Below are 72089 nucleotides of genomic sequence, written 5' to 3' on the forward strand. Positions count from 1 at the left end.
TCTCCCCCTCCCCTCCCTCTTTCACTCTCATTCAACATAATATGATGTTCTAATTTGTTTCCTAGAAATTTTTCCTTTTTATTAATTATAACAAGGCAAAGGCAAAGGCAAAGGCAAAGGCAAAGGCAAAGGTGTAACCTTTAAAGGTTGGAAAGGGTAAGAGAAGGTGGGAGAGAGGAACCCTTAGCCATAGATATAGCCATTACAAACACATTCAATTAAACCTCTCTCTTTTTTTCTCTCCTCTCCTCTCTTCTCTCTTTCATTTCTTTATTCATCACAACAAAAGTGGCCTTGCTTTTAACATTACCAAAACAAAGATTGGTCCCCATCCCTATTATTTCTTTTTTATTTTTCCTTTAATCCGAGAGATATTATCTATATTGTCTATATTCATTATTCTTTATTGTTATAGAAAGTATTTAAGAATGATGTAAGACCTATCAGATAAAATAAGAGGTAATTGCAAATATAACAAATTATGCTTAAAATATTAACAGATATGGCACATATATAAAGAAAAATGTAGATATAGTAAAATTTAGACTTAGCTCTCTTTCAAGAGATTTTACTATAGCTATTAACCCTAAGAACGTTACGTCGATTGCAACTCTCATAAAAGAACGATGTGTCAAAAATGGAATGAAAAGATGGTATATCACTAATGTAATACTTGAAATTTTTGTGGTCTCTCTCTCCTCCATCACTAAATTCCCACACTTGCTTTTCTCTCTCTCTATTTTAATGGAAGGAGGCAATGAGCATCACAATTTCTTGTCAGGAAAATGAAAGTTAAGCCAATCCATTTCATCCACACACACACAAAGCACCAACAAAATACAACCAAAACAAATGGATTTTTTAAAAAATAATTAAAAAAAAAAAAATGTCTCCTCTCTTGACGCAGTCCCATCAAGCCCAATTTCCAACAAGACATAAAAACTCATTATGGTACAGCCATCCAACGGTAGGGATTCCTCCTCCACTTCCCCCTCTCCCATCAACGGTCCATATTCATCTCAATCTCTCCCACACGTGCCTCTCTTCATATCATACCAAAATTATTCAACGAAACTACCACAATTTCTTCCCATGACCTTTCAATAAAAAAAACATAGTTTTATTGACTCGATGAATAAGAAAGATCGAATATTTCAATCAATAAAATCTCATTTAGTAACTATTTGGTTATAATTAGTGTTTCTAACCATCATTACATGCAATTAACTACATGATTAATATTTTAAATTCATTTTATTACGGTGTAATTATTTCCTATTCAAACTAAAACATAGACTATTATAACCTAGATTAAAATAGTTAACACTAACCAACTTAGTGTGTCAAATGCCTTCTAAATACTTCACACAATCACAAGTGGAGGTTTGTATTTCTGACGTGCTAATTATTGTTAAGTTATGCTTATATATATATATATATTTTAAAAAGTATATTTTTTCCAAAAGATAAACAATGGTAAAATTTTGGGCAAATCGTAAAAACCACCCGTAAACTATAGTGGTAGTTGCAATTATATTCTTAAAACTCTTGATTTAAAAATTGTGTCCTCAAACTTATATAAGTATTAAAATTTGCCAAATTGGACCTCGAAAATTACATATTTGTAAAATTTAAAGGCTCAATTTTTATCATTTGTAGTTTCAACTTCAACAATTATTATAAGTTCGATGGTCCAATTTTAACACTTAAAATTTTACAGTTGAAAATTTGAATGCGTAATTACATCAACCACCATACTCTAGGGGCGATTTTTAGAATTTGTCCTAAAATTTTTAATGGTGGTTAGTCGGAGATTCATGACAAATGGTTTTTTTTTAAAAAAAAAAAAAAAAAAAAAAAAACACACCGTTAAATGCATGATCCAACCACATCTTTTAGAAAGCTTTCAACTTTTCTCTCTCTTGTAATTTGTTGATTTAATGGTTTGAAAAAACAACATGGGAAGGAAGATAGAAGGAAAGAGGCTTAGTATCTGTCTTCTTCTTCTTCTCTAAGAAGAAAAAAAAAAAAAAGAAAAAGAAAAAAACCCAACACATCAAAACACACAGTGTGATTGATAAGATGGCCAAAGCTCAAAGCTTTTCTCAAAATGAAGAAGCTTTCATCATCATCATCATCTTAAAAATCACAATTTTTTTTTCCTTTTTAAATTTTTTCCCTCTCCCCCACTGTACTTTTTTTCTCTCATCTCAAAAACTTTCCATTTTTGGGTGTTTTTCTCTATATTCTTCTTCTTCTTCTTCTTCTTCTGTTTCTGTTTTTCCAATGACCATTTTTTTTATAGCCACTACTGTTTTATCTGCTTCATCAGACGAACAAGCAAAAGTAAGTGATTAATGAAGACAGAGAAAACCCAACCCCCCAAAAGGAAAAAAAAAGTTTGCTTTTTTTTGTTTTTTTTTTCTCTTTACCCTAAACCCTAATTAATTAAAAACTTCCATAAGGGTATGTTAGAATTATGAGAATTTTTGCTTTTTTGGCATTTTTCCTTATCTGGGTTACCAGAAATTTCTGATTTGATTTGACCCATTTTGCCAAAATCCCTCCTTTATTTTTCCATAGTTAATTTTTTTTTGCTTGTTTTGTTGTTGAATAATAATAATGGGGAATGGTGTTTGTAAAATTAGAAGTTGACAGAAGAGAGTGAGCACACAGAGGCTTTTGGTATAATAATATGCCATTGCTCTTGTGTGCTCACTTCTCTTTCTGTCAGCTTCCATTGCTAATTCCTTTCCTTTTTTTTTTTTTTTTTTCTCTTTTCTCCCTAAATTCTCAATCTTTTTTTTTCTTTGGTCTATATTTTGTTCTTTGTTTTATAATGAAGTTTCTGCTTAATTTTGATGATTTTATTGTGTAATTTCACATTCTTATTGTTCATCTCTCCAGTTATACTTCAATTTTCACCTCTTCTCTCTTCCAGGTTCTCTCTCTCTCCCCTTCTCCCTCTCACTGTTTTTTTTTTTTTTTAATTTTTTAATTATTTTCTTAATTTTTTCTTCAAATATTATGGTTCATTGGAGAAAAAATTGAGATGGGTTTTCACTTCTTTCAATTTTTAAGCAATATATATATATATATATATTTTGCCTCAAAGTGGAAACCTAAATCCAGGTCTTTTTTGCTCATTGGAATTCTCTAGAAAAGGAAAAGAAAAAACAAATCCCCCTTTTTTCTTCTTATTTTATTAAAGGGGTATTTTTAAATTTTTTTTGTTATTGCCATTAATTGTCATTGTTAAATAAATTGAGTGATTCATTTGTAGATTTGACTCATAAATTTGTAGATTTGTTTGCCTTCTTTCTTCTTCCTTTGTTTTTGAGCTCCAAAACAGAAATCAATGGAGGAAGATCTACAAAAGAAAAGCACAAGATTATTCAGATTTTTTATCAACAAGGAAACAGGTAATTTTTTAAAAAAATATATATTTATTTAATTTTGTTTGAAGATATGGTGTCCTTCGTTTTAAGAACAGTCGTACGTCAAATGCAGTGACAAAAGTTAATATATTATTGGATCTTTTTTTTTCTATTTACTTAATAATTTTGAAGTTCAATTATTACTTCATTGACTTGTTTATATACATGTATATCTCCTGGTTTTGGTATTCTCATACTTTAAAATTTGATGTAATAATAATAATGTCCATCTTTCTTTGTTTAATTGTTTATAGTTGTTTCGTTGGATCACTTAACTTCATTTCCTTGTTTATCATTCTCGTTTTAATTAATTTCATATGTAAATCACGCTTGGAGATCGACTTTCATACACGTCGAACTCGAATAACCATCAATTATCTAATAAATCTAGACATATTTGGATATTTGCGTTTAAAAATCAATCCAAATAGACTCTATATTAGTCATTATAATCATGATAGTCACTTAGCTAGGAAACATAATTAGGTATGTAGCTACGAGAGATTGGCATTTGCGGTATAGACTATACTTAATTATCGTCTCTCCAAGCAGCTTGTGTGAGTCCGGGGTATGTGATAAGTCTACTCTCTCAATGGAAAATAATGAACTATCAACTTTATCAAATGTGCAATATCCATCTTATTCATATTGATGAATGTTTTTTTTAATATAAATTAGGTGGTTTTTCATTTTAACAATGTTTAAGATAAAATGTCAAGTAATTTGCAAGACATTAATTTGTTGCAGCTTTTACATTGAATTCATATATTAGTATCAATATATTTGATTGGTGATATCAATTTCAAGATGTTTTTAATTTTACTAAGCTTCCAGTACTTTTTTGTGATCTTATATATTTGGTTTAAATGATTCTCAAAACTTCACTCTTAGCTTTTTTGAGCAGTTAATCTTTGGATGGGAAAGTTCCTTAAGAGATACTTCTTTGAGTATTTAATAACATTTCTTGAGCTATTGAGATTTATCAAAATGTTTATTTCATAATTTTTATCACTAGAAAAATCAATTATAGAAAGATCTTTTGTGAATTTCTTCAATGGTTGGTGATTTTGTAACTATGTTGTTTATTAGAAGATGCTAATTTTTCTAATGTATATGTAAATTGACATATGATACTAAACTTCTGTTTATGTATTATATTGCACCTGTTTGAGTTCCTTTTCAACTAAATTTTGTTTCTTAATGTTTCAACTATATTTTACCGAATGATTGGCAGTTAATTCATATATTGTTGAAGCATGCTTCTCGAATTATGAATGCATATTAGATAATTAGTCGCTATATATGTCAATGAAAAAAGATAATTCTTTATTTATTATTTTATTATCCTCCTTTCCTTTTGCATGCATTCTTGTGTTGTATGTTTATGTGACAAGTGGAGAGATTGGGGATTTTTTTTTTAACCGTAAACAAGAGGGAGGGATCAATAGACGCACCTGAGTATCTTAATTAGGTTGACACACTCTTAGCATCCTCATCCCACCCTAGAACCAAAAGATTCCATTGATAAAAACAAAATACAAAAATGCTAGAGATAGCTCGTGAACAAAGTCCAAAAAACGAGAGAGAGAGATTGGAAAATTTTCAAAATGACGGATGATTATTCGTTGATCTTCAAAGGAAGTGATTGAAGAGCTAAAATCACCCTTGAGTGTGTTTTATCCCCATTTAAAGATAAATACTAGTTCGTTCAACTATAGATTGCATAACTTATCCAAATATAAATTTTAATTTTTTGTGGTTAAGCATCTTGTAATTCGTTAACCTGAGTCTTGTTCAATTGATTAAGATATATAAACTCTTGGCAAAGAGATCGGAGGTTCGATTCTCCCACCTGTACATGTTGTATGCAAATAAAAATATATATTAATACACTTGGATTATTTGGCTAGCTGCAGCTTGCAAAGAGGTTGAGAGCTGCCAAATTTACAAAATATTGATCTAACATCACATCTCTGATTACCTTTTCTTGATCCAGACTTATACTAGATGAGCAAAAGGATAAAAAGGTTTCCATCTCTGAGTAATGGATGGAGCTCGAAGCCCCTCCCTGTGTCGACGACGGTGGAATCATATGACGAAAACACATCCAACGAATAAATATTCCGAAGGGGCAATGATCTGATGTCTCTTCTAATGCAGGGCATTGGGTTGAGAGCATTCATGTACAAAAAGCTTGGCTTCAGGTAATAAAAAAAAGAAAGAAAGAAAGAAAGAGTTGGCTGATGCTGCCAATGGGTAATGCAATTTGTACATTGAGCGTCTTTCACGTACTTTATTTAGGCTTATTGGCATATACTTTGAAAGGAATAGAAGTTCTCTACTTTGAGATACAAGGAAGCAGAAATAGATCATAAAATGTAAGCCAACTTCCTTGGCCACTTGCCAACTTTTATGGATTCTGTAATGATCATAAAATGAAACATATTAGCATCTGACTTAGATAATGTCAAAGTGATTGTAACAACCCATGGTACATCAGTTATCAATCCAAAAACAACAATTTCCAGTCAACAGTGCTTCATTTTGAGAATTTAGGTTGGATATATATATTGGTACAAAGGATTTTCTTCATGTGTAGTAACACAATGTGTAACTGGCTGACTGTTGGTTGAATGAATGATATGCTGCGGCCTGCCAAGGAGGGAACCCAAGAACCGAGAAAACAATGGAAGAACATGTAATCTCATATAGATTCTTGCTAAACTATTCAGATATTAAAAGCATGAATGAAATGCTAATGCTGTATACACAATCAATGGGAGCAAAGTTTGAAGCTGAGAATAAGTTGTGTAAACATATGATATAATGAATGAAAATGGTCATAAATAGAATGGCATCCTAACACTAAAGGGAAAAAACTGTGCAAAAAAAGTAGAAAGCTGCATCAAATAATCTGATAAACAGTTAACATGAGTCATTTCTTAGTCTGCCTCTACCAAGTCAGAATCTACTGTTCTTGATGAGCTTCCATGTACATTTTCCTTTCTTTTCATGAATTGTAAATGAAGAATAAGACATGAAAAAATATAGTACAGTTTGAAACTGAAATGGCAGAAAGTAAACAAAGATGACTTTGATTCAGGTATAATAGTGTAATACCTTTATCAGCCTGTTCACACTGCCCTGAGTAACAGTGAAAGTTTGACACTTTCTTATCTGTACTTATTTTTCTTGTCCTTTTTCCCCCTTTCAAATAGCCAATTGAACAAACAGTTCCATATCCTTTTACACTATTCCTAATCTCAAACTTCTTTTTTGCTGCAAATTTTCTAATCTTTATTCTCATCTACAATTACAATCATTTGAGGTGAGGTAAGCCCTGCAAGTACCGAGTCATTTCACTTCAAAATTCCAAATGAACAGAATGATTCTTGCATGGATAAGATAATGTCAACACTTTCTTTTGCACAAGAAGTTTGGCTGGAAATAATACACTAATAAATAGCCTATAAATGGAAAACTACAAGAAAATTTTATCAAGACAATTGTATTAAACAAGGATTACAAAATATTACAGGAGTGTTAAGCAGTTGATGCACTTTTTGAGAGAGCCCCAGCTGCAAATAAGAGATTCCTCCGAGAGAACTGAATAAGAAAAAGAAATAAAATCATATAGAGTAATGTTATGTATAGAATAAGTTCAAAAATAAAAAAGTTCAGTCCATCTGTACCCGCAAACTGTAAACTGGAGTCGACTTGGTTGGTAGAGTCTTCAAAGATCTAAGTCTATTGGCAGTTCCACTTTTGCTGATAATGAGAACAGAAACATTTAATATGAAAACGTCAAATCTTGAACTGAAACATCTTAAACTATTTTAGGGAGAACTCACTTTTCATCTGTTCTCGGTGGTTTCGTGCTCGAAGTTACGTCCCATAACTTCACTGTGCAATCGGCAGAGCCAGAGGCAAGGAGAGAGCCCTCACAACTGAAATGGAGAACATCAATATTGGAGGATTATTTACGTCATCTAAACCCAAAAGAAGGAAGCGATGTGGGGGTGGGGTCGAAATTCTCTTTTATGCACCTGAAAGCAAGAGTCCAAACACATGATGTGTGCCCAATCAAAGGTGTAACACAACGACCCGTTGATAGGTCCCACATCATAATTGTACCGTCTTCATCACCAGATGCCATAAACCGACCATCAGGTGACATTGCCAACGACAGAATCATGCTCCTGTGACCAATGAAAATTCGAACACATTCCCCATTCTGGACATCCCACAATCTAACAGTTTTGTCACTCGAACCAGTTGCGATGTAGTTGCAGTTGGCATGCCATTGAACACACTGAAGATGTCGTGAAATTTATTATGAATTATATTGTACCAGAAACGCTAAGATCAAGCGACAAAATAAAAAAAATAATAATCAAGGCTTCAAGCAAACACTTATATATTAATTTGTTGAAGATAAGGTTTTAAACTACGGAAATCAGTGTAACTTCCATTGTTGAAGGGAAAGGGAACGATAATGCAGATAGCTCCAGTTGGGGAGGTGGGTGGGGGGGGGGGGCCATAAACAGTAGAAAGCCAAAATGAAAAACCATCAGCCATAGTAACCTGAATAGAAACAGTAAAATGTCCCTGGATAACAACAGTAACAATAAAGTCAAAAGCACGCCATAAAACAAGAATACCACCAAAGGTACCAATCGCATAAAGCGTCGTCCAGCCAATAAAAGAGGAGCTCCAAATAGATTAAACCATGAAAGAGTCAAAGCAATAAAAGATCAGAGAAGGAATAAACAATAAACTGCTCACATCCACATCAGATAGATGTCCTGCCATGATCCTTAACGGTTGAATTCTGTCCATAGACCAGATCCTTGCAGTTCGATCGTGTGAGCAACTAGCAAAATAATGTCCAACTGGACTAAACTGCACCAGGAAATCAAGTGTAACGATGAAATCTTTTCACATTGCACAATACATCTAAAAGTAGAAAAGTCCAACTGCCACATAAAGATTAAATCAAGTATGAACAGAGAAGTCTATTGAAGCTTGAGAAAAAGAGAAACTAAGCAACCTCTCTACCTATAAGAAATTAAGAAACAAGAATTGGAAAACAAATAACAAAAACGAGAAGTGATGACATTAGAAGTACAGGTACAACACCATGAACAAACAGGAACAACGTGTGAAGGAATAGGTAACAAGATATAACTCTTTTTAGGTACGGTTTTCACCCCAGTAATAAACTATGTACTAACCCAACCAAAGTAAATGACATTCAAGATCACAATATCGAACCAAGATAATCAATCTCTTAGTCTCCCTTCATCTCATGTATATTTAATGAAAATATCCTTGCTTTGTCCATGTCTTAATCATCTAGAAAAATTATGTGCCATAGTGTCTTGCCTGCATCTGTGTTTCTTTGCTCGTGACCTTTCACCTAGTCTTTTGGGGTTTTTTTCCCCTTTAAATACTTGAAAAAGAAGTCGAAATGCAAGTATCATCGAAAGTTGTAGGTCTTAAACCACCGATTCACCCAAACACTTAAGCTTATGCGTGAAGGCAAAATAAATTTCATATCATCTAACACCCCCTCACTTGTGGACTTAAAATATGAAGAAGACCCGACAAGTGGATATCAATATTAATCAGGGAGAAAATAACACTACAGGGGTTTGAACATAGGACCTTCTAAACCAACCTGCTTTGATACCATCTTAGATCACGAATGACCCAAAAGCCTAAGCTTATGGATGAAGGCAAATAAATTTCACATTATTTAACAGTAAGTATGTGTAGAAGCATTGTTTTAGGACATGAGCTCAAACTCAAGAACGCTAAACATATTATTGCTAGACATACCTTCTACTATTCTTTCCCAAGGAAATAGGTGTAGTGAGGGTGAGAACCCCTTGCACTGTATTATCATCTGCATGAGCCTTTAATTAGTCAGATTTTATCCAATCCTCGTGATTTTCCCTCTATTACGAATTGCTTAATTTTTTTCCCCTCTAAGGGCAAAGAAACTTTGTTCCAGATCATCAACTAACCACTTGAAATGTTCTACATCAAAGGATGGTGAGGATTAAATAATTACAATTTTGTGTAGGATAATGAACAGCATCTCACACTGCGTCTCCGGTATATGACGCTATGTAAGAGACCTCGTTAGAGATATATGGGTTGTTAGTAGAATATTAGTAGGGTGATTAGAAGGGGCATATGAGTAATTAGATATAAAGTTGGTTAGGTATTTTTACCATAAATAGGAGAGGGGTTGACGAAAGGTATGAAGAATTTTATGTGAGGATTTCCTAATTGCGAATTTGGGAGAGGATTTCTCAACTCTCTAGAATGTGCTGAGGTATATTATAATTTCTTCATGATATTGCAATATAATTCTATTTTTGAGTTTTCTTGTTTCTTCGTTGTATTCTTGAGTTTGATCTTGTTAGGAGGGATCTTAACAAATTAGTATCATAGTTGTTCTTTCTTAAATATTGTTTTATTTTGTTTGGCAATGGGAGAAGAATAACCATGGACATGAGAGCGGTTGCGTAAATGGACTGAACATCGCAAACATGAGGCAGCAGAGAGAGGAGGAACTCCATGGACATGGGAGCAAATGCAGAAATGGATGGGAGAATACAAATGTGAAAGATTTGAAAGAGAAATTCAGGAAAAGTTGCAAGAAAACCAAGGAGAAGAAAAGAAAATGGTTCAAAAAACAATGCAAGAAAGGTTGGATGATATCGACAGAGGCAAGGCTGAGACCAAAGAAATGATATAGTCCATTCTTCAACGTTTGAAGCTATTGAATGTTGAAATTCAGAGAATCAAACCTTCAAGTGAAGAAAAACAGGAAAAGCTGGTAACGGGAGCCGAATTTGAAACCTATAGTGAGCTTACAATTGAAGGCTTGTCTATGGAAGGATCTTCTCAAATGTTGAAAGGCATCAATGAAGAAGGTAGGGTGTCTGTTCCAACATGCTCCATTGAGAGGAAATCTACACCAAGAAGGCAAATCCAATGAAACCCTTAGGAAGGGCAAGAAGATGTCATTGATGGAAGCAAAAGAAAAGAAGGGATGTAATGGTGGGCTTCACATAAGAGGAGAAAACGAGAAAAAGAATGTTGACTCGAAGATGGAGCAACCGGCAAAGAAGAAAAACCTGATCATTTGTGTCTAGCTGACAGCAAAGTGTGAGATGGTCGGAGACAAGGACTTGAGGGAAGTGGAAACGCCAATCAAGAAAGGTAGAAGCATCAGAGAGTAGGAGAAAAACATTACTGAGGAGAAGACAAAGAGCTAAGATGGTCGAAGAAACGATGGAGGGAGTATTATTCAACGAACAAACGGGAGTTCAGATGAAAGAAGAAACAAGAACACTAGTTGGGTTGGTGATGAAGTTTCCGGAAAGGCGCGGATGCAAGTTTCATAAAGAGAAATCAGTTAAGCCAATGGAGGACATCGGAATGCAGGTGACAGTGAAGACGCAAAGAAGGTGAGGAGTCTTCACGAAGGATGTGACGGAAATTGCAGAGGGAGACGAACGTCCATGGAAAGAGAAGAGGGTGTGGAGAAGATGTCAATTTCGTAAAGAGGAGGGGAAAAAAATCCACCCACGTGAAGTGTTAGATTGTGGGATCGGTTGTTGGAAAACATACCACCCTAATCTTCGTGAGGGTTTTTGGGTTGGGATTACAGGCCCATTTATTTCCTTCTATTACAGAGGAACAATATTCATCAGGAGGAGGGGCAGACACATGCAAGAAGCTAGGAAGGAAGGAGGACAGACTATTAGGGGGCATTTGGGACAAGGAGTTGGTTATTATAGTCTTAGGTTATTAGGTTGGATTATAATAGTTTGTGTTTGGGGTTAGATTATTTTAGTTTAGGTTATAATAATATGTGTTTGAGGTGTAGACTATCTTAGTTTTAGAAAGAAATAATAAACACTATAGCGAAAAATAAAAAAAATGATGAATATAAAATAGTAAAAACTGTAGCAAATAGTAAATACTATAGCAAATGGAAGTTTTGAAATATTGTTAGATTGTAGCTAATTGGGGAATACAAAATAGTATTTACTATAGCAATAGGTGGTTATTATAGTCTTTAGAATAGTCCTTGCCCCAAACGCCCCCTTAGGATTTTGTGGGGTTGAGCTAAGGATTGGGCCAACGGGAGAATGTGGGGGGATAGGCTACTTAATGGGCCGAATCTAAATGGAAATTGAAGGCTGGAGAAAGCTGCTGCATGTTTTTGTGATTGCGCTTTTGTAACCCACACCTTGAGGACAAGGTGTGTTTTCAAGGGGCGAGTAGTATAAGAGATCTAGTTAGAGATGTATGGGGTTGTTAGTAGAATATTAGTAGGTTGATTAGAAGGGGCATATGAGTAATTAGATAAGAAGTTGGTTAGGTATTTTTACTATAAATAGAAGGAGAGTGATTGGAATAAGGTATGAAGAATTTTATGTGAGGATTTCCTAATTGGAAATTTGGGAGAGGATTTCTCAGCCCTCTAAAATGTGTTGAGGTATATAGTAATTTCTTCAAGATATTGCAATATAATTCTATCTTTCAATTTTCTTGTTTGTTCGTTGTATTCTTGAGTTTGTTCTTGTTAGGAGGGATCCTAACACGCTACCACAAAGGTTGTTGCATAACAAAGTTATGAGTGAAGACCAACAGTGATGGGACCATATAATGAAAGAGCACCAGAAAATTGTCAGCCAACCTCACCATCGCTCCCCTCAATTTTTAACACTCTAGCTCGCAGCTAACAACCTCCTCACCCCATAGTTGGCACTTTAACAAATTCTAACTAATACAGGTAACCTACATACCAGTTAACCTACACCGTAACCATAGATATCTGATATAAAATATTTACCTGAACATCCCATACTGGGTAATTGTGGCCTTTGTAGCAAACTAGATTGGCATTTAGTTTTGTGCTCCATAATCGAACTGCGGCGATAAGAGAAATATTCATGATCTCACGAAAGAATATAACCAAGCTTAAAAGAAAACAGAAGGCCCAGTATGATCATACTAGTTGTGTCAGCAGAGGATGAAAGAACAAAGTCCCCGATGGGACTGAAAGTGGCAGCGTGAACAGGCCCAGAATGACCTTGAAATAATGTATAAGACCTCTTCCCACTTGTATGCCCTGTCACTGGATCACTAGTAGACATATCATTTTCATCCTGTAAAACAGCTGATATAGACGTGATAATGAAAGTCAAATTTCCTTCCCAAAATATCTGAGTAAAAGAAACTTTATTTATTTAAAAAAAAAAAAAAAAAAAAAAAAAAAAAAAAAAAAAAAACTCAAGATTAGTGTGATAGCAAGAGAAAACAAGCTTTTCTAATTGATAATGAAATCTGGAAAAGAGGAATGATAAATAGCTGGTGAACTTAACTCAACTTGGTACATTGAAACGATTAATCAATTCTCCTGAAGTAGGATATAAGAAATTCTTCAAGAATTAAGGAACGGGTGGAGGATAAACCATACACCAGAAGCACTATAGAATTTTATACAGCTTCAGTTTATCATATTATCAAGAACCAGAAAATCTCTACTGGTATTCCTTTACAGAGGACACACGAATTATATGTAACAGTATGTTAAACTGATATTCCTCTATATAAAGAGTACACATGGAAACCTACCATACTAACAGTAGTATATTACAAACTAAAAGCCAGAAATAGAAAAAGCATCCCATGATAGCTCAACTTATTCAACAGACTTACTATTGCCAGCTTGTTGTCCCAGCTTTGCCATGTCCCATACCTGCAGAAAAACCCACCAAGATTTTTTAGGTGAGCAAACAATAATTAGGCCATCCTAAGTTACTAAGAAAGAAGACTTACCTTCAAAGAGGAGTCTGAAAATCCACCGGCAACTAAAGCTCCATCATGTGATATTGATGAACAGTTCAAACTACATCAGAATCAATGATATCAAGTGCAAGCGCATTGAGACTGAAGAAACTGTTAACAGAAACAGAAAAAAATTGATGGATACCCGTTGCGTGTATTAATGAAGGTATAAAAGCTGACTGATGGCAGAGCTACAGAACTCAACTGCACGCGGTTCCTCAAGTCTTCGAGAATAGATTGTTCCACCTCTGTTGAACTGAAAGTAATCAACACAACAAATCAACAGCAAGACAAACTAATACTGGTACTGATTACTCATTTTCATCAAAGAACTGGTCTTACATCTTCCCCTCTCCTCCCCACCCCCCCTCTCTTTGTGAGTATTAATGCAAAAATAGATCATGAACAAAACTCATAACATCTAACACAAGCTGGCATATAAAAAGATAAAATTCAGTACATCATTCTCCTGGATGATTGCATCACTGAGCCATACAAGGAGGAGCAGGGTGGCTGTAGTAGGACAAAAATCACCTAGCTAAGAGTATAACTGCAGCAGAAAACAAAATACAGGATTCAAGAAAGTACATTATGGGTAAAGCAAGCTCGGGCTTCACTCGTGGTGCCATAGATGCAGAATTAGCTTCAGCCCTCAGAGGTTTCCCAGTTGCACCGGCAGTCTTGTCCTTCTTGACCTTTTTAATTGAAGCACCTTGCTTTCCTCCCTCAGTACTTCTTTTCTAAACAAGCAAATGAGGACATGTAACTCATGAGAGTGGACAATAAACAATAATGCAATGCAGATTTAGAAAATAGTAACAATTTAATGATAACTACAGATAAAAGAGAGTATATCAACTAAAGATAAGAAATGCAGGATCACCACAGGTACCTTATTCTCATCTACATCACCATCCTTGATTTCTCCCTCAGCCTTTTCAGAATCTGAAAGCAAACCAGCAGCTTTCTCCAAGCGTTCTTCTAAGGAATCTTCAAGTAACTATTGCCAGCATAAATTTAAATATAACAATTAAGGAATTTGAAATTAAAAAGATGTCAAAACAGTAAAAATTCGAATGATAGAAAGGAAGAAGGGAGAAACCCATAAACAGAACAAACAGAATGTTACCGTTATTTAAATTTTGAAATAATTTTTTCTTGTTTTAGAGAAAATTGAAGAATAACTTTCTATATTTCAAATCCAAAAAAATAATAATAATAATAAAAAAAAAAAAAGAGCAAAGATGTCAAAGCCTATCAACAAAATAATAATAATAATAAAAGCGACAACCAAGCAAAATAATAATCATCATGAAAATCAGAATGTATAGGCTAAGTTGGTACTTCTGCCAACGCACCCCCCATTGAACTTCTTTTTTATTTATCTGATTGGCAGTGTCCTGGGTGCTTCCCGTGAGTGTCACAAGTTCAGCATCGTCAGATATTGAGCTAGGTTGACCAGGGAAAACTGCAAAACCAGACAAAGCTTGTACTAAAGTCAGAAGGTAAAAAGCACCTGGAGCTTGCATAAGAACTTAACAATGTGAAGCAAGTATGAAAAGGCAAAAGACCTTGGAAGTTGATGCGTTCATTGATAATCCCAAGTATCACTGTGGTTTGGGTCTTATGAAGATATTGAAGTAGCATCTCATAGGAGTACTAAACAACATAATTGAAAAATAAAACCTTTTAGAAAATATAGATTGATTAGTTCAGATCCATTCATGAGAGATCTAAAATGACCAAAGATAACTCATGCCAACGCATGATAATCATGGACATGTTACAAAATAATGATTGATAGCCAAGGAATTACCTGGCATATTTTTATGTTGACTTTGCTCTGCCTAAGAGAATGAGCAAATTCCATCTCCTAGAATATATTATAATCATAATGTCAGAACCAGTACCGGCTTCATCAAGCAATGACAGGAACATAAAAAAGTCATTATTGGTTAACAACAAACCTCCAAATGAGAGGGAGATAGTACACCTTCTAATTTTTGTAGATCTCGTAGGTGCATCATTTCATGGTCTTCACGGAACCTATTGAAAAAGGTTCGAGCTGGCAGATATCAAGCAAAATAATACAAATTTAATTATATTTACCCCCATCACATGAGACTTTCATGAGAGAGATTATTTTGCAAACCTTCTTGAATATGTCCTTTAGCCACAAGATCCATGAAACAATGGATAAACACAGGATAAAGCACACGAAGCAACTCATGCTGAAAATGCAAGGATTAAAGTTCTCATTACAGGAAGAAAAAAGTTAAAATAAATCGTAATTTCAAGGAAGAAATTAAACGACTACTTACCTTGTACAAATCTAGGGAGTTGTAAGCCCAGGACCTAAGCTTGCTATATCCTTCGAGGTATCTGGCTGGAATATTCTCTACTCTGGAAAAGAAAACATCAAAGAGCAAAAAAAATATATAACTACTTCTGCTTAGTAAAGTACAATATGTTAATAAAAGAAATAAATAGACAAGAATGAGGGTGGCAACCATGACACTGTGCTATCCTCCCAAAGCCAAAAGGAAAGAGAGATCATGAAGAGAATTTCTACTTGTTACATATACGAGTGCGTGCATAATGAGTGTGTGTGTAGAAAGGTTCTATTTTAAAATAAGGTGGCTGAATTGTAATTGCCGGATGAAATTCAAACAAAGAGAATGATCCCTCAAAGAAGGAAGAAATGAATAAGTTCTTTGAAGTGCAATTTGATCCCATTTTGAGTGGCTCTTCAAAGTCCCTTTAAGAAGGAAGAAATGAATAAGCTCTTAGAAGTTCTTAGAAGTGCAATATGACCCCATTTTGAGTGGCTCTACAAAGTCTCTCTCTCTCTCTCTCTCTTTTTTTTTTTTTTTTTTNTTTTTTTTTTTTTTTTGATAGGAGCTCTTCAAAGTCTCTTTGAAATGAAACTTTATTCATGGTACCATTGACCTTGTTGGCAAACTATGCAGAGAATGATTAGAGTAGTGGGTTGAAGACATCTTTTGGCGTGATTCTTGGCTTGCAGGTGGCTCTCTTGTTTTAACCAATCTGCGGCTCTATCACTTATCTACTCGTTCAATGGATGCTCAAGTATGGAAATTCCGAATATGGAGCCTGGTTTTGGGTCTTAGTCGGAATTTAAATGATGAAGAAATTCTAGAATGGGAAAGTCTTACTCATTTAATCTCTTCTGTTTTATTGAGTAATAGCAATTCTTGGCTTTGGCACTTGATCCTTCAAAATCCCCGACAGTTTGTTCCTTAATGGAAGATTTAGTAGTTAGTACATCCTAAGGGTCCACATACGAACAATCTTTACTCTAATTCTTTGGCATGGTTTGTTGCCCTTTTGTATTTCATATTTTCTATAAAAGGAGGGATTCACTGTTTCTCATAAATAAAATCAAAAATAAACAAAAAAGAAAAAAATGTTAGGCCTATGCAACAGAGAGATTCGAATATAGCAGAAAGAACTCAAAAAGGGTATCCCTAATGGAGCTCTCTCCCAATATAGTGTATCTTCTATAAGACTGGAGAAGAGAATTAGGCCTATCTATTATTTCATTATTACTTCAGCAATATTTTCTGGAACTTTCTTTTTAACAATGTTGTAAGTTGGAATGGGATTTTCACAATTCCTCAGTAAGTTGTATGGAACAATTTCTAGCGGGGTTATCGTTCCATAGGAAAGAAGAAAGTGTCGTGTACTAATGCCATAATAGCTTTTGGCAGGAAAGAATCCAAATGTAAGATGTTAGAGACTGGTAAATTATTTGAAAATTCGCTTGTAAATGAAGTGGTTTCTGATAAGCACCTAATCCTCCGGAAAAGTAAATGTCAAATGAGAATACGCTGCCACAATATACGATCAGCATATTCAAGCAAGTAGCTCTCAAGGGATTTACATCAGCTAGGGTACAAATCTAGTCGTTATAATCAAAAGAATTTAAATTCAATTCCTCCTACAACAAACCCACTCGCTGAATTTCTAGTTTACCACCATATGTCCCAAAAAAACAATTAAAACTCTTTAATTTCTCAACGTAAAAAATAGGAAACTAAGGTTTATGTGATGACTGAATGCAAATTAAAGTCGGGAATCGATGTGAATTATAAGGGTAAAGAAAGTACTCGGAAAAGGCAAGTAAGTGCTTAGCGAAGTCGATGTCAATGGAAGAAGACGAAGAGGAGGAATTAGTCTTGTTCTGACGTAGCTCTTCCTGAAAAGCTTGTTCCGTTTCCTTGAAACCCTTCTTCTTCAAGTACGCTGACACAAAATTCGCTATCTGTTCTTCATCCATTCTGCAACCTTCGGCAATTCACCTTCTCGCTCCACAAAATTGCCAACTCTCTCTCAATTTTCCCCTTCCCGCACTTTTCCACAGCTCGAACTCTCTCTCTCTCTCTCTCAGTCGAAACAGGGAGAGAAGAGAACTGTAACTGGACTGGCCTGAGCCAGGTGTTTAATTATGGGCCTCCAAATAACTATTAGCCCAATAGACTTATGCCGTGAGTGACCCATTCTACCGCCATGTAGTGATTGTTGAATTTTCTTTGGGCCCAATTAAGCCCCCGATGAGTGGTCCGTAAGGACCTTATGGAAATAGCAATTTTTATATAAAAAACTATGTTTAGACCTATATTTCAAAAATGTTTTTTCAAGAAATGCTTTTAATATTATTTTTGGACAAATTTATCCTTTTTATTATTTTTATTTCGATTTTTATATATATTTCTTTATTTTCAAAACTTTTTTAATGATGGAGAAAGAAACTGTATTTATTGTGTAGAGAAAATATTCATTTAATATGATTTTTTTTTCATATTTTCAAATAGAGAGAGAAAATGTATTTATTTGTTGAGATTTTTTCTTTTATTTAATTTAACTGGAGAGAGAAAATACATTTAATGAAAAAAAATTTCTATTTTCATTGGTTTCACGCTTTTTTCTGCATATTCATGGTTATTTAAAATATACCTCAGAACATTTTGATATGAATTTGAAAATATTCTAACCAATATATGAAATATACCATAGTATATAAATTTAATGTCTACATAAATGATCATATAATGCATTTATTATGGAAAGAGAAATGTATTTATTATAATTTTTTCCCCTTTTTCGATTGTAGAAATAAAATGCATTTGATATATTTTTTTTCCATTTACATTTGGAGAGAGAAAATGATATTTAATATGATTTACTTTCTATTTTGTTTTTCATGTTGAATTTTGTTATTATGTGAAACATTTCATTGTTTGTTCACCTGTACATATAATATATTTCGTTGTTTATGTGTACATATCAATTTATTGGTTTTTTTTTTACGGATTAATGGTTATTTTAAATATACCTTAGAATATTTTGACGGATTCATGATTATTTTAAATATATCTTATAACATTTTGTTAGGTATTTGAAAATATTATAACCAATATATGAAATATACTACTGTTTATAAATTAGAGATTGACTCAATGCTTGACATAAATCACAATATAAAAACAATATATGAAATATACTACAGTATATGAAGTTTTCATAAATTTCATTACACCACAATATATATATATATATCATAATACAATAAATCTAAATAAAAAAATAAAAAAAACTTTTTCATATCAAATAAACGAATACATACACCACAGTATATCTCAAATTTCCTACAACAGCTAAAAAAAAAGTACATATATATCACAGTATATATAAAAAATATAAAAAAAAATAAAGTTCATCTTCATATGTGGGTTTATAATACATAACCCTCAATCTTCATCTCTTCTTCTTCAACCATGGCCGCCACGGATCTCTCTCCCCATCATCGTCAATCGGATTTGCTCACCCCATCATCGTCAATCGGATTTGCTCACCCCGTCATGTCGTCGATCGAATATGCTCAACCTGTCATCGTCGATTCGCCCCACGCTGTTCGCACCATCATTCGTCCCAAATTTTTCGTGTCACCTTGTGTCGAGCCATCAATTCACCCTACGCTATCGTCTACCGCCTACAACTCACATCACTGAAAGGAGAAAATAGGGAGAGGAGGAAGGAAAAAAGAGAGAGAAAAGGAATAAATTAGTAGGGGTGATCATCAGTCGGTAGGGGTTGGTTTTCCGATCAGACCGACCCCGAACTGACCTTCCAAACCGGTCCCAACCGGCGACTAAACGAAAACACGGCCGACTGGTCGGTCAGTTTTTTCGGGTTAGGGTTTTTTTTTTTTTGATTTTTTTTTTATTGACTTTTTTTTTAGCTTTTTTTTCTTCCTTTAAAAGAAATTATATTTATTTATTAAAATTCTAAGAAAAATTGCTATTAGGTAGAAGTTATATTTAATTATAAATCATTATCGTTATAAATAGCAATTTTTTAATTAAAAATAATCAACTATTTATTAACTTCCTTATCAATCATGTTTAGTTTTCTCTTTTAATTTGTGATTATGAGTTAAAATTCAGGATACTATTTCACATTTTATTATTTTAATACTTATGGAATAAAGCTAGCCTAGAGGTATAAAAATAAGATATTGATATGATTTGATTTGACAACCTTTAATATTTAACAATTAACATGTCCATTGTTTGGGATTGTGTTACTACTCGCTTCACTTAATTGCTTAAAGAACCTTTAATACATATTACATATATAATTGAAAACAAAATTAATATGAGAGTCGAGAGTGTACGTCAGAAATAGAAATGTCACATGACACATAGTCACACTCACATACAATACAATCAAACTAGAAATTACAACATAAAGTCAATTATCGAATACAATCCAATTACAATAAAACATAAAGTCAATTGCCAAATACAACCAAATTATAATAAAATCAAATGATAAATGCTTAATCGTTAACGGACAATTTTACAAAATCTAGAAGGTCTTGAATGTCTTTTTCATTGTCCATAACCGCTTTGAATTCTATATAATTAAGATTAAGAAAAGAAAGACAACCTCATTAAGATTTTAATCTAACAAGTTACAACTACAAAATATAAATGATGAATAAATACCTTCTTGAAATAATGAAGCTTTTTCCATGTAATGTTGAACTTCAAGATCTATTGGACCAGAATTTAGCCAATTTTGAGTACAAATGAGAGCCTCCACTATTTTGGAGCCAATGAACAACGTGATGAATCAACAACATGTCCTCTTGTACTAAAAGCCGACTCAAATGGAACAACAAATCTATGTTGAATGTACATGACAAATTTCTTAAATCCTTTACCCTCCACAAATTTGAATGGCAATTCGCCAACAATTACCATTTCAAACCAACACTTCCCGAAAACTCTCTAAACTATATGACTCACATACAAGTTGTGACTTATTATCCCCAACATTGTTTTTGGCTTTAGTTTTGAAAGATAATGTCATTTGGGTTGGATCTCTCTTTTTCTGGTAAGGGTATTTTTTACAATTTTCCAAATGATTCTTCATAGTCCCAGTACCATTACGTTTGGAATGACATGCATAGATTCTTTGTACTTACATTGAGCATGAGGGTCTTTAGGATCACTTTTTAGCCTCTCAAAATGATCCCAAACTATGGATTTTTTCACCACCTTCCTTCTTTTTGGTGGATTTGGAACATCTGATGTCTTATTTGTTGAATCAACATCAACGATATTTGTATTGGTAACCGTTTCTTCTACATCTCGTTCATTTTTTGAAGCATCAGTTGCAGTTCCATCAAACTCCATATCCATTGAATCCATGTAGTTGAACCACAACATGACAGGCGTCGTCAGTATCACACAATTCAAAAAAACTTAAAGGATTTCAGCTTTACAAAAACTCAGCAAGATTGTTAAGTCAATCACTACCCACATATCTATAAATCAAAGTCAAACTAATTTCCATTGTTTTCAAACTCCATATCCGTTATTTTCAAACTAATTTTCATTTACAATACATTACAATCAGTCAATCATTACCCACCACATCCATAAATCAAACTAATTTCCATTGAAACGGCTAGAATCTACACTCTACAATGCATTAAAACAGCTGGAATGGAAGATATCAAGCTACGAATATACTGACCTACGGCTGGAACTACGAAGAAAGAATGGAGGCTCTAGATATGCGGCTGAAACTACGAAGAAAGAACGAAGACGAACTGCGGCTGGAATATACGAACTACGATTGTCGGCTGGAAGTGGAATGATGTGGAACGAAGACGAACTACGACTGCCGGCTGCCGGCTGGAAGCCTGGAACTACGAAGTGGAACGAAGGCGAATCACGATGGAGCGAGGTGTGGAACAGTGGAAGAAAATCGGAAGGAACGGCGGCTTGGGGTGCGGAAGAAAAATCGAGTCTCAGTCAAAACCCTAACTCCTTGTGCGGGTGCGCCGTGCGGAAGATTGAAGAATAATATATATTTTATATACATTTTTTTAATATTTTGGTCGGGTCGGGTTACGCTTGACCAACTGTTTACTCGATTCGAAAACCGAAACCGACCTTCGACTGTTATGTTCAGATTTCCAGCCGACCATATTTCGGTCGGTTTAGGTCGGTCTTGTCGGTTTTTCGGTCTAATATGCTCACCCCTAGAAATGAGTGTGAATTATGGGGAAGGGAGTATATGCATGAGGGAGAGAAATATGCATAGAGGAGGGAGAAATACATAGATAAGTATATATATATATAATATAATATAGGTGGGGGCTAAATTATAAATAGCCAATGATATTAGTGAAGATAGGGAAGCCAATAGTTTTTTTTTTAGTAAAAATGAAATGTTCAAGACATTAACGTAATATGTACCAAATCTTAAGGTCTTTTATGTAGAAATCCCTAGGAAAATATTGCAAATAATAAAAATTAAGACTCCGTTTGATAATTATTTTTTGTTTTTGAAAAATTAAACCTATTTTCTCTCCATTTATTACAATAATTTGTATCTTTCTTAAACACAACTGTTGAAATCTTAGCCAAATTCCAAAAACAAAAACAATATTTTAAAAGTTATTTTTATAGCTTTCAAAATTTGGCTTGATTTTTTAAACTACTAGTAAAAATTTGGCTATAAAATAATATTTATAGGCTTAATTTTTTAAAAACCAAAAACTTAAAATTAAGGTCTCGTTTGGTGACCATTTTGTTGTTGTTGTTATTTTTGTTTTTGAAAATTAAGTTTATGGATACTACTTCCACCTCCAAATTTCTTCATTTATTATCTACTATTTAGAAGAAGAAAAAATCAGGTCAAATTTTGATAACTAAAAAAAGTAGTTTTCAAAATGTTGTTTTTGTTTTTGGAATTTGGCTAAGAATTCAACTATTATACTTAAGAAAAATACAAATCGTTGTAAGAAATGTTGATGAAATAGGCTTAATTTTAAAAAACAAAACAAAAACTAAAACAAAAAAACAAAATAATTATCTAACAGGACCAACATTTTTACCAAATTGGCATAAAATGGTTGATCTACAAAAAGTACCCCACAAGCTTTGGGACTTGGAAATGTGTGGTAGTAACTTACCAAAATTGAGACTCAAATACGACTTACGTTTCAAGTTCTCATTTTCATTCAACACTTTAGTGAATTTCTATTCCAATAGTAACTTTGAAATGTTTATAAAAGATCAATGATAATATTATAACTTTTGAATTAATATGAGTGTTTATAAAACCTAGTATATAGTACGAGGGTAATGTTTGAATTTATCCAAATAAAAGGTAAATTAGTCATTTTCGAGCTCTCTTCACACTAAATGAAGATTAAAAAAAAACAACAACAACAACAAAATGAAGATTAAAATTATAAGCTAAGTCTTTAGACTTTTAAGGAATTTGTTTAATCAATTATTGAATATTAAAAAAAAAAATAACAGTTATAGGTTCCTAATCTTTCAATTTCACGTCTAGTAGGTTCCTAAATTTTAAAAATTAATATGCTTAGAAATTTTAATTTTATCTCTAGCATGTTGGCAGTTTTAAACTTATGAACCTATTAAATAATATGAGGGACATTTCAATTTTGCATCTAGATGGTTTGTACACAAAAAAAAAAAAAAAAAAAAAGAAGTCTAATGTATCACAAGATCTATTGCACACGTAATTGAAATTAAAAGACTAATATAATTATGGCTCGTTATACATTTCCTTAAATTCAAAATCCTATTATATATAATAAAATCGAAAGTTTAAAAAGTTAAGCACATTTTAAAGTTTCAAAACTTATTAGATAAAAATTTAGAAGTTCTCAATCTTGTAGGCTAAAAAAAAAGTAGAGGGTATATGACAAGGATGAAAAATCAGCCTCATCAGCGGTGACAAAGCGCTACATGGGAGTTGATGGCATTGTCACCGTGGATCTTCTCTCTCCCTAACAAATTCCGGTACAACGCATATGCAAAAAGGAAAGATTTGATTTGTAATTCGATTTCATTCTTTTGTCTTTTACTATATACACAATTGCATATATATAGAAAACATTCACTGTATAAAAGACAGATAGAAAAAGGAAAACCATTATTGAAATAGAAAAGAAAAGGGAAGAAAAATTCATCTCCCTCTTTTCGTCATCCGGTGGTCAATCTTCTTTCTGCCTTTCTTATCTCTTCACTTCTATCGTAACTTGGTATCAGAGCCTACGGTAAAAATAGCCTACAATGGTGAATACATCAGCTACCTCATCTGCCATCTTCCCTGGAGCTGTCAACAATGGCAACATCACAGGACCACCATTAAACTAACTACTTAATCATGTGACATCCATTAAAAATGGATAGGTCAAACTTCCTACTCTGACAAAACCTTGCTTGGCCGATACTCAGAAGCTACCGATTGGAAGGCTATCTAACTGAAACCCCTGTCCTAATCGCTTCATCATCAAACATACCAGTAAGCACTCCGGTGAAAGCTCGAGTGTCGATCCAACTAATGCTACGATGTCAGATGTTGAGCTGCAACCGAATCCAACCTATGATGCTTGGATAGCCGTCGATCAGCTCCTTTTAGGATGGCTCTACAACTCAATGAATCAGGAAATTGCTACACAAGTAATGGGTTACCAAACTGCTAAAGATCTACGGGAAGTTATTCAAGAATTAGTTGGGGTTCAATTAAGGGCTGAGATGGATTATTTCAAAAGGATGTTCCAACAGACCCGCAAAGGCGCACTGAAAATGAGTGAATACCTAACCATAATGAAACAATATGTTGATGGTCTTGCTCTTTCAGGTTCACCAGTCTCCTCACTTGATCTTATATCACAAGTATTGTCTGGGCTTGATAAGGAATATAACCCGGTGGTAGTAGCAGTACAAAGAAAAGGGACAACTCGATGGTCTGATCTTCAGTCTGATTTACTATCATATGAGAAAAGGCTTGAGTATCAGCTTGCAATCAAAACCGGGATCACTGGAATGGAAAATGTTTCTCTCTTGCCCAGCTGACCTTCAATTAATGTTGTGCAAAATAATCCCAACATTTCAGCGAATGCTTATCGCAACTCATATGGAAACACTCAGCCTTCAAACTTTAGGGGCGGAGGAGGTCGTAACAGGGGACGTGGCTGCCGGAATAGTGCTTCAACAACCAGGCCTACTTGTCAAATCTGCAGAAAACTTGGTCATACCACTGATATTTGCTACTTCAGGTACAACAAGGAGTTTAACAACCCTCGACAAACACACACCCGTGCTGAATCTACCCAACTCCTATCAAGCAGAAACTAAGAACATAACACCTCTGCCTTACTCACGCACTCGGCTGTTGCCTCCCTTGAAACAGCCGCTGACCCCAACTGGTATGTCGACAGCGGTGCTTCCACTCATGTAACTAGAAACCCTACCTTCCCCCACTTCTCTTCCACTTACACAGGTACTGATAAAGTCATGGTTGGTAATGGTACTCCCCTCACTATATCTCGTTATGGACATTCAAATATGTCCCTCCTCAATATACTCTATGTACCTGATATCGCTAAAAATTTAGTCAGTGCGTCCAAACTAGCCAAGGATAATAACATTGTGGTTGAATTTCATACTGATTTCTATATGGTTAAGGACAATGAATCGAGGGTAGCACTTCTGAAAGGCCGACTTAAAGATGGACTCTACCAATTGGACACTGCCAACCAGTCGATAAATAATGCACTCCCTGCCTCAAGTTCATCAGGTGCTAGCTTGACTACTCGGTCCAATATGTCTTCTCCTCTATCTGCATTCATAACCAGCACGACTATCTCCAAGTTACTTCTCCACAGGCGGCTTGGCCACCCATCCCCTAGAATTTTGTCAAAACTAATTAGTGGATGTAATTTGAAAATCACTGATAATGAGAAGTGTTTTTGTGAAGCTTGTCAATTTGGAAAGTCCCATAACTTACCCTTCTCTGACTCTTTATCTCATTCAAAAACATCTTTCGATTTGGTTCACACTGACCTCCAGGGGCCTACCCCAATGCCATCAGCTGATGGTTATGGATATTATGTATTATTCGTAGATGACTTCAGCAGATTCACTTGGTTATATCCCTTAAAACAGAAAAGTGATACTATTGCTGCCTTCCAAAGCTTTCAGGCTTTCGTTTGTACTCAGTTTAACAAAACACTTCGCACATTACAAATGAATGGAGGGGGTGAGTACAAAGCCATTACTCACATGTGTAATCGGTTGGGAATTCAAATAAGAGTTTCCTGCCCGTATACATCAGCTCAGAATGGTCGTCTGAGCGTAAACATCGTCACATTGTTGAAACGGGTCTAACACTTTTAGCCCAAGCTAAGATGCCCCTACATCTGTGGTGGTATGCCTTTCAAACTTCCGTTCTACTTATTAACTCATTTCCTTCTCGTATTCTTCAAGACATCAGCCCACTGGAAGCCTTACTTGGCAGCAAATTGGATTTGTCCTCTATCAGGGTCTTTGGCTATGTGTGTTATCCTCATCTTGACTGTATCAGACTCACAAATTTGCCTTTCATAGCAAAAAAATGTGTCTACCTTGGTCCCTCACCAATACACAAAGGTTACCGCTGCCTCACTAATGATGGGAAAATAATCATATCCCGCCATGTAATATTTAATGAAGAAGAATTCCTTTTTCAAACCGGCTTTGCCAACATTCAGCCTTCAATCTCCTCCAATTCAGCTCCACCAATCACCATCTGGTTTCCCTAACCTCCTGTTCACCTGCCCTCAAACCACCACTTACCAAGAACCAACCCTCCTGACCAGCCTCAGTCCCTCCAAACCTTACCTGATCCAATGTCGAGTCCATCAACTCCACACTTCAGTTCTCACCTACCTCTCTTAGACCCTCCTCCAATATCATCACCTCAGCTCTCACATTCACCTCCCGGTCCCACTATATCCTCACCTTAGATTAACTCCCCACTACCTTCCCCACAACAACCCTTACAACCTACTGTCCAACCTTTAATAAGCACTCCAATGATCACCAGAGGGAAGGCTGGTGTCTTCAAGCCAAAAGCTTGGGTTGTTGAGCTAAATACTGACCTCACTCGGATTGAACCTAGTTCTATCACTCAAGCTCTTCCAATTCCACAATGGAGGGCAGAAATGGTTGAAGAACTTGATGCCCTGCAACGTACCAACACTTGGACACTAGTACCGCCTACCCCTGATCACATTGTTGTCGGATGCAAGTGGGTTTACCGCTTAAAGCGAGATGCTCAAGGAACTGTTCAGAGATACAAAGCACGCCTTGTCGCCAAGGGCTTTCACAAACACCCTGACTTTGATCATTTCGATACATTCAACCATGTTGTTAAGGCGTCCACCATCAGAATTGTCCTCACATTGGCGATATCCAAGCACTGGCCACTTCGCCAAATAAATTTCAATAATGCCTTTCTTAACTGCACGCTGAAGGAAACAGTGTACATGTCTCAACCCCCCAGATTTGAAAGCAAGTATTACCTTCACTACATCTGCAAGCTCAACAGAGCTATCTACAACCTTAAGTAGGCTTCTCGAGCTTGGAATGATGAACTCAAAGCTTTCCTCTATCGATCCGAGTTCACAGTAAGTTCTTTTGACACTTCTCTCTACTATATGTGCACCTCATCCACCATTACCATGCTGTTTTGTATATGTGGACGATCTGATACTTACTAGAAGTGATCCAGCCTACATTGATCACCTTATTTCATAATTCAACAAACAATTCTCTCTTAAAGACCTCGACAAGCTCAGTCACTTCCTTGGTGTTCAAATAAACTACACATCCTCTGGTCTTCATCTACATCAGGCCCAATAGATCACTGATCTTCTAACCAAGCTCAACCTTCAACACATGAAACCCTGCTCGATTCTTACTGTCCCTGGTACCTTACTGTCATTGAGAATAGGCACACCTCTAAGTGACCCATTTCTCCACCGAAACACAGTTGGTGCTCTTCAGTACCTCACCAACACTCGACTCGACATAGCCTTTATTGTCAATAAACTAAGTCAGTTTCTCAAAGATCCCACTGATGTTCACTGGTCAGCTGTTAAACGTGTCCTTAGGTACCTAGCTGGGACTCTTCATTTTGGCCTCACCATCAACTTTGATCCACACCTCAATATTACAGCCTATTCTAATGTCGACTGGGCTTCAAGCCTTGATGATTGAAAATCAACCGTTGCCTACTGCATTTATCTTTGTTCCACTCTCATTTCCTTGTCCTCTAAGAAATAAATAACTGTGACCCGATCCAGCACCGAGTTTGAGTACAGAGCTCTCGCCCACGCTACCACAGGGATCATATGGGTGTGAAACCTACTAACTGAAATTGGCTTCCCTCCAATTGGCATTCCTGTTCTTTGGTGTGACAACATGGGTGCAAGTGCCTTAGCCGCAAATCCAGTCTCCCACGCACGGACTAAGCACATCGAGATCGATGTGCACTTCATTTGGGACCTTGTTCTTCATGACTAACTTCATGTCTGCTATGTTCCTTCTACAGAGCAGCTCGCTGACTACCTAACCAAGGCTCTCCCTTTTCATACCTTCGAAGCAAGCTCGGACTAACAGAATTACCCTCTCGCTTTGGGGGGGGGGGGGGGGATGACGAAGGATGAAAAATCAACCTCATCAGCAGGTGACAAAGTGCCACATGGGAGCTGATGTCATTGCCACCGTGGATCATCTCTCTCCATAACAAATTTTGGTACAACGGTCTCCTGCACCTGCAAAAAGGACAGATTTGATTTGTAATTCGATTTCATTCTTTTGTCTTTTACTATATACACAATTGCATATATATAGAAAACATTCACTGTACAAAAGACAGATAGAAAAAGGAAAACCATTATTGAAATAGAAAAGAAAAGGGAAGAAAAATTCATCTCCCTTTTTTCGTTATCCGGTGGTCAATCTCCTCTCTACCTTTCTTATCTCTTCACTGCTGTCGTAACTGTATGTTTTAGTCAACTTTAGCATAGCTTAACTTATTTAGGTTATTTGGCCACAAAATGTTTGAATCTTCATATGTTCACTTGCTGTCAAACTTAATATATTATTATTATTATTATTCCTTTCTTTAACACTATATAGGGTGGAGGTAATCGAACTTTTAACTTCGAAGTTGATTGTACAGCTACTATATCAACTACGCTCATTTTTTTTTGGACAATTTCTTCCATTTCTTGATAGTAAGAAAGAAGAAAAAAACATCCTTTCATAAATTCGAGAAGCTATATGTGGATCAATTCTCCTTTATCCATATATTATAGGTGTGAGTCTTACGTAACATTGATTACTTAACTCTTAGAAGTTAACCTATTTATAAATTTAAAATAAGCAAGCAATATATATCAAACAAAAACTCGGACTTCAACATAATCCACAATCTAAATATATACCAACAAAATATTTCTATCTACAATTGGAAAGGCAACGTGGGGTGCTATATGGGTCGAAAGCAATTGAAAAAGATGTCATTGTAACTTAAATGAATTATTGGTAATGGTGACAGTGACGTGGCACTCAAGTCAATACCTTTGCCCATGAAAATCAACAACCTTGGCCAATCGAATTTTAATTGGATGCCACGTTGACACGTTCTACCAAAATAAAATTTTCTTAAGCCCATACGTGATTTCCAGAGCAAGTTGCAAAAACCACTCGTAAAAATAAGTTTTGTTCAAGTTGATCTCTCATATCTTCGTAATCATTGTATTCAAAAATTACAAAAAAATGCTTCTATAATATGGGATAGTTATAATTATATTTTAAAACAACTTTTGTAAATGTTAAATTAGATCATTGGACTTGTAGAAACTGTAATCAGTATATAAGTTTGAATGTTTTGTTTTTTTTTTATTTGAGGGTCTAATTTCTACTAAGTATTGTAAGTTTGAGAGATTGATTCTTATAATTGAAGATCCGAGGGTGTAATTTCAACTTTTATCATATTTTAAGATTGGTTTTTACAGTTTGTCCTAGATTTATGTGTATGTGCATTAATTATCAGATTAAATTACAAATTTAGTCCCTATAACTAAAAAGAAAAGTTCAATTTTAATTTTTGTAATTCGATAAAACATCACATTTATAATTAGAATCTAACTAAATTAGTAAATTTTATTAATTTAACCTAATTATTTTCTGCATCTCAACGGGGAACAAAATCCAAAGAATAGCGCTGTCATATAGTTCTTCCATGCTATTCGTGGAGCCACGCACATACGTGCTTTAGCACTCAGACTAAATAAATAATAGTAACGATTTTCTTAAATAAAATAGTAATAACAAATAAAAGCAAGGATTTATGTGCGGAGTACTGTTTTTTTAAAAAATAAATAAATAAATTTTCACTTTTGAAAGTTTAACAAAATTTTGAAAATTACAAGGAGTAGTTTTCGTTTTTATTTTTAATTATTTGATTATGATCGCAAAATCTTCAACAATTAAATAAATAGTCAACAAATTAACTCATTCAAAAATAGAAAATGAAACTGTTATTTAATAACAACATGAACATATTCAATTAACATAAAACTTCAATTATTAATATTCAATTATATTTATTGGCTTAGTCAATATAAACGATTTTTCATTTTTTTTTCTTTTTTTCTTCCAATAATTATTTAGAAAAATTAAATTTAATAAGTTTTTCTTATTAAATTGTTAGAATCTTGGGAGAAATAGAATTTTATTTAAGTCATTTTGAATTGATTTAAATAACATCAAGTAAATAGTCATAAATCATGATGAGTGTAAATCGATTCAATTTTGAGAGTCTAGAATTTGAATGGATATAATATCTCAAAAACTCAATGGTATAAATTTTTTTTTTTAGATATAGTAAAATGAATCGAAATCTTTACAAATATAATAAAATGTCACTGTATGTTGACATTTTGCTATATATTTTTTTCATATATTTTTATTTTATATAAACATACAAAACCCTAATAAAAATCATCAGAAAGTGAGGGGATAGGGAATTGGAGATGGAGATTTATTTTCTTGGATGGAACCCCATTAATTAGGGATATATTCGAAAGTACATTATTCTCCGAGGATCACATTTATTTATTATTATTTGTTAAAATATTTTTTTAAAAGTAAAATTAGGGTTGTGCTACGTGGCTTGAAACAAATGGAGGCTTAATCACCAACCATTACAAAGCAAAAAAGAGTTGTGGTGTAAAAGTATTGGTTAAAAGGTCAATTGCATTTGCCCTTTATAGGTTGCGTGGCTAGGTTCTTATGGCCAACCAAAAAAATATCCGTTTTTATGGGACCATATTCTAATTAACTTCAAAACCCTAATTATTGAGATTCATATGATAGAAAATATGGTTTTATCAATTTCCTTAGTCTTTATGTGGTTAATTAAAGTAGTTGAGTTGGAAACCTTTTCAGAACTCCATCATTTTTATTTTTATCCTCTTGATTAAGTCATTTTTTATACTCTAAATAATAATAATCATATTTTCTATTCGTGTTTATCAGTATCTATCATTGATAGCTCTAAAATTTTACTATATCTTGTAAATATTTTCAATAATTTTACCATTTAAAATGATTTCTTTTTTAAATTTATATTACAAACATATTGTCCATATTCTTATATTTTAGGAAGTTTTATTGATATCAAGTTGTTTGATAAAATCCTAATTAATACGGTGTATGTTAAGGAAATTTTTAGAGTAGATACAAAAAGGCGAATCTCTACCTAACTCACAAAGATGATGGAAAAGTGTTTGGGATTTACAATATAGATGACCTATGCAATTAGGTAAGCAACTTTGTTTTCAAGTAGTTGTACGGTTCAACTAACTTTTCTTTTTTAGTATAATCAATGAAGATTTGAGTTTATGATCTCACGAGAATAAACAGTGTCAATTAACATCAAGTTATGTTCAATTTAGTTAACTCAATTAACCTTCTATGTTAAAACTAGAAGTTATTTACAATAAACAATGGAAAGTAACATAATTTATCAAGGTATATTGATATATTATAATTAAATTTATCATGATCCATCAACTTATTTTTTGAGTTGATGGATAACCTTAACATAGTATCAACTTAAATGTTGCAAGTAATATTTTTTCTTTTCCCTCTATATATATATATATATCATATTTATAAGTTTTTGGACTGATTGGTCAATCCAATCATATAGGTGGATAAAAACATACCAATCATTATTTTAAATGTTGATGGTTCGATTTTTTTATACCTCCACAACAAGAAATAACGGATACAATAGCTCATAAAAAAAAACTATAATAAACTTTTTAAAGCATTTTTTGAATGTCTTGATAGTCTATGTTATAAAAAAGTCTACTTTTTATAGCGTTTTTGTATAGCTATAACGAATATTGTGGTGAAGTATAAAGATATAACATAAAAGTCTGTATTATTAAAAGTTTGGGAGTTTTTATAGCATTTTTGTATAGCTATAACGAATGCTATAGTAAAGTATGAAGATATAACATATATACATTGCTATGAACACATTTTATAGTTTTAGTTATTAAGATTATCTTTAATTTACAATAACTTTTTCTTATAGCCATCTTTACCACATAATATAACATTTTCTTAACGTTATATTTATCAAATAATAACTTTTTTTTAGAGTTATCGTTAACATATAATAATATATTTTAATACTATTATATCACATATATAGCTTTAATTTTATGCCGCAACAAACTTACACATAGAAATTTCATAATTTATTTACATTATTAATAAAAGTTCCTGTTTTTGATTAAATATACATGAAATACTTCATAATACATAAACCCCTCACTTTTTTCTCGTAATTAAAATTTTGTGTTCCATTTATATATTACAAAATAAATAAATTACCAAATATAATTTGCAATTATTTACGTTCACAAAATACAAAATTCACAAGATTTCAAAGATTAAGACATCATGAAATTCAATTTGCATCTTTGATCTTTATGATGTAAGGTATCATTTCATCCACTAGATAAAGAGCTTAAAGTTCTTGAGTTGGATCAGGTGAAAGGTAGATCACGTGTCGAATTGAGTCAAACAATGAACTACAACGAATATCTCCTTTAATTACTTTTTAGGATAGTCTTAACAAAAATAAATAAATAAATAAAGCTATTAAAGAGAAAGAAAAAAAAAGCAGGAAACTAAATTATATTTTGGATGCTAGTCAAATTTCACCAAAATTTTCTCTCTCGTGGATTACGCTTTTCACACACACTTCATTCGTTTGTTCATTCTCTCATTCGATCTTCACGTATTCTCCGTGTCTTTTCGCTAGAGGTCTCTTCTGATTCTCTCTTATTCTTCGCAACTTCTATCTTTCATTCTCTATTCTTCTCATTCTTCACCTTCTTGAACCTTCAACTTCGTTCTTGTTCTCTCTATCTTCTCATTTGTCCTCTCCAGTCGTCGCCAGCTCCATTTATCTCTCAAAGTCTCTATCGGTTGTTCTCTCTCAATCTTCTCTTGTCCTCTCCAATTATTTACAGCATCTTTATGTGCTTGGCTTTGAAATTTTAACTTTATCCTTCGTTGGACTACTTTATGCACCAATTTGAGCATATATGTGCATGTTTGAGCAATGTGTGAGGTAAATTAATTTACACTATTTTTCATCATTTACTTTTGTTTCAATCTTCCTCTTTTTTTCTTTTTTCTTTTTTGCTATGCTTTTGCATTTTTAAACTCTAATTTCCAGATTTCTTGGTTTGCTTTTTAATTTCTTCATCTTAGAGTTATTTATGTAAAAATCCTAAAAGCTATATATATATATAGAAATGTCCAATTTTCCACGAGAACGGAGATTTCCCAATTAGGCGAAAAATGGAGGAGGTAGTGGGAGCAAAAAATTTCCTGTCCCAGCCTAGCCCTGGTTAGCCTCAATTTATTTGTTTAGTATAATTAGTTAATATTATGTTATTAGTATTATATAAATATTACATTTAAATTTCAAGTTGGATTGTTTATTGGTTAAGATAATGAATATGTTTGAATTGAATATTTAAATTTAGATTATATATGTGAATAATTTTATTTTTATTTATTTCTTTTTACTTGATTAGTTTTCTTAGGCCAAAATTTGCATAATTTATATTTAAATTCAAATTGTTAGATAAAACTAACCACAATAAAAAATTTAGTGATAAAGTTAATTATTTATTTAAAAAAACTAACTAATGGGGAAAAATTCCTTGCGGGGAACCCGATCCTCGCGAATTCCCCGCGGAGAATCCCCGCTCTAATCCCCGTGGAGAATTTCATGGGGATGGGGAATGAAATAGGGACGGGGAATGACATCCCCGATCCCGCCCCGTGAACATCACTAGCTGTATTTGATTTATGCAAATGGGTTAAGGAATGGAAGTATTGTTGAAAATGGCAGGGTCCTCAGAACGACGAACTGTGAACCGTCAAGGCACGACGGTCAAGCGAAGAGCAAAACCTGCAAAACAGAAATTCATTATAGGCTGAGTCGCAGAGCTCGCTCTCTTTAAGACGTTTCGCGACTATGCTCAAGTGTGCAAACAAGTCTGAAAATTGTCACGTCGTCCCCAGGATAAAACAACTAAATGAAAACCGATTGGAAATGCACTGTTACCGATCGAAACGTACACCCTTTCTAAACTCACTGCTTGAAAAGTTAAGATGGAGGAGGAGAGAAAAATGAAGTGAGAATTAAGAAAATGAATTCTGTGTATAACAAACTGCTGAAGACCGCCTTTTATAGGCCTTCAGCATCAAAATGGACCATTTTAAAAATAATCAATGGATTGTTTTAAAATTAATCAACGGACTATTTTAAATATAATTAAGGGACCGTTTTAAATATAATCAATGGATCGTTTTAAATATAAATTTGTACCCAACAATCCCCCACCTGAAAATTTAAACAAAACGAAAAGAGAGGAAAGATTTTCATCCAGCAGTTTCAGTCTATACAACACTATGCATAAGCAAAGGTGTCTTACGACTTGAACCTTTACATAGTGTAAATGATTCAGAATATACTAGAGTAACACTTGATTTTGAACTCTATCTCAAACAACATCTTACACAGATTGTTGATAAGGTGTAGTATGAAAGCTCGTGCTTTTAAGGCCTAGCACGCGAATCCCGGTTTAGTGAATGCTCTAGAGAGTTTGCCTATAAACTCCATAGGAAGCGGTCCTCACTTCCATATTCACACAGGCGAGTTTATCAAAGGTACTCCCGTAGCTGGGTACCCCACTTGTCATCAAGTATAGATCTCATTAAGAACTGAGTTCGACCTTTCTTACACTTCAGGATATCATGCTCAGACTTTAAGTCATAGGAATGGAACTCTGTGTTTGGTTTAGCATGATTCACTATATATCACTCGTGATCAGTTATTACCTGTTGAACCTATTTTTTGGGATCTCCAGTCTACAGGTTGGGTTTTCCTCATTATGATTCATTTTTCGATAGGCATAAGTCCCATCCTTTCTGAGGTTCTAAAAACTTTTTCTCTGGCCAGTCCTTTCGTCAAAGGATCTGCCAAATTTTCATCAGTCTGTGTGTGATCTACTCTAACTGCACCAGTAGTGAGAAACTTTCTAATGGTACTGTGCTTACGACGTCTTTGACGTCTCTTTCCGTTGTAGTAACGGTTCTGAACTTTTGCGATTGCTACAGTACTATCGCAATGGATCAATATGGCTGGTACCAACTTTTTCCATAAGAGAATCTCTGATAGCAGACTTCTAAGCCAACCTCGCTAGTGCTATCATTTCTGACTCCATCGTAGATTGAGCTAAAATAGTCTGTTTCTTGGACTTCCAAGAGATAGCTTCACTAGTTATATTAAAGATATAGCCACTTGTAGCCTTTGAATCATCCGAAAGAGAGTTCCAATCAGCATCGCTGAACCCTTCCAGGACAGTAGGAAACTTTTGATAATGTAATCCTAGATTTTGGGTTTTCTTTAAGTATCTCATGACCCTTTCTATAGCATCCCAATGCTCTTTAATAGGCCTACTTGTAAACCTGCAAAGTAGTTCTACAGCATAAGCTATGTCAGGCCTAGTGCAATCGGTAGCGTATCTAAGACTGTTTATGATGCTCGCATATTCAGATTGATTAACACTGTCACCAGTGTTCTTGAACAACTTGACACTAGGGTCATAAGGAGTACAGGTTGGTTTACACTCAAAGTAATTATATTTCTTTAGAATCTTTTCTATATAATGAGATTGATCTAAAGAAATTCCCTTTTCAGACCTATTTACTTTTATGCCTAAGATTACACTAGCTTCTCCTAAGTCTTTCATGTCGAAGTTTGCACTCGATATTTATTTTACATCATTTATGACGTGCAAGTTCGACCCAAAGATCAATAAATCATCTACATATAGACACAAAATAGTGCAGAGGTTATTATCAAACTTATGATAGATGCATTTGTCACTTTCATTGACCTTGAAACCTTTAGATAGGATAAGGTTGTCAAATTTTTCATACCATTGCTTAGGAGCTTGTTTTAGTCCATAGAGAGATTTGTCTAATTTACACACCTTATTTTCTTGACCATGGACAACAAAACCCTCAGGTTGTTCCATGTAAATCTCTTCTTCAAGTTCACCATTTAGGAAAGCAGTTTTTACATCCATTTGATGTACTACGAGGTTATAAAGGGCAGCAAGAGAGAACAGGACACAGATAGAGGTAATTCTAGTGACAGGGGAGAAGGTGTCAAAGAAATCTACGTTTTCTCTCTGTCTAAAGCCCTTCGCTACTAACCTGGCTTTAAATTTGTTGACAATCCCATCAAGTCTAAGTTTCCTCCTTAAGATCCATTTACACACTATTGCCTTACATCCTAGGGGTAGATCTACTAAGTGCCAAGTCCTATTTGACTCAAGTGAGTCAATCTCATCATTTATGGCTTCTTGCCATAGGTTGGCATCTACTGAGGACAGGGCAACTCTTAGATCTTTAGGGTCTTCTTCTACATTGTAGGTCAGGAAGTCATTTCCGAAATCTTTGGCGGTTCTAGCTCTTTTGCTTCTTCTAGGTTTTGGGTCAGTTTCCTCTTTAGGGTTAGGATTTCTAACTAGGGTTATACCACTTGAACCAGAGCCCCCACTATTCCTTGATTTAAAAGGAAATCTATCTTCAAAGAAGTCGGCATCATTTGACTCAATGATCACTTGGTTCACTAGATCATTGAATCTGTAGGCTTCACTATTTAAGGCATAACTTATAAAGACACACTCGTAAGCTCTACTAGCCAACTTTCTCCTTTTTGGGTCAGGAATCCTTACAAAGGCTAGACAACCCCATGTTTTAAAGTAGACAAGTTTGGTTTCTTATTCTTGAGAATTTCGTAAGGTGAAGTTTTATTTTTAGATTTCGGGATTCTATTTAAGACATAACACATGGTAAGGATGATTTCACCCCACCAATAAGACGCGGCTCTTGAACTAAGTAAAATAGCAACTACTAGCTCAACTAAAGTTCTATTTTCCCTTTCGGCTTTTTCGTTCATTTATGAGAATAAGGTGAGGTCTTTTCGTGTATTATTCCATCTGAGTTAAAGAATTCATTAAAACTGTCTGAGTTGTACTCGGTTCCCGTATAACTACGAAGTCTTTTAACTTTTCTATTAAACTGATTCTCTATTTTAGAAACAAAAAGTTTGAAGGCATCAAAAGTATCACTTTTGTTTTTCAGCAGGTATACAAAAATAAAATAAGAGCAATCGTTAATAAAAGTAATGAAATATCTTTTACTGTTCCTAATCAATATGCCATCAAATTCACAGACATCAGAATGAATCAAATCTAGGTTCAAAATTCCTAAGTACAGATTTATGCGAAGTTTTAGTAATTTTAGCCTGACTATAATACTCGCATTTATCAAAATCATTCGTTGATAACTTAGGTATCATTTCCAGTCTAATCATGTTACTAATTAATTCTTATTCACATGACAAAGTCTAGCATGCAAAATATTCATAGAACACAACATATACACAGAAGATTTCATTTTATTAAGGTCTAGATTTAATTTGAACATTCCCTCAATTGCATACCCTTTCCCTACAAATACATTATTTTTGTAAGAGTATATAGGTCTGCCCTTATAGTTTGAGTAAACATGACTTTGTTGAGGAGATAGCTCGAAACAAAATTCTTTCGTATCTCCATAGTGTGCAGAACGTCCTTCAACGTGAGAGTCTTCCTAGAGGTAAACTTCAGTTCCACCTCGCCGGTTCCAACAACTTTCGTGGAGTGGTAATCTCCCAACAGAATATTCTTATCCTTAGTTTCAGTATAAGTTTTAAATAGACTAGGGTCGTGACAGACATGGTGCGTCGCACCAGTGTCTATCCACTACCCTTCACAACCACTGATCACATTTACTTCTGTGATCATAGTGACTAACGGTTCTTCTGTTAGGTTCGCCTGACCAGTAGGACAACGCCTGTTCCTACAGTTCCTAGCCATGTGCCCAGGTTTATTACAATTAAAGTAGAGGAACTGTACCGTTCCTCTTGAAGGGGGCTTCTGTTTTTCTGTTGGTTCTGGTTGCTGGAGCCACAATTCTGACCTTTCTTCTTTGTCCTCTTAGTTTTTTTTTTTTAATCAGGTTTTACCATGGCAGAGGTGAGTTTCCTAGGTACTGCATTCACCTCCTCCCTCTGGTCCTTCTTTCGGGCTTCTTCCTCGATCCTTAGCCGGGTTATAAGACTGTCCAAGGAGAACTCCTTGGTCTTATGCCTCAAAGTGTTCTTAAAGTCCTTCCATAAGGGGGGCAGTTTATCAATAATAACAACAACTTTGAATTGTTCGTCTAAAGGCATACTTTCAATAATTATCTCGTGGGCTATCTTCTAGAGTTCATGGGATTGGGCCTCCACGGATTTGTCATTCGTCATCTGAAACTTGAGATAACGGCTAACCGCATATTTCTTCGACCCGACTTCCTCGATGTCATACTTCTTTTGCAGGGCATCCCAAACCTCCTTCGTTATCTTCATTGTACTGTAGTAGTCATACAGATCATCAGTCAAACCATTTAAAATGAAATTCTTACATAGAAAGTCTTTCTCCTCCCAGTCAGCAGCTTCTTTTATCTGTTGTTCAGTTGGTTCTTCTAAAGGGACGATCGGCTTAACGCTGGTACAAGTTTCGACAACTTTCTTGATGGTGAGGAAGAATAGCATCTTTTGCTTCCAGCGCTTGAAGTTCGCTCCTTTGAACCAGAATGGACGGTTGAGATCAGATATCTCATTGTTGCTACTGAGGGCCATTGATGATGTGTAAACGTCTTAAAATTATTGTTGGAAATGGCAGGGCCCTCAGAATGACGAACTGTAAACCGTCAAGGCACGACGGTTAAGACCTACAAAACAGAAACTCATTATAGGCTGAGTCACAGAGCTCGCGGCTCTGCCCAAGTGTGCAAGCAGATCTGAAAATTGTCACGTCGTCCCCGGGAAAAAACAACCAAATGAAAACCGATTAGAAATGCACCGTTACCGATCGGAACGTACACCCTTTCTAAACTCACTGATCGGAAAACTAAGATGGAGGAGGAGATGAAAATGAAGTGGGAATTAAGAAAATAAATTCTGTGTATAACGAACTGCTGAAGGCCTCACCTTTTATAGGTCTTCAGCATCGAAACAGACCGTTTTAAAAATAATCAACGGATTGTTTTAAAATTAATCAACAGACCGTTTTAAATATAATCAACGGACCGTTTTAAAATTAATTAATGGACCGTTTTAAAAATAATCAATGGACCGTTTTAAATATAAATTTGCACCCAACAGGAAGACTAAAATGTGACCCATTTTCCCATTTCTTCATTTTCTCACATTGGCCCGATTACCAATTTTGTTTAGATTGAAAAGTGAAGAACAAGTTTGTGAATAACAGAGTTTGATTATGTTCTTCTCAAACTTGTGATTCACTCTGGTTTTCACAATCTAGAGTTTGATTCTAATCAACAACTGTGATAATCCACCAAATCTTTTTCTCCAATCCTAAATTAGATAGAGTAGATGTTAGAAGTAACTTGTCCTCCAAACAAAAAAACATTTTGACCGGTTGTTGTAGAGTGTTTAACAAGATTTTTTTCGATTGGTAAAGCAAATCCTCATTTGCATTCCCTATCTCCAAAACTATACACTAATTCTTAATGTGCTTTTGTTCTTCCGTTTTCATGTGAAATTATTGGGAAGTCGAGGTTTGTTCGTAAACTTTGGTTTAAGTATTTTTGAGTCATTTCATTTTATATTTTTTAAAATGATTTTTTATTGATCACGGGTTTTGGAGTCTCTATTTTGATTTTTAAGTTGGCACTAGACTGGAAAAAGCATTCATCTTTGTTCAAGCATTCAAAATGAAGCAGTGGCAAGTAATTGTTCTCTTAGTTATACAAGTTTCATATATTTGTCGGATTCCTTCAGTTGCCTCCCTCATGTCATATAGTAGAAGTTTGTTTCACAAGGTTTGGCCGTTTATCTTATTATTACTCCATGTTTCTTGATATTGGTATTTTCTGTTAGCTTCTTTTCACTAGTTTTATTCAAATTATATAAGTTTTTTGTTGTTAACTTTTAGGTGACAGGTATATAAATTGGGAGATAATTCCATTCATTTCTTGTGAATTTTTTTTAAAAAGACTCTTGTTGTGTTTGTAATTTACTTGTTTGTTTGAAATTTCCAATTTAGGATGTACATGTTTTTCACTTTTGTTGCATGATTCTATTTGAAAGATAACATGATATGCCTTGCTACACCTTCAATATGATTTAAGATACTATTGGTTTGGAGATTTTAATAAGTGATGCATTTTTTTTAACTTAGTATATTTAACATGAAAATTAAAATATATAGTTCGTGGATATTTTTGCCGTCTTTAAAGTAGAATCTTAAATTAAATTCATGAACTAGTAGTCAACAAATCAAAATTTGAATTGACTAAATATGTCAAGTGGGGATAAAAACTCACTTAACTTCGTGTATTTTATACTTATGCTCTACCCTATATATTTTAACCAATTTTTTTATGCCAATTACTTGTTGGATATTTATGGTTTATTTTAGCTGTAAACAAACATGATGTATTAAGTTAGCTTGAAATTAAATAGTTTTATATGATATTTTAAATAATGCAAATGCAATTATTTGTGACACTAAAGTTATAAGTTTACGATTCTAACTATTTTTAATAATAAATAGGCGTTATAAAAATGTACAATAACATTTTAAAAAGCTATAAAAACATGCATAAAACCAACATTGCAACAAGTTTACTATTATGAAAAATCTATTAAAAATCAATCATAGCATTAAAATTATGCAATAGCATTAAAATTATGCAATAGATAGTCTTTTATAGCATTTTCATAACATTAAATAAATGCTATGAAATGTTGGGGACTTTCAATAACATAGACTATTACAACATGCTAAAAACGCTATAAAAAGTCTTTTATAACATTTTTTATCGCTATAAAAAATATTATAAAATGTCTTTTATAGGGTTTTTTACTGCTATGAAAAATATTATAAAAGACTTTTATAGCATTTTTCATAAACGATATGAAAAGTTTCCACAACATTACATTTACGCTATCGAAAATTGATTTTTTATAACATTTTTAATAGTGTTAAGAAAACGTTATGGAAAGTCTAAGACCTTCAATAAGGAAATTGAATGAGTAAGTTGTTACATGGGGTGAGATTGAAGAAACTATCGAAAAATATCACAATCTATCAAATCAAGAAACTTTACATAGAGATCTTGAATATTTTTTAGATCAAAATGGAATACAAACTTAAAAGAAAAAAAAAATCCTAAAAAACCATGCAAAGACTTCACAAGAAAATAGAAAGTATTTACAAAATATCTTAAAATGTCAAGAATATAACAAATAAAAGCAACCAAACATGCCACAAAACACACAAGACCAACTTCAACAAGCTCCTAATAAAATCCAAAGAGAAAAAGCCACATTTACCTTCACAAATTATAAGTTCACAGATAAAATAAATATTATCATTTTCTACATAATGGAAATTTGGCATGGGAGTTAGAAAGGCCTCGGTTAAAAATGTGAACTGCCAAGTTATCTAGACTAAAAATTAATGATCAATGATTATAAATCAGGCAGATTTCATTAGTTGATCTATATTAGAATAGACTTACTCACTTTTTCTTAATAAGAAACATAAATTTGAGCTATATTTTTTAACCTTACACTACCCTTAAATTAGGTATATAGTATAAATACCAAAACAGACTTCATATATATGATACTTTCTTTAAAGAAGTACATCTTAGAAACTAAAAATGAAAATCTAAGATAAGACATAAATAATAATATAAAGATTCGAAATAGTTAGGACATACTCGATGACTAATTGACGAATAACTCCATTCAGAATGCCATCATTAATGGGAGCTGTCTACGATTCAAAAGAATACTTACAATCACACAAACATCTCTTCACATTTTGTATAATACAATATGTCAGCAACATTTGAGATATAATTTAATCGACCACGAAAGGATTAATGTGATTCTTTTTTATTTAACTACATTTTTTAAATCTACTTTTGGGTTAAACAAAGCATTCATAATAAATTTCCAACCATATATAGGAGAAATTTGGTTGAGTTGAAGAAACAATTACAACTAGTATAGCTTAAACAAGATAAGCAAATCAAGAATACCAATATTTAAGACATTGATTTCAACTCCTATTTCATTCATCAAGGATTAAACTTCACATTCACATTTCATATAAAAATGCTTAATATTAAGGAAATTCAGATCATTTTGTTTGGAAAAGAAATGGTATTAGAAGAACTAGCTGGAGAAATCCACACTGCAAAACAAAAAAGAACAACATTTCACACAAGCAAATCAGTTCAGATTTTTAGGATTCTTTTAGAGCACGCGTTATTAGAAAGATATTGAGCAATTAGACTCAAGTAAATTATATTACATAGTCCTTTCTTCTTCATTTTAAATTATATTACATAGTGTAACATTTCAATTAAAGATAGTTCCGTCACTCTTGCTTGAGTAACCTAGGCTCTCACACCTTGATTATATAATATTATAGCTCATGGGTTGCCATTATTAGTAGAATTAAATGCATAGTCTGACAAAGATTAAAGAGTGAATAAATATTATTAAACTTATATTGACGCATCTTATCGACATTTTTATACTTTATGATTTGACATCAATATAAGAGATGAATATCAACATTTTTATTATATAGTAAAAATCCGTAAAACACGTAAAATAGGCAATAAAATGACACTGATGCAACATTTTCATTCCTCTTACCAACCTGAAATATTTATTTAAATAAGTTATTTTGAATTTTTCTTTTTATAACTTTTCTAAAAATATTAATTTGCATTGATATTTTAGAGACATTTTCATACATATCTATAAAATTAACACATTTAAAACACATATATATAATTAATTGTTGAAGCTGCCTTCCATTAAAAATGGGCATAGATTCCTCACTATAATTTTTTTCTTTTTTTTTTTTGGCATAAAGAAAACCAAAACCAAAATTGGCCATGATCATGGTGGATAATCATTGGAACAACTCTATTTTAAATTCTTATATTGGGTATTGGGTATTCGCTATTATTATTATTATTATTATTATTATTATCATTAAAAATTTTAAAAATGTACAATGATTATACATGAATACTATAAAATAATAATAATAATATTTTATAAAAATGAAAAAAATAGAGAGAAAAGAAAGAAAAAAAAAGAAGAGACAAAACTAGGCTTTAGAATTTGGGTTTAGTTTTTATTTGTTATCCCGGTCAAATATTACCTCCTTAAGTTTTGAATTTTGTTTCAACTTAGCCTATAAGTTTCAAAATGTTAATTTTGCCTTAAGATTTGAGTCTTGTTTCAATTTGGTTTTTATGTTTCAAGATTTTACATTTTTAACATCGATTTTATTAAATACTCACTATGAAGTGAAAATTTGAATTTAATTTTAAAATTGATAAAAAAAATTAGTGAAACTTAATTAATTATAATTATTTTAATGATTTTAAATTTATTAACATCAATATTAATATTAAGGATGGAAAATAAATATTGATGAATAATCGAGATTAAAAGTATAAATCTTAAAATTTAATTATCAAATTGGAGTAATACTCAAATATCAAGGATAAGATTGTAATATTACTAAATTGAAATCAAACTCAAAATTTAAGGATGAAATGTATAACATTTTAAAAATTAAAAATTAAAAATTAAATCGAATAAACACAAAATTAGGGGAAAAAAGTATTTTAGTGGAGCAGACAAGCGCTGGGGTAATCTTTATCAATGCGATGGCCGCGCCCTGTGGGACCTAATTTATTTTATTTTTTTCTAATTCCAAATATGCCCCTTCGACGCAACGGGGCGCTTTCCTTCCTCCCGTTTCCTCAAAATATGGAAAACACCAAAAAGAAAAAGCAGGAAAAAAAAATGATAATTTTAATCAAACATTTCCTTTCTTTTTCTTTTTCTTTTTCTTTTTCTTTTTCTTTTGACACAAATGAAACATAAACTAAAGCTATGTATAAAGAAACTAATTAATATTCGATCAATTGATTCGAGCAGAGAGTAGTAACCGGTTAAGGTTTATTGGACACAATATCAAATTATTATTTCAAATGTCAGAATTTAAAACAAAAAAAGAAAAGTTGTTAAGAAAAATAATAAAATGGTCACAATTATAGTCACATCATAGGACTTTCAATCTAAGCCTTATACATCTTGAATTACAATAATGTTTGTCATTAAACTCTAAATTTATTATATACTATTTTGGTTTATATACTTTTGAGTTTTGTTTGTTTTATTTTAATCGTCCATTTATATTATTGTTGTTAGATTGTGTCTATTTTAATTTATGTACTTTGTGTTGGATATATATAGTGAAAGAAAGTAAAAGTTTGATGAAGATTTGAAACATAAAAATTGTGTAGATTAAATTCATTTGTTTAGAAATTTTTAAATTGAATTGAAACTTCAAATTCAAATGATGTTTCATGTGCAAATTTAATATATAGTTTTTTCAATTTGAATGAGTTATGTTCGATCTTTGTCAAGTAATAACTCAATTGAGTTAAGTTTGATAAATTTTCAATTTTTGTATTTATTGATTTTATTTTATGTAATTTAGAAAGTTACACGAGTTGTTAGCCTATAAATCGCAACTTGGTTCTTCACTTGTACCATCTCATTCCAAATGAAGTGTTCTCTCCTTTCTTTGTTTTTTTTTTAATTTTGTTTTTTAATTGAATTGAGAGTAAGTATCTAACAATTCTGTCAGATTCGAGTAGTTCGAGATTGCAGTTCTACCAAAGTTAGTTGTTGGATCATGCTGGGATGATCATTATAATCTGCTTGTAGTCCATGCAAAACGAATAATTGTCCTCAGGACAACGCTTACAGAAACGTGCCTCAACTACATTTTGAGTCTCCAAAGGTTTTGAAGTTCTTTAAAGTCTTTGGTTATTTTCATATCTAAACCTTGTTTCTCCGTCTGTCTTTCATTTGTGGTTTAATATTATACATCAAGACATTGTTTCTAGTAATTGAGGTGTAATCAGTTTGCAAGTGTATTCAGTTCTATATATACCATTTTTTCCCAACACTTTGAACATCAATTTTAGACTCTGTATACGTATAACAATGGTGCTTATCATGTCCCATTTTTTTTTTTTTTTTGGAAACAACCCAAAAAGACATTTGTCCAATTATACTTAAATAATTATTAGACATTTTTTTTTATCAACAACTCGTCATATATACATATAATTTGCTTAGACTTTTTAAATCATCTGATAGATTATTTGGATTAAAATATTATTTTGGTCTCTATAGTTTCATGGTTGTTCATTTTTTGTTTATGTACTTTTAAATGTCCAATTTTGATCATCGTACTTTTAACAAAGTTTCAAAATGATCCCTAACTATTAAATTATTGGTAAAAAAAAGTAACATATGTGAAATATGTTTTAAACAAATTCGAAGTAAGAAAATTGGGTGTAAAAAATGGATTGTTATTATTTTCAATCTCTCTCCTTCCCCTCCCATCCCATCTTTCTTCTCCATCAAGCTCTCTCTTCCCCTTCTTTTTCAATTTCTTCTATTTAAAGACAGTCCATTCTCAGTTTCACTATTCCCTAAAATTCCCTCTTCTCTCTCTGATGACCACTTTCGCTCGACCAACCCCAAGATTCGAAAATTACCTTCGATGAAAAAACTTCGATAACCAACTCCAATACACCTTCACGCGACCAACTTCAGGCTCCGACAACCATCTCCGATTACAAACTCCAGCAAAAATCATCTTCGATAATCAATTTCGATAACTACTTCCAACTACTATAAGACTGATAACTGTTAAAGTATGTTGTAGGGTTATTGATTATATAAAAAAAATATTATTTTGTCTACATTAAGTGCAATATTTATACGTACACATTTGTAAAAAATATTTTTATTTAATTGAATTCACATATCAAATGAGTGTTAAAAATATTTAGACGAAAAGTATGTATGTAGTTAAAAAAAATATATATGTAACATATAACAAAATATATATATATATAATAAATGAGAAAAAAATTGGAACATTTTCCAGCAAAAATTAGTGAAAAATAGAGATTTGTTCTCTAATGATCTCCAAATTTAGAGGAAATGAAAGTGAAATTGTTGAAGAAATATGGTGACATGTCATTGGTTGTTACGATGACGTGGAGATTTAATTAAAAAAAATCATAACATAATAAAAATATAGAACAACAATAGGAAGAAGAAGAAGAAGAAGAAAATAATAATGAAATTCATGGAGAAAAATGAGCTAGAATCAAAAGTTTTGATTTCGCTTTAGTTTCTCATTTTATTTAAACATATTTCTACAAGAAATGTAATGAAGCAATTGTTGTTCATTGCTCGAAAAAGAAATAAAGAAAGAAAGAAAGAAAGAAAAAACTACAATCCATTCAAACAAAGATGAGTAGGATTGTTGAATAAAAAAGTTTCAAAATAAAAATAGTAATCATAAAAGCATATTATTGAATAAAAAAGTTTCAAAAAACTGCATAACATACCTAGACATATGAACTCTGCACCCCAAATACAGACATATGAACTCAGACCAAATAACTCTGCACCCCAAACACAAACATATGAACTCCAAAAGATATATGAACTTTACAGACATATGAACTCCAAATATGTTATCTCAACTTTGTGCCCCAAAAAGCCCCTTTTTCTTTTCCAACTCACCTTATTTTTATATTGTAATTTAATAGTTAGGGATCACTTTTAAGCTTTGTTGAAAATACAAAGACTAAAATTTAACATTTAAAAATACGAGAACTAAAATGAAACAACCATCAAAGTGCAATGATCAAAATGATGTTTTAACTAATTATTTATTATAAGTTGATTATTAAAGCATTTAAATTTGAAGTACATGGGTATATGTTCATGGAGCAGAGCGAGTTGGGACCAAAATGGTTTTACATCTTCATCTCAACTTCCCATTTCATTCTTTGTCTCCACCAAACTCCTTCACTAAATTTTATAGGGATTTAGAGAAAATTGTGAATTATTAATAAATCTCCCAATATAAGTAAAATAATTAACCATTAGACTTGAAATTTAAATATTAGGTAGGCGTAATTAAAATAATAAATAAATCAATACAAATGGGGTAAAAGGGGCGAGAGTGAGGTCAAGGGAATCATCTTTGTTTAGCTCATGACAATTTTTTATCCTCACTCCCTCCCTCATTTCCACCCCTCAAAATCCCTCGTTTCTACATGCAACACTAATATAATTAATTTCCACCCTCATTAAGATCTATTAAACACGAAATCTCTCATTTCTACGTGTAAAATTAAAAGAATTGAGAATTTGTTGGAACAAAAATGATATTTTAATCAATTATTTATTATAAGTTGATTATTAAAGCATTTAAATTTGAAGTACTTGGGGATATGTCCATGGAGCAATAGCGAGGTTCGGACCGAAATGGTTTTACATCCTCATCTCAACTTCTCATTTCATTCTTTGTCTCAACGAAATTTTTCCATTAAATTTTGTAGAAATTTAAAGAAAATTGTTAATTGTTTGTAAATCTCTCAATATAAATAAAATAATTAACCATCAAACTTGAAATTTAAATATTATGTAGGTATAATTACAATAATAATAAAAATAATACAAATAGGGTAAGCGGGGTAAGGATGAAGCCAAGAGAATCGTCTTTGTTTAGCTCACAATAATTTTTTTTATCCTCACTCCCTCACTCATTCCACCCCATCAAAATTCGCTAAACATAAAATCTCTCACTTCTACACGCAACATTAATGTAATTAATTGCCACTCTCATTAGGGCCTATTAAACATGAAATCCCTCATTTTCACACGCAAAATTAAAAGAATAGAGAGTTTACATAGGCATATGTTGCGTGCACGTTGTTCTGAGCTTAACTCAATGTCGATTGACCTGCACTTTCTCATTCAAGATTGGTGGTTGTTTAATACCTCATTGTCAACCCAACAATAGTTTTACTATAAAAAATAGAAAATATCAATTCATAATTATAAACTTTAGAGTCGTGTATATTAAAATTATGAATTAGTAATTGTACTACATCATTCTTTAAATTGATTAAATTTAGGGTATAAATCGATAATTAAAAAAAAAAAGTGTGAAGAGTAAAAAAGGAGAACTAATTAAAGGAGCATTTAGAAAAATCAAAATGCTAAAGATACTTGTGAAAGAAAAAACGCGTCGAGTTAAAAGAGTCATACTTGAGAATAATCAACGGTCTGAAGACTAAATAATCACCACCGTCGGCAAATCCCCCAGGCTCCGGTCGCGATCATCGCCGTTTGTTTCCAGCCAATGCTTGACTTCCACGCATTAATCTTTGACTTTTTTTCATTAACTAACGGGGTCCATCGCGACTAAATTAGATGGAAGAAAAAACTAAAATAAACAAACCAACTAAACTTAAAAGCATTTATTTCTCTTTTAATAAATTTAAATAGAAATTTTGAACTGGGTCAATATATTCAAATATATACATAACCTTATTCTTGATCAAAATCATTTTTATTTTTATTATTATATAATTAAATGAATCAAAGATATTTATAAATATAGCAAAATATCACCGACATTGATAGACTATTATCATCTATCAATGATGGATATCACTGATAGATGTTTACGGTGATATTATGCTATTTTAGCAATTTTGTCATTTATAACTATTTTTCTTATTTTTTATATAGTTGGAATTTATTTTTCTTTTTCTTTTTTTTTTCTTTTTTTTTTTTTCATTTTAAGTTTTATACTTTTAAGCCTCAAGTTGATAACGTTTTTGTTATTTGTTATTATTATTATTATTATTTGTCTTTTGTTACTCGTTACTTGCTTTTTAAGAATTATAAATAGGGACATGTTTAGTAATTTGTTAAAAGCCAAGTGAGTTTAATTGTAAATGATATGACTTTCTTTAAAATTGAATGTTCGATCTTCCATGAAATATTTCCACTCTCCTATATACCATCGTTAGGGAACCCCTCCGGAAAAATAATAATAATTATTATAATGACCTTCATTTTTGTGGTTGTGATTAATTTGTTCCCGTTTAACAAATTATGATTTGGTTCTCTCTTTAAAAAAAAAAGTTTTATGATTTGATATAAATTTTGATATAACAAAACTTTAATTTGAATATCGTTGTATCATGAATAATAATCAAATTAAAATTCGAAATTACTTGTTTAATACTTTATTATTATTTTTTTTAAGATGATCTTATTTACAATCAATATACTTGACTAATAATCTAGTTCGAAAAACCAAATGACAGCCAGGGAATACCTTATTTTTAAATATAGAAAATAAAAGGAAAGTCCATTTGCAAACATTCAAGTATATAATTTCCGATTAAAAAAAATAAAGTTGCTAATTCATAGTTTTTTTTTTTTCCACTTTTTAAATATATTATTTTAAAATCTTATCCAAAATACAAAACAATAATAAAAATATCAATCAATTTGTCTTTTAGTTTTCCCCACTCTTTCTCATCATAGAATAAAAGTAAAATAATTATCAATCATCCCTACAACATAATATCAAAAGTAATAAGTTGAAGAATTTTGTGATTCACTATCTCAATTGTGGTCTATACGTTAACGTTAGGACAAATATAGATCTTCAAAGATTTCAGATAACTTCTAAGTTTCTTTTTAGATATGGTTCAATATCAAATATGGTACTTAAAAAATTAACATAATTAAAAATTATACAATTGTTCACAATCAACATATTTTTTTTCTATGAAGATTACAATTAATTAGTAGATGAAACAAATGTATGGTACAAAATATTGACATAATCAAGTAGTGTTTGTATATGAATACATTGGTTCATGGTTGTTAGCCACCATTGCTAGCAGCCAAATTAAATGGGTTGAGCAAACCAAACTCCACTAAAAAAAATGAATTTAAAAAATTATATCTCAGAGGTTTGATGAATTAAAAGGAAAAAAAAAAAAAGAGGTTTAGTTGGAGAAAATATAAAGTGGGTCTAGATATTTCATGGGTTATAGTTCTATTATAAAACTATTGGTGAAAGTGATGGATATCTTAACCATCTAGCATTCTACCTTAATTTTGTAGGGCTTCTTTTCTCTAATAACCTTTTCTTTGATGTGATCTTTTTTCCCCCCACAAAAATCAATGCTTCTAAAATATAATATTGAGAAAAAAATGTTGAGTTGAATTAATTCATCTAGCCTATATGAAATATAAAAGAAAAGTATAAGTATCCTTCAAATTTTTAGTAATAATTTCTCATAAGTATGGTTGGAGTTACAATCATGTGCTCAAATGGCAACTTTCTATATATTTTACAAAATTAAAGAAATTGGCCTTTATTGATATGATTAGATTGTATTATTAACTAATAGACAATATTGAATTGTATTTTAGTTAAATTACAAGTCTGATCTCTAAATTCTTAAATTTGTATCAAATGATTATGTCAACTTTAAAAAATCTCTAATATGTTTCATAAACTTTAAATTGCGTGTTTAATGGATTTTTTAACATTAAATGTCAAATAACCTACTACATTTTTTTTGTTTAAGATCCTTGATTAGGTTTAAATACTTCGATCCTTGTATTTTTTGTTTTTATTCATTTTAGTCGTCGTACTTTCAAAATATTCATTTTGGTTCCTATACTTTCAACTTTAGTTCATTATGGTCCATATATTTTCAAAATATTCATTTTGGTCATTATACATTCAACTTTGGTTTATTTTGATATTTGTACTTTTAAAAAGTGATGATTTTGGCCCCCTCATTTTCATTTTCATTTCATTTTTAAAAGATCAAAATGATCACTCTTTGAAAGTTCAATGATTAAAACGAACTAAAGTTGAAAGTACAAGGACCAAATGAACATCTTAAAAATATAAGGACCAAAATTAACCAAAGTTAAAAGTATAGAAACTAAAATGAACATTTTAAAAATTACATTGACCAAAATGAATTAAAACAAAAAATATAGCAACTAAAATAGAATTTAAACCAAAATATTATTATTCCCTACATCGGATATATATATATATANATTATATAAAAAAAAAAACCCTTAATTTTTGGCGGTTATGGTTGCTTTTTGTTCCCAACTTGTCGTATTTATTCCAGGAATGGTTTGACTAAATGCGAATGTCTGCAATTTTCAAGTCCTCAAGTATTTTTATTCGACGGAAAAGAAAAAACTATTGACCTATTTATCACAAGATAAAATATCAACGTTAAAGTAACAGTGACACAAAATTAATATAATCAAGTTTGAGAAATTGGTAGCGATGTGTGTTATAGTTTGTACCAAAAAGATATATCGGTGAACTAATATATAATTTTTTTTATTATTATAATTCACGTAATATTGTTAACTAATTTTATAGAGACGTGTTTAGATAGATTCCACTCTTCGTATTATGATCGATTAATTTAATTTATATTTGTTAAACTTAACCAAAATGTATATAGTTATATTCCAAATAATTTATTATCACATATTTAAGAGAATGTTGAAAATATATTAAAATGTCATATAAAAAGAGGTATTTAGACTCTTCAAAATATATATAAATTTTTAAAACTTAATTTGGTTTTCGAAAACGGGTTAAAAAGTAAAAAATAAATTTCCCTTTTTAAGAAATAAATGAATCCACCTTTTTTTTAAGAACATATTAAATAAAATTACTATTATAGGCCGTACACACCAGATCCACAGACATAACCCCTTCAATAAATTTTGGTTAAACTACCAAGTTGGTCCATGTTTAATTTCGTTCCATTTTAGGTTTATTATGTTTTAAAATGGCTAATAATCATCTTCATATTTTAATAAATAATAAAATTAGTCATTATTATTATAAGTTAATTTTGATTCAACTTATTTTATTTAACTTGATAAAATAATAAAAACAATTCTCATGAATATATTTCTAAAATTTATATAACTAAAACAAAAAACAAAAATATCAATTTATACGTTTAACCTTTAAAATAATTATAATTTAAAATTCTAAACTATCAATTTAAATGTCGAACTTTCCTAAATACATCAATTTATACCGTAAATCTCATTCAGTCTCATTGAATATAAGTTGAAAATAGAGAATAATACATTTTTGGTCTAAGTTTTGACTCTAATTTTCCTTGAGTTTTAAAATGTTATACATTCATTCCTTAAGTTTTGAGTTTTGTTCCAATTTAATATCCATATTTTAAAATATTAAAATTTTAGTCTTGAAATTTGAGTTTTGTTTCAATTTGGTCCTTAGATTCCAATATTTTACATTTTAACCTAAATTTTTCATTTTTCAATCATTGATGTCAATTTCTATTAATTAATTAAAAATAATTAAAAGTGAAATTTTAAATTTAATTTTAAAAGTGATAAAAATAGTGAAACTTAATTAATTATAATTCTTTTAATATTTTTTAATTTATTAACATAAATTAACCCCAAGAGATGGAAAGTAAATATTTAAAGAAAAATCAAGGTTTAAAGTGTAAATCTCGAAACATAGGGACCAAATTGAAGCAAAACTCAAATGTCAAAGGTAAAATTGTAGCATTTTGAAACTTAGGACTAAATTGAAACCAAAAAAGACTAAATGTGTAACATTTTGAAACCTAGTACTAAATAGAAACTAGACCCAAAACATAAGGATCAAAAAAGTATTTTTCTTTGAAAATAAATTTTTATACAAATCTTGGTGGTCCATCTCGACTGAGAAGCACTGAAAAAATTATTTTAACGAGTTTTCAAAAAGCAGGTTAGTTGTGAAAAGTGAATCTAAAAAAGTTATTTCCAACAATTTTCCAAAGTTTTGAGTGTAAATTGATATTTTCCCAATAAAATTTGTTTCAGAGGACATAAAGAGTATTTTATAGCCTGTTTGTTAGAAATTTAAAAACAAGGGTTGAATGAAAACATAGTTATATTTCCGTTGGAAGTAGCAAGCATACAATGGAAGAATTTAGGATTATTAAGCACTGTAATTCAATTTTAGCTCATCAAATGAAAAGAAGACTTCAGAATTACCTTTGAAAACTTTCTTCAATCCACGAAATCCGCTTCAATCTCCTCAACTAGGTTGTAAACCATCAAAATATCTTTTCTACCATTTTCTAAGACTTAGCTTGAGTTGTGGGACTCAAAATAAGTCGCAGAAAGAGTTAGGGAGATTCTTTCTTGGTTCTTCAACTAGAGAATGAAGAACACTTCTTCTTCTCTCAAAACAGAAAACCCAGTTGCATGGACCACCTCTCAGCTCAAATTTGCTTGGTTTTATCTAGCCTCTTCATGCAATCACATTGAATGTTTTGAAGACAGCAGCTACTTGGTCAATTGAGTGGATTTCATGGAGTTAATCTAAGTGGAAAATTTCCACTTTTAGTGGGGTTTTCAAAACCAATTTTTCTATGGTTAATTTTAAAATTCTTTTCAAAATTAAAAACAAATTTTCAACACTAATTGTTTGATTAATCTGAAATTTCATTAATTTTACAAAAATTAATTCAATAATTAATTCTTTATCAATTAAGCTATTTAATTAATTATTTAAATTTAATATCAAATATTAAATTAATCAAACACCAATATCACAACCACGAATCTCTATTCATGAAATTAATATTTAAATCATATTTAAATATTATCTATTTCTCCAATTTCGTTTAATTCAATATAATTAAACATGTAATTATATTGCATATAATTATTAATTCCCTCAATTCGAATTTGAACATTTCAAATTCACTATCACGCTATTCTAAGGTTTATTCCCTTTGTGAGCTAGTAGGGGACTTAATAGACCTACAGATCATGGGCTCCAATGATTCGAGATTAATTGGCTAAACTTTTTTAATCGAATTAACCACGGCCAGTAGTTGCACTCCCTCACTATAGATATATTGTGTCAACTCCACAGGTTGTTCATAATAACAATTGGGTCAATAGCTGTTTTGCCTCCGAGATTACCTCTTTTCTTTAAGTCCCACTAATCCTCTAACGAACAATTGATTTGTGATCCAGTCATCAAAACTGAGCCCCTATTGGGCCAATGAGAGGGTGAGACCTCTTCTTCAAGATTCATAATAAGTACTTAAGGGAACAACCTCTCTACTAACCCTAACAGCGGGTTTGAGTGAATTTCATCTTGCACTCTATGTTCCCAACTATCTATCCAGTCTTACTCCTGAAATGGGAGACTTATTGAGCCAGCGCTGTTGAGCCAACTCTCACCCATGCAAATCTAAGGATAATCTCGAATAAACAGAAATTCATGGTTAGATCAGGATTAAGGTTAAGTTATTTAGGTCACCACTTTGAAATAGTCAGTCTTAAACAATAAACAATGTTATAAAGTAAGAGTGACTTATTTTTTGGTCCGATCTTATACAAACTCTTTGCATGGGATGCCCTCACTCGCATGTCTTCACATGAACGAACCAGGATCTCTTTGTTTGTAGCACTTTACAACATTTGTAACATCTACAAAGTGGGCCGTATCCGATAGTGTCCCTAGAATAAGGTACTCAATCTTATCCATATACCATAAACCATTTTGGCTATTTACTTGAACTTGATCCACTCTTATGTCTCCACATAAAGTTCAAGTACTCATGTAATAGCCATGAATCTTAGTTTATTGAATTTCGATTATTTCTAAGACGAAATGAACAATTCATATATTCAATAACAACTTTATTGAATCAAACTTCAATAACATCTTTATTAATTAACAAAATAAGTTTATTGTTTACAAAGCACGAGTTTTAGGATATAAAACTCAACAAACTCCCACTTGGACTAAAACTCTAGTAGTGTCACACATTTGTACACATAATATTGAGTTTTTGAGTTTTTTCTAGAGAGAAATACAATAAACTATGACATCATATACAATAAACTAGGATAAATTGAAGTTTTTTTGTCCCTATAGTTTGGAAGAAGTTAGAATTTAGGTCTTATGATAAATTAGAATTATGATAAAAACTTCCTAGATAGTCCCTATGACAGGGATTATTTAAAAAGATTTAACAAATCATAGAGACTATATGAAGTTATATCAAACCATAGGAACTAAAATCTAAATTTTAAAATCATATGGACTAACTTTTAACTTTATTCAAACCATAGTGACCGAATTTCGAATTTAACCTAATTTATAATATATTACATAATAAATATTTTAAATTTTTAAAAATTGAATTGAGGTATAACATGACATATACTATACTTCTAAATGTTTTTAACTATATTTAATATAACTCTGCATTTTAAAGTTGAAATTTAAATTCTGGATACAATAAAAACATAAAAATGTTGTTTTCAGAAATTTACACTGTTTGGATCCAAAAATCCGAAAAACAACTTTTAAAAACAGAATTTGGGTCATCTGCCAAATAGAAGGAATTTAAAAACATAGAACAAAATCTGGAATGTCAACCAAACAGGTCATTAATTACCAAAGTAAGCTTAGAATGTAATTGGTACAAAGATTTCACCTAGAAATTAGAGGTTAAATTCCTTATCCATGCAATTGTTAACTGTAAAACTTAAATGAAAGTAATTGTGAGGGTATCAAGATTTAGATGAAAATATTTTAACCGTAAAAAATGGTATTTCCACACATAGTAAAAAAAAAATAAAACTTATTTTTTTTTTTTTTTTTTTTTTTTTTTTTTTTTTTTTTTTTTCTCTTCTCTTTAAATCTATTCCAGGGTAGATTTCTATTTAGAAAAATACTTGATATAATCCGGGCTTCATAGACAACATCCAATCAAAATACGTGGGTAATATTTGTTTTGAAAAGATAAGAATTTTTTTAATCTTTTCCCTATCCCATATTAAAAGGGATTTGTACGAGATTATGACTGCAACTAATTATTACCCATTTTATTTGTATAAAATTTGTGATGCACAACACCTAATTTTTTTAAGAGTATTTTCGTGAGAAATTTGGGGTGTGAATAGTAGCTTTCCATCTATTTGACGTTTATGGGTTAGTTTTCTCCTTCATATATAAAACCCATCGTAACGGATCCTTTCTGTGTGCTCCTGAAAAGCGCCAGAAATCGCGGCGGCTCCCAGTTTTCAACTTGTTTTCTTCTCTTCTTTCAGTCAACTATTTCTCCCATTGTCAAGCTTCGATTCTTATAATTTCATTCACCATCTCTAAATCTCACTGATGGAATCCATCGGAATCAGCATCTACGCCGTCCTTTCCTGGATTCCGTCGCGAATGTAAGTGATTTTCTTATCTAGGTTCCGAATTGGCCTTGCTGCTTCTGAAATTGTGTGTGTGTGTGTGTGTGTTTGTGGATTCTCTGTTTTAATGGAGGAGAGGAATGTTCTGTTTGGTAAATATGAGATTGGAAGGTTGCTTGGGAAGGGGACTTTTGCTAAGGTCTATTATGGAAAAGAATTGGAGTCTGGTGAAAGCGTAGCGATTAAGGTTTTAAATAAGGATCAGGTCAAGAAGGAAGGGATGATGGAGCAGATCAAGCGCGAGATCTCCGTTATGCGTCTTGTTCGTCATCCGAACGTCGTTGAATTGAAGGAAGTAATGGCGACGAAAACGAAGATCTTCTTCGTTATGGATTATGTTCGCGGAGGTGAACTTTTTGCCAAAGTCGCAAGAGGAAAACTCAAAGAAGATGTGGCTCGGAAGTATTTCCAGCAGTTAATCAGCGCAGTCGATTACTGTCACAGCCGTGGAGTTTCTCACCGCGATTTGAAGCCGGAGAATCTTTTGTTGGATGAGAACGAAGATCTCAAGATCTCTGACTTTGGACTCTCCGCTTTACCGGAACAACTACGGAACGACGGTCTTCTCCATACGCAGTGCGGTACTCCGGCCTACGTCGCACCGGAAGTACTAAGAAGAAAGGGCTACGATGGAGCAAAAGCCGATATCTGGTCTTGTGGTGTCATTTTGTATGTTTTGTTGGCAGGATTCCTTCCATTTCAAGATGAGAACATCATGACTATGTATAAGAAGGTTTTCAAGGCCGAATTCGAATGTCCGCCATGGTTCTCCGCCGAATCGAAGCGATTGATTTCAAAAATTCTCGTCGTAGATCCAGGAAGACGAATCACAATCGGAGCAATCACGCGAGTTCCTTGGTTCCGAAGAGATTTCTCGAGATCGCTTTCGTTCACGATGAAGGAAATAATCGCAGCGAAAACAGAGGATTCCGATTCCGAGAGTCCAAAACTATCGACGCCAAAATTCTTCAATGCGTTCGAATTAATATCGTCGATGTCGTCCGGATTCGATCTGTCGAGTTTATTCGAGAACAAAAGGAAGACAGGATCGATGTTCACATCGAGATGCTCGGTATCGACGATCATGGAAAAGATCGAGACGGTGGCGAAGAGACTGAGCTTCAAGGTATCGGAAGTGAAAGATTTCAAACTCCGGCTCCAAGGTCCGACGGAAGGACGAAAAGGAAAACTGTCTGTAACGGCGGAGGTTTTCGAAATAGTGCCGGAAGTTTCCATAGTAGAATTTTCCAAGTCGTCCGGCGATACTCTGGAATATTCGAAGTTCTGTGAAGAAGACGTTCGACCGGCGCTGAAAGACATTGTTTGGACGTGGCAAGGTGATTGTGTCCCTAACGCTGACGGACGTCACGGCCAATTTGACGGCGACGGATTTTTGTGATGAAAAAAAAAGGGAAGAAACGGTGACGCCAGCTTGTGAAATTTGGATTCTGTTTCAAGTTTTAATTTAACTGCCTTTTGTTTTAAAACATAAGTTGCCTTTTAGAGGGAAAATAGTGCATTTTTGCTGCGAGTTTTTGTTTTGTTTTGTTTTGTTTTTTGGTTTTTTGGTTTTTTTTTGTGTGTAGATAATAACTTTACCAAACATATTTGATTTCACCTTGGACAAAACTTTCTTTAGGAACAGTTTTTTCTAAGAAGCATTAGACTATACCAATTATAGTCTTAAATAAACCAATTATATACAAATATATATTTTATAAAATTATTATTCTTTTTTTTAGTTTAATTAAGAATAGAGAGATTCCAACCATATATATGGTTAACTCATTTGTACGTCAATTGAATTGTATTCGTATTGAGTTCTATAAAATTATTGACACTGTAATTTACCCCTATATGAGCACATTATCACTGTCAAAAAAAAAAAGGAAAAAAAAAGTACTTTGTAATTTACAAATCTAAAATAGCTAGTCTGAATTAATTTATCTATATTTTAATTTGAGGAAGTATTGATATGTGTAGATATTTTTATAAATACTAAAAATTTGTAAAATTTATTTAAATTAATAATTAAGTGATAGACTTTGTCCATTATAAAAGACGTCAATGATTTCATAGCAATAAATATGGGACATTTTAATCCTTGCCAATAAGTTAGAATCAAATTCATATTTCAATTATAATTTCAAAATAATATATCAAATGTTTTAAATAAATTATAAAATCGGTTCATTAGGGGCTGATTCCTCTCTCATGATTGCCAATGATACAATAATTTAATGTAAACAAAAAATGATTGAGAATATATATATATATAGTTACATTATTATTAGGGAATAATATTTTCTTTCGTTATGTGCATCTTCGTCGTTGGTATTTTTCTGCCCTTTTTTGTCTTACTTGTATTTAAGGACAGGTGTAAGGGTTTTAGGGCTGCCAAAATCTTAATAAAAAAGATGACAAGTTGATTACTAAAGTGACAAAGTCTTCTGGTGTATACATGGTTGCTGTTCAAACAAAAGAAGAAGCGTTTTGATTCTGTGAAGCTTGGGTTGTTCAAGCAGATTCTTCGACATATTGTATTTGAACGCTAGTTGAGTATTCTTTTCAACTAGTAGGTGACAAGAGGGTGAAGTGTAAGACCCAAATCCTAAATCTAGACGTTAGTGGGTTACAAACAAAGAAATAAGCCAGGGTCAAAGAGGAGGAAAAGTTCTAAGTGGTTGAATGGTTTGATTAGTAGTTGAAATAATAAGTAACTAATAAAAATTTGGTTAAGAATATTATTAAAAGAAGATGTGCGTTGGAAAAATCAAAATAGTGTAAATATTGAATATTGCGTTGGTCTTGTGCTAAGTATGATGTGGTGATTGTCTATACATTGGTTCTAAGCATTTAGGGGTTATTTGGATGTGAGGGGAGCCAAAATGTGCCAAGAGGAGCGCATACAGCAGCAAATGTCTTTTAGAAGCTAAGAACAATGCATGTGACGGCCTCAAGTTGCGCTGAACGTTGGACACAATGGATGCGTTAGTAGCAACCGAAGGCTTGCGGTAAAAAAAAAGCGTTGGTAGTTGTGGTGATGCAAGGGCATGCGGTGACGCGAAGGCATGCGGTAGGGGCCTGCAGTGATGTGAAGGCATGCGTTGATGCGGATCAAGGCATGTGGTGATGGAAGTATGCGTTGATTTTCATTGCGGTCGTGGTATGTGTTGACGGTATGCGGCAACGCTATGCGTTGATAGCATGCGACGGGGCTATGCATTAATGACATGCGGCGAGGCTATGCGTTGATGGCAATCGACGGCCTTGCTACACGAGAGTGTGCGGCCAAGGATATGCGATATTGCGATCTAGGGTGAGCGTGTATACGGCCGAGGAAATGCGTTGACAAGTAGCGATGGATGCGACAGTAATACGTGATAGCACATGGCGATGGATGTGTTGGATACGATGGAAGCGACATGGCCATGCGATGATATATGGCAACACTATGCGTTGGTAGTGTGCTACACGATGGATGTGTTATGTGTGGGACACTCGAAGATATGTGGGTGCATAGGAGAAGCTAGTAGTATGCGTTGAAAGAGTAATGGTCAAAACCTTAGGTGGGCGCATAGGCAAAAGGAAAGCTGTGCGAAAGATGCCAAGGATGTGATGCTTTGAGTCGTGACTCAAGGGTTGCGTTGATGAGAAAGCCTCAAGTGAAGAATGGCTAATTAAGAAGAGAATAAACCTTGTGAGCACCTAACATATGCGACCATGTTGCACAAAGGAAGGTTGCACAATCAAGGTTAGGTCATATATAAGATATGCGGTAATAGTTGAGGGGACAATTCAAGGGCACAAGAATTGTTGAACGCATGCACCCAAAGGGACTGTCTAGACGTGATAAGGTTGTGGTGATCAGATGGATGCATTGATGAACGCAAATTGGTTTGCAAACATAAAGTTATGCGCTCATAAGTAATGCTAAATTATCTGAATAAACATTCTTAGACACTAAGTAGATGAGGTGGCGGAAGGATATTACATGAAAAATAATTCTTATCAATTTAAGTAGGAGGTGTAAGGTTGAGATTACATGCAAAGTAAACAATTTTGTTGGCAAACCAAGATTAATACAACTCAAAGTGCTGCTGGCAAAGAATTAGTGTTGGCAGCTTAAAGGAGAGACATTTGGATTTTGAGTTGTCGCAAGGGGGAAAGCCCAGGGTATCTATAAATAGGAGGGCTTTTCATGAACAATCAACTCGTGCCATTTCCAAAATTCCAGTGTTAAGAGCCTAAATAGAGAGTTAAGTTTAAATACTCAAGCTGCTATTATAATTAGAGTTTGGAGGAAGTAGAAGTTGCGTTGACAAGCTTGAAGGGCCAGACGGATGCATAAGCCTGCACCAGCACAACGCATCGGTCGTGACGCTGCGACCATTAGCGCAACGTAGCGTGCGCCTCCTGTGCAAAGCCTGACGCCACAACTGCCTGCCTAACACCTTTGCACGCACGGCCTCGGTTGGAATAACCTCTAAACTGATTATTTGAAGTTTTTGACTGAAGTTGTGAGGTAGGGTAAGCTAGTGTTTTATATAAAAAAGTTATTTTGAATATTTTAACATTATTTAGTGACATAATGGTATTAATTGGAGATTTTCATTGAAATGGAGGAAATCCCAGGAAAACACTTCTAAAGTAAATTGCAGTAGGAAGCCTCGCAAACACAGTGAGTGGTTATTTACGTATTGTCTGATTAATGCATTTCTGAGTATATATAAATATGTATGTATAGAGGATAATAGGCATGAACAAAGATGCATGATTTTGATGTCACTATGCTTGCCATGATATTGCCTGTATGATTGTGTGGAAACTGAGATTATACCCGAGATATATTGTTAGCATGCTTAAAAGGATACTGGGCGGAAAATATAGTCGGCTTCGGTCGGCGGGAGAAGATAGTCGGTGACGACCGATGGGAAATATAGTCAAGTTACCTAAGCATAGCTAGCGGGAAAGAATTAGTCGATGTGCACATTGGCGGGAAAATGGGGTATAGGAAAAGTTTCCATGAAAGTTATTGATGTGTGATTTTAAATTACGATCATGCCAAGAATAAAATGCAGTTTGGTTGGGAATGATTGATCGGTAAGTGAACTGGGAATAATTCAGTGGTTTAGTTGAGAAAATATATATAAACTGGTGGTAACGTATTCTTTGATTATGTGTTGATTTCCCAATAGTATATTTTTGTATTCAAAGAAATTAATATTTAAAAGACACCACTCACTGGGCTTATTAGCTCACGCTTTCCAAATGTTCCCCTCCTCAGGTAGCGAAGCGGAGCGTTCAGGGAAGAGTCATTCAACCACCAAACACCAGGAACTTGGTAATCGTTCAGGGTATGACTCAGATTGTATAGTAGAAAAATCAATAGGAGAGTTAGACAACGTGTATAAAATTGGTATGGTTGTTGTAAACATGTCAAATTTCTAATCTTTAATAATAAACAGTAAAATTGATAACTGTCCTAGAGTTAGATTGGTATTTCTTCACGCTCTTTCCTAAGTCGTGGGTTAAGGCTTGGGAGGGGGTGTGACAACTTGGTATCAGAGTAAAGGTTTACGTAAAACCTGGGAAAATTGAGTCTAACATAGTATAAATCGAAATTAGAGAACGTAAAATATGGGAGGAGGGAAAAAGGTTAAGTTGATTAGTGCTGGGGAAAAAGGCTTACCTAAGGTTTGGAAGCCGGGTAGTACTAGAAATTGGTTTAGGTCAAAACCTAAAAAGGATAAATAAAATGATGTACAATAGGGAAACCTGAGATGAATAACAAAGGTCCTGATAGGATTAGGAAAGAAATAAAGAATACTAGGTGAGTGTCGAGAAATATTTAGTAACAGGAAATCTCGAGGAAAGGAAAATGGGATAAAAAGATTAGTGAAAATTAGATAGTAACTTGAATAATGTTCACTGTAGGAAATGGATCCAAGCAAAAAGACCTGGTGGTGGTACGACTCTCGGACGCAGGAAACAAACCGTAACGATAACTCAAGGAGAAAACCTTGAGATATCTGAGCATAGTTTAAATAATAATACTGAACATCACACTTCCATGACTAATACAAGATTAGCAGAATCCCGAGGTAATAAGGGATGTTCGAGATGTGGCAAAAACCACGGCGGTCCATGCTTGATGGGGACCGAAATTTTTTATGGTTGTAGTAAGTACGGCCACATTTGGAAGAATTGTTATTATTTTCAGAAGAAAACCAGAGAGATACAGGAGCAGTTCCAGCAGGAGATAGCTGGAGGCTCAAGCAGTGGAAGCAACAATGTAATGCCAGACCTGGCATTTGATCAAGAGTTTAAAGAAGTCAATGTGGTTGGAAGCTCTTCTCAAAACTGGGCACGATAAGCCAAAAAAGACATTCCTCGACGAATAGTAATTGAGTTCGAGGAACAACCTGCAATTGAATCTAGTAATGTAGAATCATACAAATTTTGTATCTTCTGCAAGGAAATTGGCCACGTGCAGGAAAGGTGTCCATGGAGGGACGATCAAATGCGGATTAACTTTGGAAATATGTATCTACACGATAGGAAATAGTTAGGAAAGTTTAAAAGACTAAAAAGCAGCTAAAGATGTAAATATGCTTTAGGTGTATATAACCTGTGTAAATAAATAAAAAAGTAACATATTTTGTATGATTGTGTATGTTTAATATATATGTGATTGTTTGTAGTTAAAATGCTGAGAAGTGGGAAACGTAGAATTGGGCAACCCTTTGGAGACGAAGGTGAAAGTGCCTCAAGTTGTCCGAGGGAAAGGACGAGGGAAGAAGAACAAATGGATAAATTTGCCCAAAGACTCTAAGAAAGTTTGAGAAATATACAACCTGATCCTGAGAAAAAAATATGGGATAGAACGACTGAAATCGCTGGGAGCTACAAACTTTGAAGGAACAATAGACCCTACGGATGCAGAAGTCTGGATGAATCAGTTAGAAAAATGTTTTGGGGTAATGAGATGCCCTGAAAACAGAAAGGTGAGTCTTGGAACTTTCTTATTACAAAAACAGGCTGAAGACTGGTGGAGATTACTAAAGAATAGAAGAGGTGACCTAGAAGAAATTTGTTGGAAAGAATTTCGAGAAGCGTTCTTCGAAAGATTCTATCCTCGATCCTTTCGAGATATGAAACGAGATGAGTTTCTATAGCTCATGCAGAGAAACATGACTGTAGCAGAATATGAATTAAAGTATACTGAGCTATCCAAGTATGCTTTAAACATAATTGAGGATGAGAAGGAACGCTGCAGGAGGTTTGAATCGGGATTAAGACAAGAGATCCGAACTCCTATGACAACAACTGCGGAGTGGGTAGAATTCTCAAGACTAGTGGAAGCAGCAATGAGAGTAGAAAAAAGTCTAGCGGTAGAAGAACTAAGGCCAGAGAGGGACTCGTCAACGAACAGGTGGCGGAGGGAGGAACGAAGAAATTTTACTCCCAGGATTGAAAATAGAAGTATGTGGAAAAGGAAAGGAATTACAAATACTAGAGCAGACTCCGAACGAGAAAGCTAGATAAAGGAGTCAATGGCGAGTGTAAATAAAAAACCTAGATGCACGATCTGTAATAAATATCACTGGGAAAAATGTTGGGAACAAACCCAAGGGCGAGCGGGTACATGTTTTAAGTGTGGCAACCCATGACACTTTAAACGAGAGTGCCCCCAATTGATGGAAGCTGGAAATATACAGCCAAAGAACAACCCGGGAGTAAAACCAACGACTACAGGGGGAGGACGTAGTGCTGGGGGAAGAAGAGATGAATCAGGAAAAATGACATTGGGACAATTATATGAGTTAACTCAAACTAGGGAGAAAGATATGCCAGACGGTTGAAAAGGGAAAGAGAAAATTTTAGAGGACTAAAACAGAAGCTAATTATGTAATGAAACTTTGTTAAGCAAATCAATCAATAAAATTTGTTTGTAAAATATGATTGGCTAAATTTCAAGGACGAAATTATATTAAGGGGATGGTAAATGTAAGACCTTAATCTTAAATCTTGACGGTAGTGGGTTACAAATAAAGAAATAAGCCAGGGTCAAAGAGGAGGAAAAGTTCTAAGTGGTTGAATGGTTTGATTAGTAGTTAAAATATGAAGTAACTAATAAAAATTTGGTTAAGAATATTATTAAAAGAAGATGTGCATTGGAAAAATCAAAATAGTGTAAATATTGAATATTGCGTTGGTCTTGTGCTAAGTATGATGTGGCGATTGTCTATGCGTTGGTTCTAAGCATTTAGAGGTTATTTGGATGTGAGAGGAGCCAAAATGTGGCCAAGAGGAGTGCATACAGCAGCAAATGTCTTTAGAAGCTAAGAACAACACATGCGATGGCTTCAAGTTGCGCTGAACATTGGACACGATGGATGCGTTAGTAGCAACCGAAGGCTTGCGGTAAAAAAAAATGCGTTGTTAGTTGCGGTGATGCAAGGGCATGCGGTGTAAGGGCCTGCGGTGATGTGAAGGCATACGTTGATACGGATCAAGGCGTGCGATAATGGAGGCTTGCGGTGATGGAAGTATGCGTTGATTGTCATTGCAGTCGAAGGTATGCGTTGATGGCAATCGACGACCATGCTACACGAGAGTGTGCGGCCAAGGACATGCGATATTGCGATCTAGGGTGAGCGTGTATGCGATTGAGGGAATGTGTTGACAAGTAGCAATGGATGCAACAATACCTCGCGATAGCACACGGCGATGGATACGTTGGATACGATGGAAGCTACAAGGCCATGCGATGATATATGGCAACACTATGCATTGGTAGTGTGCTACACGATAGATGTGTTATGCGTGGGATACTCGAATATATGTGGGCACATAGGAGAAACTAGTAGTATGCGTTAAAAGAGTAATGGTCAAAACCTTAGATGGGCACATAGGCAAAAGGAAAGCTGTGCGAAAGATGCCAAGGATGCGATGCTTTGAGCGTGACTCAAGGGTTGCGTTGATGAGAAAGCCTCAAGTGAAGAATGGCTACTTAAGAAGAGAATAAACCTTGCAAGCACCTAACATATGCGACCATGTTGCACAAAGGAAGGTTGCACAATCAAGGTTAGATCACATATGAGATATGCGGTAATAGTTGAGGGGACAATTCAAGGGCACAAGAATTGTTGAACGCATGCGCCCAAAGGGACTGTCTAGACGTGGTAAGGTTGCTGTGATTAGATGGACGCATTGATGAACGCAAATTGGTTTGCAGACATAAAGTTATGCGCTTGTAAGCAATACTAAATTATCTGAATAAACATTCTTAGACACTAAGTAGATGAGGTGGCAGAAGGATATTACATGCAAAATGATTCTTATCAATTTAATTAGAAGGTGTAAGGCTGAGATTACATGCAAAGTAAACAATTTTGTTGGCAAACCAAGATTAATACAACTCAAAGCGCTGCTGGCAAAGAATTAATGTAGGCAGCTTAAAGGAGAGACATTTGGATTTTGAGTTGTCGCAAGGGGGAAAGCCCAGGGTATCTATAAATAGGAGGGCTTGTCGTGAACAATCAACTCGTGTCATTTCCAAAATTCTAGTGTTAAGAGCCTAAATAGAGAGTTAAGTTTAAATACTCAGGCTGCCGTTATAATTAGAGTTTAGAGGAAGTAGAAGTTGCGTTGATAAGCTTGAAGGGCCAGATGGACACATAAGCCTGCACCAGCACAACGCATAAGTTGCGACCATTAGTGCAACGCAACGCGCGCCTCCTGTGAAAAGCCTGACGTTGCAACCGCCTGCCAAGCACCTTTGCACGCACGACCTCGGTTGGGATAACCTCTAAACTGATTATTTGAAGTTTTTTCTGAAGTTTTGAATAGGGTAAGCTGGTGTTTTAATATAAAAGGGTATTTTGAATATTTTAACGTTATTTAGTGACATAATGGTATTGATTGAAAATTTTCATTGAAATGGAGGAAATCCCAGGAAAACACTTCCAAAGTAAATTGTAGTAGAAAGCCTCGCAAACACAGTGAGTGGTTATTACTTATTGTCTGATTAATGCATTTATGAGTATATATAAATATATATGTATAGAGGATAATAGGCATGAACAAAGATGCATGATTTTGATGTCATTATGCTTGCCATGATATTGCTTGTATGATTGTGATGGAAACTGAGATTATACCCGGGATATATTGTTAGCATGCTTAAAAAGGTACTTGACGGGAAAATATAGTCGGCTCCGGTCGGTGGGAGAAGATAGTCGGTGACGACCGGCGGGAAATATAGTCAAGTTACCTAAGCATAGCTAGCGGGAAAGAATTAGTCGATGTGCTCATTTGAGGGAAAATGAGGTATAGGAAAAGTTTCCATGAAATTTATTGTTATGTGATTTTAAATTACGATCATGCCAAGAATAAAATGCAGTTTTGTTTGGAATGATTGATCAGTAAATGAACTGGGAATAATTCAGCGGTTTAGCTGGGAAAATATATATATAAATTGGTGGTAACATATTCTTTGATTATGTGTTGATTTTCCAAAAGTATATTTTTGTAATAAAAGAAATTGATATTTAAAAGACAACACTCACTAGGCTTATTAGCTCACTCTTTCCAAATGTTCCTCCCCCTCCACAGGTAGCGAAGCGGAGCGTTCAGGGAAGAGTCATTCAACCACCAAACACCAGGAACTTGGTAATCTTTTAGGGCATGACTCAGATTGTATAGTAGAAAAATCAGTAGGAGAGTTAGATTACGTGTATAAAATTTGTATGGTTATTGTAGACATGTCAAATTTCTAATCTTTAATAATAAAAAGTAAAAGTGATAATTGTCCTAGAGTTAGATCGATATTTCTTCATGCTCTTTCCTAAGTCGTGGGCTAAGGCTCGGGAGGGGGTGTGACATGAACTCCTTGCTGTGGCATCAGATTTAGAGGAACCTAAATTTGCAGACTAATCGCAAGCATTATCAAAGTTAGGGGGAGCCTAAATTTGCAGACTCATCGCAAGCAGTATCAAAGTTAGGGGGAGCCTAACTTGCTCTCTAGTAGTCTAACATGAGTAATCTAACTCTATGTAATCTTAGTGAAATTGTTATTGTTAATCTAAATTGAATACTAGTGGATCTCTTTTCACCTAGGCGTAAAGCCTCCCAGACATAGGTGTAATCTCACTGAACTAGGTTACCAAGTCTTCGTGTGCATCTCTTTTCTCTCTTCCTCTGTCTCTCTTGTTTTACTAATTGTCTTTAACATTGGTACTAACCTGTGCGATTTTTGTGATTCACTGTTTATTTCAATTGGTAATATAGCAGGTTGACTGCTAATGCAATCAGGAAAGGTGGATCAACTACTCGTCCCCTGTGCTTGATGAAACTAATTACTGCTATTGGAAGGTTCAGATGACTACTTTTCTGAAATCTATTGACAGTAAGTCTTGGAAGGCAATTCTCACTTATTAGACTTATCTTACAATTACAGACAAGGGTGGTACGGTAAGTTAGAAACTTAAAAAAGACTAAATTGAAGAAGAAGATCAAGTTTCGCTTGGAAACTCATGCGCCTTAAATGCTATTTTCAATGGTGTCGATCAAAATATTTTCAGATTAATTAATACACGTGTTACTGCTAAAGAGGCTTGGTACATCATCATAGTGGCTCATGAAGGAACTTCAAAAGTAAATATGTCAAGATTGCAACTCTTGGAAACTCAATTCGAATCTCTTAAAATGCATGACGATGAGAGGACTGTCGAGTTTAATGTGTGTCTTCTTGACATTGCAAATGAAACCTTTATTTACTCTTAGAGAAAAAATTCCAGAGGAGAAACTAGTGTGCAAAATGCTACGATCTTTATCCAAAATATTTGATATGAAGGTTATAGAAATTTAAGAGGCACAAGACACCAGTACCATGAAAATATATGAGTTATTCGGATCTCTTAGAACTTTTGAAATGAACTTCGATGACAAATAAAAAAAAAGGCCAAAGAAATAGCCTTGCAATCCTTTGTGAATGATGGTGAATTGCTAAGTAAAGCTAAAGAGTTCATGAGAATTTTGTAGAATTCATATCTTTTTTGGCCAAATAGTTTGGGAAAGTGTTTAGACATTGGGACAAGTGCTCAACTCCTCGTGGCTCCTATATTCCTCCTCATGACAGAGACATGAATAGCAATAACAACAACGATGTTTCAAAATAGGGAAATTAACTTGTAAAAGAGAATGACAACAATATAGGCAGTGGAGGTTAAGGTCCTTGAGAACGAAATTTCAGATGTGTTGAATGTGAAGGTTTTGGTCATTTCCAGGATGAATGTCCTAACTTTCTCAGAAAATAGAAGAAGGGATTTCAGCTACCTTTTCAGATGAGGGAACAGACTTTAGCAGCAAGTCTAATGATGAAGTGTGTGCACTGATGGGTAGTCTTTCTTTTGCTTCTCCTGAAGACTGTAATACATCCAATTTTGATGTTTCTACTTCAAGATCCCAATTGGACAATGCCACTGATTCCCATGACAAATTGCCCGATGAGGAAGTTTATCAAACGTGGATGGAAGATACAAAGGTATTGGCTGTTCAAAAGGAGAGAATTACAAATCTGATTGAAGATAATTGTCGTCTACTAAGCATTTGACTTATAGAAGAAGCTACAAGTTCTCAAGGATGACCTTAAAACTATGTCTAAATATGTTCGAATGCTTAACTCTGGCACATATGATCTTAATAAAATTCTGTCCTTTGGTAAGAAGGTCTCGAATAAACAAGGTGTTGGATTTAGCAAGTTTGGGAATCATTTCTACAAAGGAGAATCCTTGCAATTCAAAGGGTTTGTACCAACAAAATACACTGGGATGAGTGAGTTAATGTCTAAAGCTAGTGAAGAGACATCTCTTCCCCAAAATTCGTCAATAAAAAGAAAGTGGATTTCTCACTTCTGTGGGAAGAAAGGTCATATTGAACCATACTGTTATCAGTTTTTAAGAAGAATGAGTGATATAATGTGGTGGAATTATCCCAGATGATCTCCTCGCGATGGATATGTCAAGAAGCCTAAAATAGAATGGATGGTACAAAGGGGTCCGTTTACAACTGATGTTAAATGTCATGTTGCCTTTACCTTTCCGTTCTTCACCAAAAGAGGATTGGTATTTCGATAGTGGGTGCTCTCGTCACATGACAGGTAAAAAATCATATATTAAAAACATCCAACCTTGTAGATCTGGTCATGTTACCTTCCGTGATGAAGCAATAGGAAAGGTTCTCGATAAAAGACAATTGTCATATCCTGAACTTCCCCCTTTTGAAAATGTTATTCTTGTCGAAAGATTGACTACGAATTTGATTAGCATAAGTTAGTAGTGTGATTAGAGTCCCTCTATAAATTTCTCCAAAGAAAAATGCCTCATGACTAATACAGATAACGTGACTATCATGTCAGGTATGTGTTCCTCTAATAACTGTTATCTTTTGTCTCTTAATGTTTTCCCTGATATTTGTCACACAACTTGAAACAATGAAGCTACTATATGGCATAAACGGTTAGGTCATGTTAGTCTGCATCCGGTTAAGAGGGTTGTGTTAGAAAAAGCAATCCTCGAAATACCTTCCTTATTTGGAGATGGTGAAGCTGTGTATGGTGACTGCCAGGTTGGAAGACAAGCTAGAGTTGTCCATAAGAAAGTTTGTGCTCACACTACCAATCGAGTGTTGGAATTACTACATATGGATCTGATGGGGCTAATGAAGGGGAAAGCTTGAGGGAAAACCAATATGCTTTTGTTTGTGTTGATGATTTCTCTAGGTACACTTGGGTGCGCTTTATAAAAGAAAAATAAAACACTTTTCAAGTTTGTTAGACACTACGTCTCCAACTTCAGAGAAACAAGAGACACAAATTGTGAGAATCAGAACTGATCATGACAAAGAATTCGAAAAATGCTAATTTTGAAAATTTTTGTAACTTGGAAGGTATCCAATATGAGTTCTCTTTTCCTATAACCTCTTAACAGAATGGCGTTGTCGAAAAGAAAAATTGCACCTTCTAAGAAATGGCAAGGACTATGCTACATGCAAAACGTGTGCCTCTACACTTTTGGGCAGAAGCCTCGAATACTGCATATCTTATTCACAATCGAATCTCTATTCGACCCGATTCCCTGAGCACTAACTATGAAATTTGGAAAGGACGGAAGCCAAATGTTAAGTATTTTCATATGTTTGAGAGTACTTGTTATATTCTTTCAGATCAGGACTCTAGAAAGAAATGAGATTCCAAAGTTGATAAAGGTATTTTCTCAATTATTCTTCTAACAGTCATGCCTATCGTGTCTTCAACAAGCGCATTCGAAATGTTATGGAATCCATCAATATTGTTGTTGGTGACCTGCAAGATATTGAGCTTCGCAGTAAAGAAGATGAAGATCGTGACACTACCCCGTGTATTGCTTTTGATGCCAGAGACATCAGTTTCTGCCATTCCATCATGTAGCAATATGTGTGAAACTAACAATACTGAATCAGATGGTGTTGAGAACATACTGCTTCATGTATCCAGTCATGCTAAAAAGAATCACCCTCTTCGTAACATAATTGGTGATCCAAATACTGGTGTTTGTACTTACAAAAAGGAGAAAGTGGATTATCTCAAATTGACCGAGAACGTTTGTTTCACCTCCCCATTGAGCCAAAGAATGTTAACGAGGCTCTGAAAGATGAATTCTGGATGAATGCTATGCAGGAAGAATTAAGTCAGTTTCGAAGAAATTAAGTTTGGGAACTAGTTCCTCGTCCACAATGTGCAAATATTATTGGAACAAAATAGATCTTAAAAAATAAATCAGATGAACATGGAAGAGTCATTCGCAATAATGCTCGACTTGTTGCAGAAGGATATACTCAGGTGGAAGGTATTGACTTTAATGAGACCTCTGCTCCTGTTGCTCGGTTAGAGGCATTTAACTTACTTTTTGGAGTATCTTGTTTGCTTAAATTTAAATTATATCAGATGGATGTTAAAAGTGCCTTTTTGAATGGTGTGCTAAATGAAGAGGTTTATGTTGAACAGCTGAACGGATTTATAGACCCATCTTGTCCTCAACATGTGTACAAACTATTTAAAGCCTTGTATAGTTTAAAACAAGCTCCAAGGGCTTGTTAGCAGAGTTCTTGCTGCAGAAGAGGTATTCTAGAGGAAGTTTAGATAAAACTTTATTCATAAAGAGAACAAGAGGAGATTTTATTATCACCAAATATATGTTGATGATATTGTATTTGGAGGATCACCATAGTCTCTTGTAGATCAGTTTGTTAGCTAGATGAAAGCTGAATTTGAGATTAGCATGGTGAGTGAGCTTATGTATTTTCTTGGTCTTCATGTTAAACAATTACTTGATGAGATATTTA

The 72089-nt window shown here is 33.6% G+C and overlaps 3 protein-coding genes and 1 long non-coding RNA gene across 6 annotated transcripts; 2 read left to right on the plus strand and 2 right to left on the minus strand.

The window, feature by feature from the left end:
• Positions 1-1889: 1889 nt before the first annotated feature.
• On the plus strand, positions 1890-5909 carry LOC120085456. 3 transcript variants are annotated; one of them, XM_039041422.1, is made up of 4 exons: positions 1890-2346; positions 2908-2941; positions 3305-3422; positions 5434-5909. In XM_039041422.1, exons 1-4 carry the CDS (start codon positions 2083-2085, stop codon positions 5480-5482), a joined length of 465 nt encoding a protein of 154 aa, XP_038897350.1. In that variant the 5' UTR covers positions 1890-2082; the 3' UTR covers positions 5483-5909. The 3 variants fall into 3 exon arrangements, 2 of the variants coding, with proteins under 2 accessions (XP_038897350.1, XP_038897351.1); XM_039041423.1 differs by having other exon boundaries at positions 3353-3422; XR_005483944.1 differs by lacking the exon at positions 2908-2941.
• An 857-nt stretch (positions 5910-6766) lies between these two features.
• LOC120085455 (transcription initiation factor TFIID subunit 5) lies at positions 6767-17742 on the minus strand. Its single transcript, XM_039041420.1, has 19 exons — positions 17444-17742; positions 15635-15716; positions 15466-15544; positions 15281-15378; positions 15130-15186; positions 14885-14972; positions 14672-14781; positions 14206-14313; positions 13902-14053; positions 13459-13569; positions 13305-13374; positions 13185-13224; positions 12478-12642; positions 12316-12392; positions 8223-8339; positions 7484-7749; positions 7289-7384; positions 7130-7205; positions 6767-7043 (listed from the first exon to the last, which is right to left on the minus strand). The coding sequence occupies exons 1-19, from the start codon at positions 17611-17613 to the stop codon at positions 6981-6983; spliced, it is 2025 nt and encodes a 674-aa protein (XP_038897348.1). The 5' UTR covers positions 17614-17742; the 3' UTR covers positions 6767-6980.
• Positions 17743-20014: 2272 nt separating this feature from the next.
• LOC120086905 lies at positions 20015-21712 on the minus strand. The gene is made up of 2 exons (XR_005484375.1): positions 20345-21712; positions 20015-20252 (listed from the first exon to the last, which is right to left on the minus strand). It is a non-coding gene; the product is annotated as an uncharacterized LOC120086905 (long non-coding RNA).
• A 34705-nt stretch (positions 21713-56417) lies between these two features.
• Positions 56418-58243, plus strand: LOC120086428 (CBL-interacting serine/threonine-protein kinase 5-like). Its single transcript, XM_039043070.1, has one exon. The coding sequence runs from the start codon at positions 56770-56772 to the stop codon at positions 58099-58101; it is 1332 nt and encodes a 443-aa protein (XP_038898998.1). The 5' UTR covers positions 56418-56769; the 3' UTR covers positions 58102-58243.
• The last annotated feature ends 13846 nt before the right edge of the window (positions 58244-72089 follow it).

This window comes from Benincasa hispida, chromosome 9 (genome assembly GCF_009727055.1).
Source record: "Benincasa hispida cultivar B227 chromosome 9, ASM972705v1, whole genome shotgun sequence".
Taxonomy (NCBI): domain Eukaryota; kingdom Viridiplantae; phylum Streptophyta; class Magnoliopsida; order Cucurbitales; family Cucurbitaceae; genus Benincasa; species Benincasa hispida.

Coding starts and splice junctions, on each gene's coding strand:
- LOC120085456 (XM_039041422.1), top strand. CDS start 2,083: ATGGCCAAAGCTCAAAGCTTTTCTCAAAATGAAGAAGCTTTCATCATC. Junction 2,347..2,907: donor CATCAGACGAACAAGCAAAA/GTAAGTGATTAA, acceptor TCATCTCTCCAG/TTATACTTCAATTTTCACCT. Junction 2,942..3,304: donor TCACCTCTTCTCTCTTCCAG/GTTCTCTCTCTC, acceptor ATAAATTTGTAG/ATTTGTTTGCCTTCTTTCTT.
- LOC120085455 (XM_039041420.1), bottom strand. CDS start 17,613: ATGGATGAAGAACAGATAGCGAATTTTGTGTCAGCGTACTTGAAGAAG. Junction 13,375..13,458: donor TTCATTAATACACGCAACGG/GTATCCATCAAT, acceptor ATTCTGATGTAG/TTTGAACTGTTCATCAATAT. Junction 7,750..8,222: donor GACATCTATCTGATGTGGAT/GTGAGCAGTTTA, acceptor CGACATCTTCAG/TGTGTTCAATGGCATGCCAA.
- LOC120086428 (XM_039043070.1), top strand. CDS start 56,770: ATGGAGGAGAGGAATGTTCTGTTTGGTAAATATGAGATTGGAAGGTTG.